This window comes from Erigeron canadensis, chromosome 7 (assembly GCF_010389155.1).
Source record: "Erigeron canadensis isolate Cc75 chromosome 7, C_canadensis_v1, whole genome shotgun sequence".
Taxonomy (NCBI): Eukaryota; Viridiplantae; Streptophyta; class Magnoliopsida; order Asterales; family Asteraceae; genus Erigeron; species Erigeron canadensis.
In genome coordinates, this window is record NC_057767.1 from 15,678,990 (window position 1) to 15,751,078 (window position 72,089).

A 72,089-nucleotide genomic window follows, 5' to 3' on the forward strand; every position below is an offset into this window, starting at 1 on the left:
GACTTTGAGACATTGAGACATTTGGACTTATTATGGCGTAACTCTGCTTGTTATATATTGAACTATTACTTGTTTAGACTTAAAAGAATCGACAAAAGGCTTAGTTCTTTTATTAGACTTTTGACATAAAACCTACGAACTCACCAACCTCTGTGTTGACACGTTTTAGTATACTTTTCAGGTGCTCATGTTAACCAGGGATAAAGATTGCTATGCTAGACTGGACTTCGGAGATTAGTGCTCCTTATTTACTTTCAGACTTTAAGGCTACATGCCTTGGATTATTTCTTTGTGGACTTGGTTGTAATAAGCTATTTTAGCACTATTATGACTTTGAACTCATGTTTTTGGGAATATATTTATTATATTCTATTTCATTTAGCAGTATCTATGTAATTCCATATCATGCTGTACTTTTCATGACACCTCATGTTTCCGCTAACGGTGGGGTGTTACATATATGTTGGCCTAGCACGTGAAGACTGGGACATTGGATTTTAGAGGGAGCGTGCAAGCGGTGACATTACTCAGAAAATTCAGCTTACTAAGCTAAGGGCCAAATACTGCACCAAGATTTTGTGTTATTCAAAGAACATTCTCAAAGACAAATTTGATGGATATTTAAAGGCGTTTAAGGAGGAGTATGATGTTCCTACGGGCAAGGAGGCAATTCGTAATGTTGTTGCCTCTAATATGCATTTTGATCATTTGTAGTTGGTGAACTTGGTTGTTTAACACTTTTTGCTACTGTTAGACTTTGATTTTTAATCCTGTTATTTTGATGTTTCAGCTTGGTATGTAGGAGTGGTCGACATCTTTTTGTCTTTTTGCCACTGTCTTTTGTTTCAGCTATTTTTGAACATGTGATTAATGTTGAAACTGATGATTTGCATTCCGTATCTTTGATGAATTCAGATATAATTTCCTTTGAAGAACTGTCTTTCTACTTCCATTATAAATCTTACCCATGTGCAGGATGTACTTACCCATGGGCATGTTATACAACTCACCAGTTACAGGTCTTTCCTATACATATATATGTTATACTTACCCATGTGTAAGTTATAAACATACCAGTTCTGGCTAACATTTTTGAACTTTATTTTTTAACTTACCCATGGGCAGGTTGTACTTACCCATGGGCAGATTATACAACTCACCAGTTTCAGGTCTTTCCTAGACATGTGTAGGTCGTACTTACCCATAGGAAGTTATAAACTTTCCAATTCTGTCCAACCATTTTGAACTTCATAAGTAACTTACCCATGTGTAAGATATACAACTTGCACATTGAAAACCTAAATTTACATTGAATTTTATTCCAGTAACAAAAGTAAATCAAGTAGCTAAAGTAATCATCCAACTGCATTGCTCACACAAGTTCTTAATCATGTGTAGGACATTGTTTTTGAACATTCAGAATAAAGAAAAAGAAAAAATTATCCATGAATTATATCTTTTTTATATATTTATCCATCTACAAATTCAAACATCCGAGTGATTACTTATTTTCAAGGTTTTCCAGAGCGAGAGCCACCGCCCCTGCTTTAGCTTTTTATGCTTTCTTCTTTTCACAATTCTTTGTGTTGTGGTCACTTGTCAATATCCCATACTTTCCGCACTTTCTTTTTGGCTTTAGATATTTTTCAGTCACCTTTTCTTTTAGATACTTTAATCTACTATCGTTTTCGCATCCTTTGTATGGTAAAACAGGTGGATTTTGAACATCATTGTTACTTGGCTTAGGAACTCCTAAGAATCTCTCGATTGCCTCATCATGATTCTTTGATCTTGAGTTTGGATGTGCAGCCTCTATCTCATCATTAAGTGTAACACCCATGAGTTGACCACGAAAATTTTTAGTCAAATCAAAATTTTAAAACTTGAAAATACGACCTCGTAAATTTGTATCGACATCTTATTTGTAATACGACCTCATATTCGTGTAATGACCCTGTAATTATGTATCAACCTCGTATTTTAAATTCGACATCGTATTATGTCTTGGCCTTGTATTTCTAGTGTAGCCTCGTATTTAAGTCTGGATCGTATTCTGTTGGCATCGTAATTATGTGTTAGCAAGGAAGCACCACTATTTTACCCTACATATAAATACCCATATTCTTTCACAAACCCTCATTCCATCAACTTAGCCTTCAAGAAAAACACACACAAACCCTTACTACCTCCCGTTTGCTACCCCAAATTGCTATCTCACTTTACAAACTCACTTTTACTACCTCACAATTACTACCCCATTTTACATCAAGTTTTATGAAAATCCAACCTTATTTTGTTTAGATTTAGCTTTAACAACAGTGTTTTTGTGTCCTAAACACCTTTACAAACTCATATTTTACATATTCAAGGTATAAAATCAAAACCCACTTAGTATTGTTTTCCCGTCATATTAGGGAGTCTAAAAGTACAAACTGATGATAAAAACACCTTCTAGATCGAAAGATACGATTAGGGTTTTCTAGAATAAATTTTGGGGAAGAACAACCCAGTTTGCGACCCTAGGCCTCGTATTTGGAAAATACTACCCCAGACCTCGTATTTGGAAAATACTACCCCAGACCTCGTATTTAAAAGAAAACATGAGCTTTTGATAAGACCTTTTTAATATGAACAAGAATAAGATTAATCTAGTAAAGAGATGAAGTTAAATACCCTTGAAGAACACTTTTTTGATGATGGAAATGTGCAGAAAATTCGTGACCTATATAGCCTCCAACAACCCTTATTTCAACCTCAAAACAACCCTTAATCCTAGCTTAATGTAACCCTTTCTTATTCTAGTCTAACCCTTATTATTAATACAAGTTAATATTGATTTTTGCTTCCCTTTTGGCCCCTTTTTGCTGCCGAAATGAAGAGAGAAAGAAGGAGAGGAGAAGTGTTTTTCTAGAGAGAATAAAAGCTTGTGTGTGTAAAAGGTGAAGAATGTGTTTTGGTTGTGAGTTTCAAGAGTGATTGTGTGAGAAATAAGAATTCAAAAATGAAGTGTGTGTGTGGTGAAAGGGGGCCGGCCAAGGGAGGGGATTTGGAAGGGTGGTTTACTTTTTTTTTTTTATAAAAGTTGTATGTATATTTGTATATAAGTATAGGTTGTATGTATTTATTTGTAAGAGTAATATGTGTTTATTTGTAATGTTGGTTGATTATTCATTCTAGTATATGTATGTGTGTATATGTCGTGTGTATATATGTGTATGTATATATATTTTTGTGTTTTAAGTTTACTACATAAGCCTTTACTCATAAACTTGTATTTATTTTAAGCATATACATATATATATATACATACATACTTATTGTTACCTAGACACTTTTAGGTACTTTTTGAGTTATAAATATTTTTAAGTTGTTCATGGCACTTTTATGACTAACTATTATTTAGTTGGCTTGATGATTCAATTTGTTGGGCATTTACTAGGATTTTTTTTTGATTGATATCTCAACTTGTGAGACTCATATTATTATTTATAATTTGATTACATATTAATAAAATTTTTGTTCAATGGTGTTTTATTAAATTGAACTTATCACTATCAATAGCTTTAGATTGCTAATTTAGGGGCATTATCTACTAACCTTAAGTATTATGGCTTGTGGGAACATAGACAACCTAACTAGCACGTATATAATATTTGAAAAGTAGGGTTGTTACATACTACCCTAGGCCTCGTATTTGGAAAATACGACCCCAGACCTCGTATTTGGAAAATACTACCCCAGACCTCGTATTTGGAAAATACTACCCCAAACCTCGTATTTGGAAATACTACCACAAATTTACTAACCTCTCAAATTTAGCTTCTTATTTTAGTCTCTCAATTTTAGTCTCTCAATCTTATTTTGTCATTTAGTGAAATACTACCCTAAATTCTCAATTAAGACCCCAACTTCAATTTAAGACCCTGAATTTAATTTAAGACCTCAACTTTCAATTGAGACCTCGGGCTTCGATAACTACCTCGATTTAGTCAACTTTGGTCGGTTTAGTCACCTTTGTTCGATTTAGTCAACTTTGGTCGATTTGGTCAACTTTAGTCGATTTGGTCAACTTAGTCAAACTCGTAATTTGGTCAACTTTGGTCAAACTCATAAAATCTGGTCAAAGTCAAACTAGTACGCTTTTGGACAATTTGGTCAACACTTGGCGACAATTTTGAGCACGTTTACCTATATTGAATGAATACTTAATTGTGATAACTTGTAACAGATTGATTGCGTACCGGTTACTTGCTTTCTGATATCTTTTGTAGCTTGATCTTGTTGCTAGCAGTCAGGTGAGTTTCGTAGCCCCTCTTTTAATATGTTTTGGGGTGGAAAGATACATGTGCCTTTGTTTCTATCATCATTTATGGTTATTTAACTGTACTGTATGATGTGCACTGTGATACTTGATACTTGACACTTGATACTTATGTTGGAGTTTGAGATGCTTGATACTTGATACTTATGGTGGAGTTGGAGGCACCAGATACTAGATACTTGATACTTATGGTGGAGTTGGAGGCACCAAATACTAGATACTTTATACTTATGGTGGAGTTGGAGGCACCAGATACTTGATACTTGATACTTGCACCTTAGGCCTGGTATACCGTAAGTGCTGGTGGCATAGAGATACTTGATTCTTGTTATCATAAGTAAGTTGATAGGCATATTGTTGTGTGAATCTTGATGTTATTTCGACCTGGCACCATACTTGATACTTGTTTACAAAACCTACGAACTCACCAACCATTGTGTTGACGCTTTTGAGTATCCTTTCAGGTGAACATGTGAACCGCATTAGAGGTGGCTAAGGAGCATAGCATGGTGACCTGTAGCAGACCAGACTAGGGTTTTGGAGCTGCATATCTTATGTTTTGTTATGTTGCTATATGTTTAGACTATGGCATTATGCCTAAGTGTTAATCCCCTGCTTGGGAGTTTATCTATATTTTATTTGAATCTTGACTCTATGTTGGATATTTATAATTGAAATCTATGAAATGTGTGTTATTTAAGTATACATGTAGCTACTCTACGTAATATCCATGACGCGTGTACTATGCGTCCCATCCTGAGTTTTCCGCCTTTGTCGGGGTGTGACAGATTGGTATCAGAGCCGTGGTTATAGAGAATTAGGTGGTTTTGCGTAGACCATAACCTAAGAACCTCACGTAGCATGCATAAAAGGAATTATGTTTGCATCTTGTTCAAGTAAACCTTATGTGCTTACCTTATGTGAAGTATGATTTAATGATTCATATAGATTGAGATGTATGATCTTATGCATTTAGTACCATGCTACTTAGCCACTTAGGAGCCTTGAAATATATGTTATATGTGGGAGTTCGTAGGTGTGCTCGTACAGGTTGAAATTGTGACTTGAACTTGTGTAAGAGACGTTGGAGATTGTTGGTTATTATTATTCTTATGTCCCCAGCGAAATGAAGCATTGTTAGCGACAAAGTATGGCGATATATCATCACAGAAAAGCCTGATCAACTTTTCGCGTGTGGTATATGTGCCTATGGAGTTGTTAGCAACATTGATCGTGCCCCGATGGTTAGAGTGTGGTAGCAACCCTGGGCTACTTAACGGGTGTTGGTTGGGTGGAGGGTTAGCCGCTGGTACACCCTGTATACATACCTTGCCAATACCTAGAGAGCATGCCAGTACCGTGATCTGACCTTGCATTAGATGTACTAGGGGCGTGGAGGGTTAGCCGCTGGTACACCCTGTATACATACACCACTAGTGCAACGGATGTAGGTGTTAGATTCGGACCACACTTTAGCTGTTGAAATTTGATCGATGCATCTAATTTACCGAACATGTGGAGGGTTAGCCGCTGGTACACTCTGTATGTATACATGAATGGTGGGTTAGATGTAGAGGTCAGATTCGACTTGCCCGTTTGTTGTGATTAATGAATGTTTAATTGTGATATTACCTTGTACTGCATGACTGGCATTGATGATATCGTTTAACATGAAATTGTGATACTTAAATTCTTGAGCTTGCGTGAAGTTATGAATGCTTAAATGTCTAGAATTGTAAAAAGCTAACACGAGTGTGTTTGAGAGTGCGTAAATGATGTCACGAACGACTATTTTCTTGATCTAACGCCGATAACGTCTCTTCCTAATATAGGAAAAAATGGTGCGAACTAGAGCAAATGCTAAGGCCGAAACTCAAGAAGGCCGAGGTGGCAGTCGTGGTGGTAGAGGTGGTCGTAGCGGCCGTGGTGGCCGAGGTGGTCGTGGAGAACATGTTCAGGTTCAAGAGCCGAATGGAACCCTAGCTGAGCAGCTTACGGCACTATTGCCGATTCTTGCGGCTCAAGTGGCAGTCGTACTGGGAGTTAACATTGGAAATGGAGGACAACGAGCCAGAAATGAAGCTGAAGTGGAAAGACAAGAAGTGGTGGTTCAAGAGGCAGAGCAAGTCAGAGATGAGGTTGTTGTTGTTGCTGAGCGCGAAGCGATTGTTAGGGAGAATGGCAATACGAGATACCACCAAGGATGTACCTACAAAGATTTCCTCAACTGAAAGGCTATTGATTTTGATGGGAAGGGTGGAGCAACTGCTTATCTTCAGTGGATGGAGAAGATGGAGGCTGTAATTGCTATGACTCACTGCACTTATTATTAGAGGGTTACTTATGCTGCTGGATGTTTTGTGTCTGATGCTTTGTCATGGTGGAACAATGAGATACGCGTTAGAGAAGGAAGAGATGCAGCCTTGGCTATGCCTTGGAAAGAGTTCAAGGATGTGATGCAAGCAGAGTTTTGCCCTGTCCACGAGTTGCAGAAATTGCAGACTGAGTTCCTTTAGCTTATGTTGGTTGGAGCAGACCATGCTGGCTACACTAGTAGATTCTATGAGCTATCTAGATTGATTCCCCACCTGGTGGATCCTGAGCCAAAATGGATTGAGAAGTATATTACTGGGTTAGAACTCCATGTTCGTGTGCAAGTGGTAACTGCTGGACCTACCACTATTCGAGATGTTGTGAGCAAGGCAGGAAGTCTGACTGAAGAACTAGTAAGAAGTGATATTCTAAGTAGGGGAGGAAGCAAAAGAAGGGAGTTGGTGGAGACGAGTTAAAGGAGGGAATTTAGGGGAGACAAAAGAGCAAGAGTGGGAAGAGTGTATGCAGCAACTAAGATGGGCCAGAAGGGTTATGTTGGCTAGCACCCTTTATGTGGCAAGTGTAATCTGCACCACCTGGCGACTTCATCATATAAAACTTGTTTCAACTGTCAAAAGTTTGGCCATCTTGCAAAAGATTGTAGAGCATTACGAGTTCAAGCAACACCACTGAATGTTGTACCATTGAATGTCATCCCACCTAATGCCAGAAACCTTTAACGTAGCCGAGGGGCTTGTTATGAGTGTGGGAGCACTGATCACTACCGTAACCTATGTCCTTGACTTAACCGTCAGCCAGGCCCAGCAGCAGCGAACCCTAACCAACTTCAGATTGCCGGTCCACCTCCACCAAGAGCAAACCAAGGACAACAAGCCAGAGGTCGGGTCTTTGCCTTAAATGTTGTGGAAGCTGCTAATGATCCTAACGTTGTTACTGGTACATTTCTACTAAACGATCATGATGCTACTGTGTTATTCGATTCTGGAGCCGACTATAGTTTCGTGTCTACTAACTTTTTGTGTAACTTAAATGTGCCAACATGTTACTTGCATACTTATTATGAGATAGAGGTAGCTAGTGGCCAACTGGCTAGACTAGATCGTGTAGTGCCTAAATGTATTCTTACGCTTGAGGGCTATTCATTTTACATTGACTTGATTCCGTTTGGAATGGGTAGCTTTGACGTTATCGTTGTAGCTTTGACATTATCGTTGGGATGGATTGGTTGTCCCGTGTTGATGCATCTATTGTTTGTCGCGCAAAAATTCTTAGAATACCTTTGAGTGATGGGCATGTACTAGAGATTCATGGTGAGTGAACCGAAACCATCGACCGACATCTTATGAGTGCTACCGAAAAAGTAGTCAAGCTAGCTGATATTCCTATTGTGCGTGATTTCTCCGATGTTTTTCCCGATGATGTGGTGGGATTACCCCCACCTAGACAAGTCGAGTTTCGCATTGATCTTGTACCTAACGCTATGCCGGTAGCTAAGTCACCGTAATGTTTGGCTCCTTCCGAAATGCAAGAACTAGCGACACAGTTGCAAGAATTACAAGATAAAGGATTCATCCGACCGAGTTCTTTGCCTTGGGGCGCACCTATATTATTTGTTAAAAAGAAGGACGGGTGTTTCGCATGTGCATTGATTATCGCGAGTTGAACAAACTAACGATCAAGAATTGATATCCATTGCCGCGCATTGACGAGCTATTCGATCAGTTGCAAGGCGCTAAGTACTTCTCGAAGATTGATCTTCGTTCGGGTTACCATCAGCTGAGAGTACGTGAAAAGGACATTCCAAAGACAGCTTTTAGAACAAGATATGGGCACTTCGAGTTTTTAGTGATGCCCTTTGGATTAACGAACGCGCATGTTGTTTTCATGGATCTCATGAACCGTGTATGTAAGCCTTATTTAGATCAGTTTATTATTGTATTCATCGATGACATCCTCATCTACTCAAAGACTAAGAAAGAGCACGAAGTACATTTGAGGCAAGCGTTAGAGCTACTGAGAATTGAAAAGTTGTACGAAAATTTTCAAAATGTGAATTTTGGTTGGAAGAGGTGAAGTTTTTGGGTCATGTAGTTAATAAGGATGGAATAAAGGTTGATCCCAGCAAGATAGAAGCAGTGGAGCATTGAAGAAGGCCGGAGACACCAACATAGATTAGACAGTTCCTTGGATTAGTTGGCTACTACCGACGACTCATCGAAAACTTCTCAAAGATCGCACAACCCGTAACGTTGTTGACACACAAGGATAGAAGTTTTGATCGGGGCGAGAAACAAGAAGAAGCTATCAGACTGCTGAACGAGAAGTTACGTAATGCGCCGATCTTAAGTCTTCCTAACGGATCTGATGACTTTATTGTTTATTGTGACGCGTCGGGACAAGGATTAGGGTGTGTATTGATGCAGAGAGGAAAGGTTATTGCATATGCTTCTCGACAACTGAAGATTAATGAGAAGAATTACACAACTCACAATTTGGAGTTAGGAGCTATTGTTTTCGCGCTGAAGTGTTGGAGACATTACCTATATTGGACGAAGAGTGTGATATACAGAGGCCATAAGAGCCTTCAACATATTTTTAATCAGAAAGATCTTAATATGCGACAGAGACGATGGTTAGAATTGTTTAGCGATTATGACTGCGAGATCCGTTATCATCCAGGGAAGGCAAACGTGGTAGCTGATGCCTTGAGTAGGAAGGAAAGAGTCAGACCAAGAAGAATTAGAGCTATGAGCATTACCATACATAACGGTCTGAATGATAGAGTGATTGGGGCACAAGTAGAAGCAAACAAGAAGGAAAATATTGATAGAGAAGGGTTGGGAGGTATGGCAGAACAATTCGATCAAAGAGAAGATGGAGGACGGTATTTTTGCGACCGATTATGGATACCTATGTATGGTGGATTAAGAAAGCTAATAATGGATGAAGCGCATCAAACGAGATATTCTATTCACCCAGGGATAGATAAGATGTATCAAGACTTGCGAGATCTATTTTGGTGGCCAGGAATGAAAAACGATGTGGCGGTTTATGTGAGCAAGTGTTTAACGTGTCTGAAGGTTAAAACAGAACACAAGAAACTAGGAGGATTGCTAAGACAACCAGAGATTCCCGAATGGGAGTGGGAAAGTATTACCATGGACTTCATTACCAAGTTACCTAGAACCAGTAGTGGTAAGGATGCAATATGGGTCGTAGTAGATCGACTGACCAAGTCAGCTCATTTTATACCTATTCGAGAAGATTATAAGATGGAAGAGTAAGCACGATTGTACCTGAAAGAGATTTTAGCTAAGCACGCCGTTCCAGTATCGATCATATGTGACAGAGATAGCTGGTTTACGTCAGGGTTTTGAAAGTCAATGCAAAAAGCTATGGGAATGCGCATAGATATGAGCACGGCCTATCATCCTCAAACAGATGGACAGAGTGAAAGGACGATTCAGACTTTAGAGGACATGTTGAGAGCATGTGTTATTGACTTTGGGGGAAGTTGGGATACTCACCTCCCACTAGTAGAGTTCTTGTATAACAATAGTTACCATTCGACTATTGGGTGTCCGCCTTTTGAGGCTTTGTATGGAAGAAAGTGTCGATCTCCACTTGCATGGCATGAAGTGGGAGACATGCAACTAATAGGGCCAGAAATGATTGTGGAAACTACAGAAAGGATTGCACAAATCAAGGAAAACCTCATGAAGGCTAGAGATAGACAAAAGAAGTATGCTGACAACCGAAGGAAACCCCTAGAGTTTCAGGTTGGTGATCGAGTGATGCTTAACGTGTCGCCTTGGAAAGGTGTAGTAAGATTCATTAAGAGGGGGAAACTAGCTCCAAGATATATTGGACCATTCGAGATTACCAAGAGAATTGGTGTTGTTGCTTACTATTTGAAACTTCCCCTTGAACTTAGTAATGTTCACGATGTATTCCATGTATCAAACCTTAAGAAGTGTTTAGCTGATGAGACGATAAACGTTCCTTTAAACGAAATACGTGTAGATAGTAACTTAAGCGTCAAGGAAGAACCTGTTGAGATTATGGAACGGGAGGTCAAATAGCTCAAAAGACATAAGTATACTATTGTGAAAGTTTGTTGGAACTCCCGTAGAGGCCCAGAGTTTACTTGGGAACGAGAAGATCAAATGAAGCTTAAGTATCCACACTTGTTCGCCTAACTCGATACATGAAGCTTAGTAAGTAAACTTGAAACTTAGAGTGAAACTTGATGCTTGAAACTTAATATGTGATTGATGCTTAATGCATAACTTGATGCTTGAAACTTAATATGTGATTTGATGCTTAATGTGTGATTCGATCAACTTAGCCTTCAAGAAAAACACACACAAACCCTTACTACCTCCCTTTTGCTACCCCAAATTGCTACCTCACTTTACAAACCCACTTTTACTACCTCACCATTACTACCCCATTTTACATCAAGTTTTATAAAAATCCGACCTTATTTTGTTTAGATTTAGCTTTAACAACATTGTTTTTGTGTCCTAAACACCTTTACAAACTCATATTTTACATATTCAAGGTATAAAATCAAAACCCACTTAATGCTCTTCTTTTTGGTATTTTCGGTTTTTCTTTTAATACACACACTACATCCGCCAAGTATCAAACTTTTTACGTCCAAAACGTTTATAATCATATACTACAAATTTTGTCAAAGTTTCGTGTGATTTCGTTAACAAAATCTTGAGATATAAGAATTTTTGTACACTTTTTATAAACTTTGTTCAAATGGGTCTTTAAGATTTAAGTCCCTTATCGAATTTCCGACTTTACTATTGTTTTCCCGTCATATTAGGGAGTTTAAAAGTACAAACTGATGATAAAAACCCCAACTTTAGACTTCGATTACTACCTCGATTTAATTTAGGACCTCAACTTTCAATTGAGACCTCGGACTTCGATTACTACCTCGACTTAGGCAACTTTGGTCAACTTTGGTCGGTTTAGTTAACTTTGGTCAGTTTAGTCAACTTCTGTCAACTTTGGTCGGTTTGGTCAACTTTAGTCGATTTGGTCAACTTAGTCAAACTCGTAATTTGGTCAACTTTGGTCAAACTCGTAAAATCTGGTCAAAGTCAAACTAGTACGCTTTTGGACAATTTGGTCAACACTTAAATGTGCACGTTTACCTATATTGAATGAATACTTAAATGTGATAACTTGTAACAGATTGATTGCATACCGGTTATTTGCATTCTGATATCTTTTGTAGCTTGATCTTGTTGCTAGCAGTTAGGTGAGTTTCGTAGCCCCTCTTTTAATATGTTTTGGGGAGGAAGGATACCTGTGCCTTTGTTTCTATCATCATTTATGGCTATTTAACTGTAATGTATGATGTGCACTGTGATACTTGATACTTGACACTTGATACTTATGTTGGAGTTTGAGATGCTTGATACTTGATACTTATGGTGGAGTTGGAGGCACCAGATACTAGATACTTGATACTTGATAATTATGGTGGAGTTGGAGGCACCAGATACTAGATACTTATGGTGGAGTTGGAGGCATCGGATACTTGATACTTGCACCTTAGGCCTGGTATACGGTAAGTGCTGGTGGCATAGAGATACTTGATTCTTGCTATCATAAGTAAGTTGATAGTCATATTGTTGTGTGGATCTTGATGATATTTCGACCTGGCACCATACTTGATACTTGTTTACAAAACTTACGAACTCACCAACCATTGTGTTGACGCTTTTGAGTATCCTTTCAGGTGAACATGTGAACTGCATTAGAGGTGGCTAAGGAGCATAGTATGGTGACCAGTAGCAGACCAGACTAGGGTTTTGGAGCTGCATATCTTATGTTTTGTTATGTTGCTATATGTTTAGACTATGGCATTATGCCTAAGTGTTACTCCCCTACGTGGGAGTTTATCTATGTTTTATTTGAATCTTGACTCTATGTTGGATATTTATGTTTGAATTCTATTAAATGTGTGTTATTTAAGTATTCATGTAGCTACTCTACGTAATATCCATGACACGTGTACTATGTGTCGCATCCCGAGTTTTCCGCCTTAGTTGGGGTGTGACATTTAGCGCCCTGACTTTTTCAACAAAATTAGACACCTTTTCCTTATCCTTCTGCAATATATCTACGCAAACATCTACCATAAAATGCAACTCATTTCCCATCCTCTCACATTCTTCACTTGATCCACCTTCTCCAATATATCATGGAGGTATATTGTAGGTATCATTTTCCTTTTTCCACCTTCTTAGGATGTATTTTTCTGGAATTTGTTGAACTTGCAAGTTCTTGAAGACACAAAATATGTGTCGGCATAAAAATCAATATCCCGGGAAAGTTATGCAGCTACAATCAGTGGTTCCATCTTGCTTGTTATGTGTCACTTTAATATCACACAAGAGAATAGGACACGTTGTTACATCTAAAAAATTCTATTAAACTATCCTACCCATGCGTAGCATATATTATCAGATGTACCTACTCATTTGTAAGTAAATGTGTAAGTTATTTTTTCAGTAGCATACCTGGAAAGTATAAACTTTTTTCACGGTTTGGGTCGTGGTTCCCGTCCCTGTTGCATTTTCGGTTTCATCATCCGTTCCATCTTCAACTTCTTCTTGATCCACAGTTTTGATGTCTTCAACCTCTTCAACATTCCTGTCTTTCTTTTTGCCGGCCACCACCTTTTGTATGTTTTTCTTAACTTCCCTAATCTTTTTAACCACAATTACATCACATCCTTGCATCCCCGAGGTCACGGAATGCTGAGAACACCACCAACTTCCCAACTATATTTCTTTTTGCACTAACAAGAAAATGGTACGCGTGTAAACATTGCAAGCGTGTTCCTCAATAAGAAGAGGGGTTTTAAGCGGTAGTCTCTTGTTATGCGTCTGGTGGTTAAGAACCTCTAGTCTGCTCCACTGTCTCTCCATGGCAGACACATACGACAACATAAAATGTGTAATAACACGATTTCTGCTCTAGATTCGATCTCAACAATGGTAGATGTAAGTGTGTTTGTTCTTGGTGTGTTTAGTGTGTGTATTGAGAGAGAGTATGTGTGTGTGTGTGTGTTTTGAGACGGACAGAGGTGTAAGGAAATTATGAAGGTTTTTTTTGAAATAGTTATATGTACATGTATATATATGATGCCTAAGGAATGAGCAGTATTTATACTATAAGTCCTTACACATGCTAAACTTTATATTTAGCTCCCCATCCTTAGTTATCATATATCTATGATTTAACAAGTAGTAAGTCCACAATCTTAATTACAATTTATCACTATTTTTGGATTTCTAACATTCCCCCCCTTAGTGATATATTGTAATGGATGAAGTACGTGTTATTTTGTCTTGTAGGAATGAAGTTGATGAGCCCGGTGGTGACGACAATTGGTATGATGAAACAAGTCTTCAAACCTTTCTCATTGTCTTTGGAGAGCTTGAATCAATCTTGGTCTTGGACTTCTTGAAGTTAAAACATAAGGTAATTCTCAATGTTCTTAATTGAACAGAGAATAAAACGTGTGTCTTGAATCTTTGAAAATTGTTGAACCAAGAATCAGAGTTGTCTTTTGAAATGCGGAAGGTATAAACTTGGCGTTGGTTCTTCAATCTTCGATTCTTGAGTGAAAATTGTTTTCTTGGAATAAAGTATCAAAAACTTGTACTCTCCCCCTTGATGTATGCATAGGAACATTCTTGAACAAGTGTAAATGAACAACTTGAAGATCTTGAATGAACTCTGTTGATGAAGACTCTTTTGAAGCTTTACTTCTTGGTCTTGAATCTTCCAATCAATTTTCAATTTTTCGTAGCTTTGATCTTTGTTACATTTAACTTGAACACTTTGGAGAGTAAATATTTGAATGAAATTTGGATAAATCTCTTATGAAGTGATCATGCTCTCCCTCAATTCATGAGTATAAACATTTTGGATCATCTTTGAACATTTGTTCCATCTTAAGATAATATCCTCTCATCATTGGTCTCATTCTTATCTTTGTAATCATCTTGATTTTCTTTTTCAAGTCAAGAACTTAGTCGACTAAAATCCAGTGAAAATCTCAATTGACTGAAATTCCATTAATTAATTGCAAGTTTTTCCATTAATCCCATACATCCTTAACTTTAAATATTCTCTCTTATCTTCATCCCTAACCTCCATACACTCACTACAGCCTTCTCACTAACTCCATGTTTGAACAAATCAAGCTCAAAATTTTTCTCTCAATCAATCATAATCTTTTTCTCCCCCTCATAATGACAAAGTTGGGAACCAATGTCATTATGCAAACATTGATTGATTAAATACTAAAAGAAATATCACAAGTTAAAATGAGATTTGCATGGAGAAATATCAAGCATCAACTCATCAACTCAAACCATTAGCCCAACCCAAAGAATCCTAAGGGTAACTAAAATGTAAGGTTGAAGTTGTTGGTACAAACGTTATAGAATACTGTTGGTGGTTTTGTGTTTGTGAGAAGAGAAATGGAAAAACCGGATAAGAATGATCCGTTAACATGTTCAAAAATCAAAAGGATTAATGAAATGACCGATAGAAATGTATAACATTTTTCGGATTTCCTATGTATCATTGAAATATGCACAAAGCAATGTTCTAACATAGTTCGGTCTTGCAGCTTTTCAACCACGAGATTGCTTCAAAGAATATAAATCATGGTCAGTGTCACCAAGGCGTTCGATAACCATAATCTATTATCCTTAAAGACTTTTAGGTAATAACCGAGGTCACTGATAGACTTCTCGTTCACTCGCTAATCATATAAATACAATTATGAGACCTACGTTCAATGTTGGAAAAGATGTTAGCATTGGTAGGATTTCCATTTGATCATCGTGGAATATCAATTAAGATATCACTACAAATGTTCCAGCTATATCACATAGATAAGCAATAATATCACAAAGATATGACTCGAATGTGTCTTAAGAAAATGAAAATGATCAAATGAATGATCAAGCACGATAGCTCTAGACACAACGTGTTCAAATGAAGTTGGGGACTGGAGCAGAATGTCTCCCTTTTTCAATATCAACATCTTCCAAATGAAGAGTCAATAGAAATGTGAAAATCTCCGTGAGAAATAAAACAAGTATTTGTTAAGAAACACTTGAGTGGTTAGGTAAAGATGTGCATCACTTCACTGGGTCCATGAAGTCTTTATCAAGATATCAACAAATGACATCCGATAGAAATGTGTTTTACCCGGCGATTTGAGAAATTTAGGGAAGGGTATCATTTCTTTTAACCCTTTTCTCACAACATATCACCATAACCTCTCACTTTTCGACTTTACTCCCTCCATCCTATTTGCACGAAATCATCATCACTCAAAATACCCTTTCAATCTAATGAAAGAATTGAATACTCCGGGGTTAGAACTCATCGGTGATGATGAAGTTCATGGAGTGAACGAATTGCTCAAGTGCAAACTAATCAACGAACTTCAATTGATGAAAAGTCATTTGAAAATCATCAAACGTGTGTATGAAAAGATTTGAAAACACATTTGAAGTTTTGAAATTTTTGAAATCACAAACTCCCCCTTAATCTATGCAAAGGTATATCAAAATGTTTTTCATAGAAAGGTAGAGCAAAAATTGGTTTTTGTGAAATCAAAAAAAATCTTTGTTGTGATATATATAGAAAAATTTGAGAGTCTAAAGGGAACAAAAAATTTTTTGGAAACACAAAATTTTTGCTTCAACAGCAATGTTCATAGTAAGAATACTAGGGAGTACACAAAGGCGTTCGATCCTTCGCATCTTACATCAACAAGTTGGATGCAAAATAAAACATTTAAGCACATTTAACTCAATCAATTGTTCAAGATGAGACAACTAGGGAGTACACAAAGGCGTTCAATCCTTAGCTTCTCATATCAACAATTGAGAGTGAAAGAATATTTTGACGGGAAAAATAATACTTTTGGAAATAAATAAAAAATTTTAAGAACGGGTTATACACAGAGTATGTATAAGCCATAAAGTAATAAATAAATCATTTAAGCACAGGTTACATACAGAGTACATGTAAACCACTAAGATATAAATAAAACTATGAAGCCCGGGTTACATACATAGTATATGTAAGCCACATGAAAAAGAGAAAAAAAATTAAAGAAAATCTTTTTGTTATTTTTCAAAATTTTATATTTTTGTATTTGATTTTTGTCTTTTCAAATTTTGTATTTTGTTTTTCAAGAATGTATCAAGAACAAAATAAGTTAAGGTTCAAGATTTAACATGCCAAGCTTGAAGATAAGAAAATTAAACCTCTTTTCGTCCAATGGTTTGGTGAACAAATCTGCAAGCTGATAGTCAGTTCCCACAAAGTAGAGCTCGATGTCACCTTTCTCAATATGATCTTTGAGAAAATGATATCTCACATCTATATGCTTTGATCGAGAGTGGTTTACTGAGTTGACTGCAAGAACAATGACACTTTGAGAATCACAATAGATAGGGATATGATCATATTTCAGACTATAATCTGTAAGTTGAGTCTTCATCCATAGTACTTGAGCACAACAACTAGCCGCAGCCACATATTCAGCTTCAGCTGCTGATAGTGACACACAATTCTGTTTCTTGGAAGACCAACTCACAATTTTATCACCCAAAAATTGTAAAGTACTGGGAGTGCTCTTGCGATCAAGCTTACAACCTGCATGATCTGCATCTGAGTAAGCAGTTAGATTGAATCCAGTATCCCTTGGATACCAGAGACCTAAATTGGGTGTACCCTTCAGATAACGAAAGATTCGTTTCACAGCTTGATAACGTAAATCTGTTGGAGCAGCTTGATACCTAGCACACATACATGTTGCAAACATTATATCTGGGCGAGATGCTGTAAGATACAACAACGAACCAATCATACTTCTATATCTCTTTTGGTCAAATGGTTTCCCATTTTTATTAGCATTAATATTTGTTCGAGCAGCCATTGGGGTAGAAATTGAAGAACATGTAGTCATATCAAACTTTTTCAACATATCATTAATGTATTTACCTTGTGATATAAAAATACCATTTGGTAATTGTTTGATTTGAAGACCCAAAAAGTAGTTCATTTCCCCAATCATGCTCATTTCAAAATGATTAACCATTAGAGATGAAAAGTTTCGACAAAATGTTTGACTGGTTGACCCAAAGATAATGTCATCAACATATATTTGGACAAGAAGAACATGTTTACCTTGTTTGCGAATGAACAGGGTAGGGTCAATTGTGCCTTTGGTAAAGTCACCTCTAATCAAGAAAGTAGTTAAGGAATCATACCATGCGCGGGGTGCTTGCTTAAGACCGTAGAGAGCCTTGTCTAACCTGTAGACATGGTTTGGCCTTTTAAAATCAACAAAACCTTCTGGTTGTTCAACGTAAACTTCTTCTTTGAGGTCACCATTCAAGAAAGTTTTCTTCACATCCATTTGAAACACTGTGAAGTTTCGGAATGCGGCATAAGCTAAGAAAATCCGAATGGCTTCCATTCTTGCAACTAGAGCAAAAGTTTCGTCGAAGTCAACACCAGGTTGTTGGCAATAACCCTTTGCAACTAGTCGAGCTTTGTTCCTTACTACCACTCCATTCTCATGCTTCTTGTTCTTGAAAATCCACTTTGTTCCAATAGGTTCATCTTTTCTTGGATTTGGAACTAATCTCCATACTTTCAGTCTTTCAAATTGAGCGAGTTCTTCTTGCATAGCTTTAACCCATTCTGGATCTCGAAGAGCTTCAGAGACAGTTTTGGGTCTAATGTTGCTAAGAGAAAGTGCAACAAGACACTCGTTTACTGAAGTACGAGTAGTTACTCCGGCTTGTGGATCTCCAACAATTTGATCTGTAGGATGATCTTTAAGCATACGTGACCATTTGCGATCATGAGGAAGAGGATCTTGTAGATGGACATCAACATCATCATCATTAAAACCTGAGTTTTGTTGAGAGATGGAATCATAGCTTGGTAGAACTGTTTCCTCGTAAGATGGATGATCGAAATCAAGTGGCACATACACATTTGGAGTGTTCATCGGATTGGTAGTCTGAGTAAACTGGGTAGGTTGTTCTTGAACATTCACTTGAGAAGAATTATCAGGAGAGGGTGGTGAAGAAGAATCATTAGAAGAGGATGAAGAACTACTACTTGAAGAAGTAGCATCTTGCTCAGAAGAACTTGATGATGATTCATGATGGTTGTCAGGAACTGGATCATTGTTCGGAATTGGTTCAACGATGACTTGAGGTTCTTCATCATGAATCGGTTTGGAATTGTAGAATTCTTCAAAAAGAATATCTAATTCATCACTTGTTGGAGTTGGAAACTTCTTGAATTTAGATGCTAAAGTAGAAGTTCTTGATGAAGTACTTGAAGCACTTGGATCATTACTTGTTGGTAGCAAACTTTCTTGTTCAAAGATCATGCCTGGCATCTCATCAAACCAAACATTCATTGTTTCTTGAATTGTATTTGTTCGGCGATTGTAGATTCGATAGGCAATCGATGTTTTGGAATAACCAACAAAGTAACTTTCATCACCTTTCTTCTCGAACTTTCCAAGATTCTCCCCATCATTTAGAGTATAACAAACATACCCAAAGATATGAAAATAGTTGATGTTGGGTTTGCGTTTGTTAACAACCTCATAAGGAGTCTTCTCGAAACGCTGATTGACTATGGACCGATTCTGAGTGTGACAAGCAGTGTCAACAGCTTCAGCCCACACGTTGGAAGGCAACTTAGAATAAGCAAGCATGGTTCTTGCAGCTTCCACAAGCGTTCGATTTCTCCTTTCAACGACACCATTTTGTTGTGTGGTACGAACCGCAGAGAATTGGTGAGTAATGCCTTTGGATTTACAGAATTCATTAAAAACGACATTCTTGAACTCAGTTCTGTTATCCGAACGGATGTAACGGACTGGAAGTTGAAGATTTACTTGAGTAGAAGTGATGAAATCGATCAAAATCTGAGTTGTTTCATCTTTGGAGGCAAGAAACTTGACCCAAGTATATCTTGAATAATCATCAACAATAACGAAGATGTATTTCTTCCCATTTCGGCTTTATACTTTCATCGGCCCACAAAGATCCATGTGAAGCAAATGAAGAGGTGCTAACGAATTTGGAGATTTCTTCGGTTTATGAGAAGCTCGTTTAATCTTCCCAACAGTACAAGAAGGACAAACATGCTCACTCTCATACTTATAGTCTGGCAAGCCTTCAACAAGATGCTTGTTGACCAAAGTATTGATGGTTGGAAAATTTAGGTGAGAAAGCCTTCTATGCCACAACCAAGAATTCTTTGATATAGCTTTCGAAATGAGACAAATATTGTCGGTTGGTTGGTTATCATCAAGATTGACGGTAAATAGGTTATCATCGCGGTCGCCACGCAGAATGTCAACTCCATCTAGAGTTTGAACTTTGCAAAAAGATTGTCGAAAAAGAACTTGAAGATTGTTGTCACATAATTGTCCAACACTGAACAAATTATGACTTAATCCTTCAACATAGTGAACTTTCTTAATGACAATTCCATTGCGTTCAATGTCATCATAGCCTAATATAGGAGCGAACCTGTTGTTCCCAAATCAAACAGTTCGCATGAATCGTTCGATAAAGTTCTTGAGCAACGCTTTATTGCCAGTCATGTGTTTTGAACACCCGGAATCGAGTATCCAAACACAGATGGTTATTTCCTGCAATCAAAGAAATTTAACCGACTTTAGGTACCCACTTGAAGACGGGTCCTTTGTGGTTAGTTAGCACAGGCAGGGTATATAACTTAGGAAACGCATACAAACATGCTTTAGAATCAACATAAGCATTAACAAGCACATTATCAATAAGCACATTTGAATTAAAAGTACGAACATTCACACATGAATCAAAAGTAACATGTCTACCAGCATTCAAACCATACACATGAGAACAAGAATTAACATTGTTTACAACATCACAAGGCCTAGCCTTGGCACCATTAACATTGTTTAACACAGAGGACTTAAAAGATAAATTGTTTGACTCAACAGAAACATGCTTCTTCTTACTACCAGCTTTTCTCCTTTGCCTTTTCTTCTTTTTATCAACATTAGTGAACTTAGGTACTAATGACTTACCTACCCATTTAGTATCACTAATTAAGCTCTTTCCACATGTTGAATTGACATTAAGTGGATCAGAACGAGGTTTTTGAAGCACTTTTATCTTTCTTGACTCTTTTGTAGGTGCGGAAACTTCTTGTTTTTTAGGTTTATCATGAGAAAACTAACCATATCTATCCCTATATCTAGTTGCACCATTTGACGTATCCCTAGTTAGCAGAACTGAGCTAGACTTAGACACTTTAGGTAATGAGCTAGATTGAGAGTTAGACGGAGAAACATTTGGATTGATTTTCAGAAGTTTCACTTTGTTGTACTTGATTTTGGGAATGGTCTCAACTTGTATGGTTTTGACATGCTTATCCGGGGTAGGACACTTTGGTTCTAACTTAATGGTTTTTGTCACGGTCTTTGGTTCAATCTTGACGAGTTTGGAAATAACTCATTTCTTTAAATAATATGAAGATGGAGCTTTGGAAAATGGTTTTTGAGATTCTTCTTTTGTTTCCACCTTGATTTTGGTAGATTCAATCTTTTTCTCAGTTTCAGAATCAAAAACATATTCTCCCTCCATGAATTTATCAAAATCATCTTTTGTGAAAAGTTTCACTGGAAAAAGTTTTGAAAAATCAGGAATCTTAGTTTCCAACTTCAAATTACGGGTAGTCTCAGGAATTAGATCAACTTGAACTGACACATCTTTGTTTTCACCAGAAAATTGAGTAGAAGTATCAACACCTATACTAGTATTAAGCTTAGGGTGAACAACTAACTCATCAAGTGTATCACAAGTGAAAAACCTATAGAAGTACCATATCAAAACTAAACTATGCGCAAGTTCTGCATTAGATAAATCAGATTGCACATAATCATCAGCTATGGCAGCAACATTTTGACATGAACATTCAAGAGAATTAGTCAAGGTCCGTGGAGGAATCAGTAGATGAAACACAAGTAGTCTGAGTGGAATGGTCTACTAAAGAACTTAGGTCAGTTTGAGTAGAAACATTCACACAAACTTTCTTAGTATCCACAACAATCAATTTATCCTCCGAATTCGGAGTTTGAGACTTTAAGTGATGAATTACACACTACAAAAAAAGAGGCCTCCAGAGACTGAAAAATCAGTCATTGTTGATTATTCAGTTACGGAAGCTTAGTCGTAGAAAGTACCAGCCTATAGAAAACAGAAAAATCAGTCTCTATTTTTCAGTCTCTAAAGACCTGTTTTTTTGTAGTGACATTTTGTTGAGATTCCACCTTTTGTTGCAAACCTTCTATTTGTTTTTCCAAAAATGTGGATGGAACATACATTTTAGTAGGTTTAGGTGAATCACCAATGGATTCTTGGTTTTGAAAATTTGATGTTATTTCTTCCAATTTGAAAATTGAAGATTCTTTTGAGTTGTATGAAGCATTTATAGCATCATAGTTAACCAAAAATTCATTTTGTGGTATTTTCTCAACATCATCAGTCTCAAATTCATCATCCAGTGGACGAATAAATTGTTGTACCATACCAAGTCGAAGGAATTTTTCATCATACAAAGGTTCAATTTGGTCTTTGGCCTTTTGTAATGGAGTGATATTCTCAAATCTCAACCCATTAAGAAGTTCTGATTTGTCAATTTTCGACTTGTTAAAATAGGCGGTAAAATCCAAAAGAGGGTTTTGTTCAACTTTATATAACTTCTCTTGATAGAAAAATATATTCTTTTTAAATTCCTCAATTTGGTTTTTAAGATTTTCAATCTCAACGCCTTTCAAAAAAAAGTATAATTTAAATCAGAAATCTTTCTTTCGAGTTCAACATTGTTTGGTTTGGATTCTTGAAGTTTTTTGTTAAGAATATCAACATCCATTTGTCTTGCATTTGTCCGAAGCCATTCATTGGTCTTTTGAATTTCAAGATCTTGATTGGCTTTTTCAAGATCATGAATGGTCTTTTCAAGATTATGACATTTATGCAATAACTTAGAATCAGGAGAGGCATTCAACTCACATTCTTTAACCAACGTTTGATCTTTATATGTTTGAAAGTCTTGTCTAATAGTATCATATTCAAAAAGTAATTTTGAATGTTCTTCAAGAAGATTTGAAAATTCACTTTTAGAAAATGAAATACTATTTTTCAACTTTTTGTTTTTGTTGGCTAAAGACTCGATATGAGTTGTCAAATTAGATAAAGCTAAATTAAACGATTCTTTATCTCTAACTAATGAAAAAGTAGAGTAGAGATTTACCTCATCATCCGGGTACTCTTCGTCAATGCTTTCAGCCTCAAAAGCCTTGTCCTTGGCCAACCTCGCCATGAAGCACACATTAGCAGAGAGATCTTCATCTTCATCATCCGAGAGCAACAGCCATTTGTCATCTTCTGCAAGCAATGCATGACCGACTTCCACTTGCTTAGCTAACAACATCTTCTGCTTGTAGTACTCATAGTTCCGCTTACGAGGTTGCTTGCAATCAATAGCAAAATGACCAGGAATACCACAATTGTAGCATTTTTTGTCTGATGCTTTACCCTTCTCAACAACTTGCTTGTCATAACTTTCTTTCTTCTCAACATGCTTGGATCCACTTGATTCACCTTGCTCATAACTCTTGGAATGATAGTGTTCCTTCTTGGGAAATGCACTTGTGGAAGAAGTGCGGAGATTGTTGTTTGTTGGCCTTGCTTTGTAAAACTTTTTCTTGAAATGCTTGGTTACTGCGGTAAGAGCTTGATATAGTTCATCAGAAACACCATCTCTTGGAGTCAACATATCATCTCCCTCCTCATCAGATGAAGAAACAACTACCATTTGCTTCTTAAGAGCTTAAGAAACCTTTCTTTCAACAATCAATGCCAAAGGATCAGTAGATACAACTTCTGGCATTTTGTTTGATGATGTTTTGCTTAGAACTTGACTTTCATTGAGCTTGAAGGATTCATAGAGAGTATGAACGGTGAACTTGGTAAGATTTTGATGTTGCTTTGATGAACTTGATGTTAAGTTCAATCTCTGTTTTCTTGACATTGTTCTTTCTCAGTTCATTGATAATGATGCAAAATCTAGAGTAAACACTCTCAAGAGATTCATTTGGTGATTTGTAGAAGTTGTCAAACTCATTCAAAACATTGGTCAATCGAATTGTAGAAGTCATGTCAGATCCTTCCATTTGTCTAGCCACCTCATCCCATATCTCCTTTGCAGTTTCATAAGAATCAACCAAGCCATAGATATCATCTGGAAGTGCTTGATACAAGCATGATCTTGCTCTGTTGTCTGCAGCCGTTCGATCTTTTTGTTCAGCATTCAAAAGATCATGAGTGAGAATCTCCTTAGTAGTAGGATGGCGATGAACGACAAGTCCATTTAGGATGGAATCTTTAAGCATGTGACCATTTGTTTGACGTTCGACATAGTCCATGAATCGTTTCTTCCATAGTCCATAAGAACCACGGTAGAGAACTAGAGGTCTTGTATCGGAACCCAATGCCAATGCTTCACGAGAAGCCATTTAAAAGAGATTTGATTTCAAAATTGAAATGAAATAAGAGTTGGAAAGTTCAGGAACTGAAACGATCTTGGTGAAGATCGTCCTTGGTGAAGATCGTTTTGGAAGATCGTCCTAGTAGAAGAAAGAAGTGAGACGATTTCAGAAGGATCGTCTTAGATTTGAAAAAGTGAGACGATTTAAGGAAGATCGGCTTGGAAGAAATTTAATGAAATTTGGCTAAGTATGAAATGAAATAGAAATTGAGGTATGATTTTGGATTTTTGGAAATGGAAATGAAAATTGAAATGAAAGTTTTTGAAATGAGACGATCTTGAAAGAAGATCGTCCTAGAAAATGTAAGGAAAATGAAACGGTCTTGAATAGACTTGGTTTTAAACTTTGGAAATGAGAAGGTCTTGGAGGAAGATCGTCTTGTTTTCTTTGAAGAAAAATTTTAAGTATTTTGAGACGATTTGGACAAAATTTCAGTATGAAATGAAATGAATGTAATTTGAGCAAAACCAATCAAGAATGATCAGTTACCCAAGAAGTGTGTGATTCCCAATCACAACAAATTCGATTAAACAACCAAAACACACTAACTTTCAACAGACACTAAGACGATCCTGAGCAAGATCGTCCTAGAGTCAGGTAACTGAGACGATCTTGGCAAGATCGTGTTAGTTTTCTGCCAATATTTTCAAAGTAAAAACACTTTGAATTGACCAAAACCGATCCTTTCGGAATAGTTAGCCACAATCAATACTTCACACCACAACCACTTGCTAGAACAATCTTGTGAAGATCGTCCTACAAGCCACAAAACACAGAGTATGAACGAATGAAAATTCAAGCACTGAGACGATCTGCAGAAGATCGTCCTAGTGAGAATCGTCCTGAGATCACCTTCTTCAACACATCAGTTTTCAAAAACTCCACTGATGTCTTTTAAAACTTCAATATCTTTCGAATTACATGGAGTTAGAACGTGAAATTACTTGCAAAACGTTTGTTTTCACGTCCGCAACAAATCCTTAAACAAAATTCAGCTAAAAACATAACATAATCAAAATCCGAAATTTGAGCGCCAAAATCCAAAATTTCAATCTCGAGAATTAGATCAAATTAGAACTGGAAACTTAACAGGATTATTTTTTAAGCTATAAGGAATCTAATTTTGAACAAAAATTGATGATTTTATGTGATTTAAACAATGAAAAATGATGAAACAGGGGACGGTATAAAAAAAATGGTTTTTGAATTTGATTTTTGATGAAATTGAGATCAAAATCAGTTATGGATCAATATCAAAGTGATGTTTTTCTCTGATACCACATGTAATAACATGATTTCTGCTCTAGATTCGATCTCAACAATGGTGGATGTAAGTGTGTGTGTTCTTGGTGTGTTCAGTGTGTGTATTGAGAGAGAGTATGTGTGTGTGTGTGTGTGTTTTGAGACGGACAGAGGTGTAAGGAAATTATCAAGGTTTTTTTTGAAATAGTTATATGTACATGTATATAAATGATGCCTAAGGAATGAGGAGTATTTTTACTATAAGTCCTTACGCATGCTAAACTTTATATTTAGCTCCTCATCCTTAGTTATCATATGATTTAGCAACAAGTAAGTCCACAATCTTAATTACAATTTATCACTATTTTTGGATTTCTAACAAAATGAATCAACGTTGCTCCACCATTCCGATCTTGAGGTGGTTCTCATCAAACCCGACATTGGTAAGTCTGTGAAGTAAGTTGGTATCCATGTAGACCTGGTATCATACATATGCGTGAACCATGGATGTTCTTCCAACTTCAATTCCTTTTTATCTCTGCCCATCTTTTCTCAAAAGTCTTTGTACTCAATGATATGTTCCAAACTATGTCGTTGAACTTCTTTTTGAAATCAGTATTATCAAACATGCGTTTTCCTACCTGTATATGGAAATGGTTAGCCTAACTACACATGTAAAGTTTGTGTTTTTTTAAGGGGTCCAGGCTGCATAATATCCTCCTAAACATTTTAAGAATGTCAAGTTTTCAATTTTTTTACCTTCATAGGCAGCCTCTAAGTGATGTGCCACATGCACAGTCGGTGCCTTGATTCCGTTAAGACTAGTGCAACGGTGAATACCCCACCATAGGCGGAAACATGAGGTGTCATGAAAAGTATAGCACGACATGGAATTACATAGATACTGCTATGTAGATGCAATTTCTGAGCACCTTTTATTGTCCGTCGCAATGCAATTCTAAGGGCTGATTATGATGAAGAGAAGGCATCATCAAGGTCATGATGACGTCATCATCACCTCGTGATGACGTCAACACGAGGCAACTAGTTCGTGTGAAGATGTGCGCAACCCATGAATGAGATGGAAGCCCAGCCCATGTAGCAGCCTATATATACTGGAATTAGGTTACAATTGTGTTTTAACGATCTTAGTTGCAACAGATTTCGTTCATAACGCACAGGGTAGAGATCTATACCCCGTGCCAGTCAGATGTATACTAATTTGGTGATTGTAATCTTTTGATTAATGATATTCATGATTTATACATATGTTCATATCTCTTATTCTTCATGTAATTCGTGCATATATGTCTTGATTTAATCAGAAACCTCAAAGACGAATCTAAGTGTATTCCGCACACCTAGATGTTGTTAGATCGTGGTTTAATCGGTCCGAACCGTTTCTTCATGCTATATGAAATAGAATATAATGAATATATTCCCAAAACATGAGTTCAAAGTCATGACAATGCTAGGAAAGCTTATTACAACTACATCTGAGAATATAATGAATATATTCCGCACACCGAGAATATATTCCCGCACACGACATTTGGTCTTGGAATTTTGAAGGCAAGTCGTTTTTTTCAGTGGCTCAACTTCGCAACTTTATTGATGTTAAATATCTTTCTCATTCTGAGAATATTAATCTTTGGAATAAGTGGGTGCCGAAAAAAATAAATCTCTTTGTGTGGAGATTAGTTCGTAATGGAATCCCAACAAACGTCAACTTGTTTGGAAGAGGTGTGGATGTCAATTTTTTCAGGTGCCAACTTTGCAATTCTGGTATTGATGATACGTCCCACTTGTTTACTAATTGCAATCTTCTAAAAGTCACTAGGAATATGATCAATGAGTGGGCTCACGTCGATATTCCTGAAATGGATATTAATAACATCATTTCATGGATAAAGGATTTGAATATCAGTACATATGCAAGAAAATTTTTAGAAACCATCATATTCATTTAGTGGTGGCACCTTTGGAAAGAAAGAAATAATGTCGTGCACAATGGTACTCATGATAACGTCAATAATATTTTCAACTCTATTGTTTCGTTATCGTTCCTTTGGATATCTAACAGAGATAGAAAGCATGACTATGGTTGGAACGATTGGATCGCGAACCCGCTTGTGAAAGGATGAACCGGCTTTTGATTTTTTGGGTCAATGGATAACATGGGTTGTTTTCTTATTGGTCTTCTTGTTGTCAGTTGATCTTTTTGGTCGGTTTATGCTACCCCGTAACATGTTTGGGACTACATCAAAAACACCACGAAGTGAAAACCGGTGGCTCGGCCTTTGTTGGTTGGGAGTTTTTCTCGCGTCTTGGGTAACTGTAATTGGCACGAGTTTTTTTGACTCCTTTCTTAGTCTTAGCAGTTAATGTTGCGGGATGGGTCTAGAATAGATGCTTTTGTTATTTCTAGATTACTTGTAATTATACTTTTTTAACTACTAGCACCTTGCTAGTGGTATTGTTTTTAATATAAATCAGCCGTTCTAGAAAAAAAAAAAAAGTACATCTATAAAAGGAATAAACCAAGGCATGCAGCCTTAAAGTCTGACAAAAGTAAGGAGCTGTAGTCTCCAAAGTCCAGTCCTAGCATGAAAATCCTTATCCCTGAATAGACTGAGTACCTGGAAAGTATACTAAAATGTATCAACACAAAGGTTGGTGAGTTCGTAGGTTTTAGTCAAAAAGTTTAGTCAAAGAAATAAGTCTTTTGTCGATTCTTTAAAGTCTAATCAAGTATTAGTTCAATACATAATGAGCAGAGTTACGCCATAATATGTCCAAAGTCTCATGTCTCATGACTCAAAGTCTCGATGTCTCATAGACTCAATGTCTCAAGGTCCATGACAAGCACAATCAAGGTCCACGACAATCAAAACCTATCAATAATACATGACAAGTCACAATGACAGTCTTTTGTCTAAAGTCTTAGCCTATTAGAAATACCTTTATGTCCATATGTCTTTATTTAACTTTTAAACGACGTTTAAAAATGACGAGACTAATAAACCGAATAGAAATCTTGCTTTGACACCAATGTCCTTTATTAAGTTCAAAATACATTATTTTACCAATACAACTTGATTTGAAATCATTTTAAAGCGCAAAATAAGTTTAACTCGAGTTTAATCAAAACTAGTCAAAACCGGAGATTTTAACCGAAAAGCTTACGAAACCGAAATGAGTAGATGTTGAACTCAACCTAATGGTTCAACTCGACCAACTACAACCCAAATATATTATTTTAAAATCTTTTTATCATACGTTAGACAATTGGACCAAAACTACACCTTTTGAGAAAACTAGTCAAGTTTAAGAACCGATTTAGCGCTTATGGACATGAAAGGCTAATGAAATCGACTATATGAGTTGGGAAGTGGTCGAACTCGACCATGACAGGTCTAGTTACACCTGGATAGAGGTCAAAATGAGTTATTACCAGAACTTGAGGGTCCGAGAGTTAAAACAAGTCATTTTGGGTCAAACTAGTAACTTCACGAGATGTTTAAGCGACATAATCCATGAGAGGTCGACATACACCAGCAGAGGTTGAGCTAGACCTGATTGAGGTAGAGATAGACCTGCCTAGGTTGAGCTAGACCAGGTGGAGGTTGAGCTAGACCTGTTCGGGGTCGAATTTGGACGCATTTTGAGCAAAAACAAACGATATCGATGCGATTTTGTTAAAACGACAAAGATTATGGCTAGCCAATTGATACCCATGGGTCTTGGATGCACAAAATTTACACAATTCAGTACAAAAAGGGTGATGTTCGACCGATTTCATACGTCATGTGATTGACAATTGCACAAATCTTCATCTAGGATACGAAATCGACTAGTTTTTGAGTCTTTTAGCCAAGTACAGGATATCTTCAATATGTAGTTGCACAATGTAAGTCCCCTTTACGCGGATCGTTAATAGTTTGATCCCGTTATCCAGAGGTGCGGAATCCCTCTCTATAAGGTGGTGATTCACAACGAAAGCCCCTAGATCACCTGCTGTCTTGCAGATCTTCTTCGGGCTAGCGGAACGACCTTTGACCTATTAACCGGCACAAGAATGCTTGAAAATTCGACAAATGTTTGACCCTAATCTCTATTAGGGTTCTGGTATTTATAGGAAACACCTAAAAGGCTTCAGCAGGTCAAGGTTGTATTTCAGAGCCCAGCTTGACTCAATTACGACCTCGTAATTGTGCTCTAGCCTTGTATTTGGCCCTGCAAATATGGGGTCGTATTCCTATAGTCCACCTCGTATTTGACTCTGCAAATACAAGGTCGTATTTCTTACTTAGCAGAATTAATTACAAATTCAATACTTAAACTTAATCTAGTATTCAATGCATAATACAAAGTTCATTAATGACAATCACATGACAAAGACATATTACAATATAAGCCCAAACAATCTAGACTGCTATTGACATAGACGTGCACTTACGGACTCCCCCATGGCAATAGCTTCTCGATGTTAAAATAAATGTCTTCATTTCGTCTTTGTCATTAATCTACTTCTTTCGCTTTTTCTTCTTGCTCTTGCTCTGCTCCCCCTCAGTCTTAGTCTCATTTTCAAAATCAGAATCTGACTCTGACTCTGACTCTGACAGAGTATGAGTTAACCCTAACCTTTTCTTCATTTGATCCCTTAGAGATCTTGGATCATAATAATCATCACTATCCATAATCTCTGCTCTAGCTCTCATATGAGCCTGTGGATCATAAATCAATCTCTTCTCTAGTCTATGCACGATCACTGGGTGCAAATTTGACTCTGTAGAAGCATTGGTAGTAGAATCGTTCTTGGTCGACTCACTATCCTGAGCACTAGCAATTTCATCATAAAGAGCAACAACTTCAGATTGACCTACCAAACCCTTACCCAATCTATCAGCGTCAATATCTTCTGTAAGGAGTTTGGTTTAAGGTGCCTCAGACTCAACTAACATATTCATCTCGGTGACAACCTGTTCTTGAGTCTGTGGAGCTTCTGAGGTAGCCTTGCCAGCAACACCAGCTTGGCTAGACTCTCCATGAGTCTCTGTTCTGAACACAGAACTCCCTCCTAGCTCGTGAGTAGCTCTAGCAGCATCTGGATCTTCATTCTGATCATCATCATCATGCCTTGCCTTAGCTAGCTCATCACCTCTATAACCTAAACTATCTCTCTCAGCTTTAACCTTGAGATAGTTGTCGATGAGCTCATGTAGATTTTCTTCGAAGATCTTGACTCCCTTCTTCAATGCATCTGCCATCCTAACAACCTTCTCATCTAGAGCCAAATACTTCTCGTACATAATAGACACTACAACCTCTGCCTTGTTCAACTTATCAGTAAGCTCTACAGTTTTGGCATCTTCATTCTTGAAGTTCTCAGACAAACTACGGATCAAGCTGCTCATCTCAGACAAGTCTCTGTCATGTTGCTCCTTTTGCTCAGACAGTAGTCTTTGCAGACTAGCAACATCTTGAGTAGCTTCTTCCGATGTCTGTGGTTGTCTTGTCTCTTGTACAACAACCCTTGGAGCACTTTAGGAGACACTAGCAGCAGCAGATGATTCTTGTTCCCTGACAAGAGTTCTTCTTTTAGGTACGGGATGCTCTGGCTCCCAAACTGCATCATCATCTTCTCTTGTTCTTCTTCTTCTTCCTTGAGCGGCTTCAGTAGGTCTAGGAACCATTCTAGAACCAACTCTGATGAATGCATGTGATCTGTAAGTATCCTCATCACCATCACTGCTGGAATCATCACCAGAATGCACAGAAGGCTCTTTGTTTGTTTGAACATCAGCAACAGCCTTTCCTTTACCCACATCAACACCACCTGACCCTCTAGCCTGACCAACTCCAGATCCACTAGTTTCACCAGAACCTGAACCACTAGCTCTAGCTACTTCAGAACAAACTGCAGCTTCAGCCACATAATCATCAATGTCCCGATCCCAGTTCACATCTACTAGATCATCCTCATTGGCGTTGTACCTTTCCACTTGAGCAATATCCCTCTCTGGATCGCCCATTTGTTCCAGCAAATCATCCACAATTTCTGGATTGGCTCCAGAGTTAATCACATCATTGCAGCTTACACAACAACCTCAGGCTCAATCGGCAGATCTCCTTCAACAACCACATTATGCAGCTGCTCTGGAATCTCAACATTCCCTGCAGCTTCACCATCTTCTGGCTGAGGCCCTATATATGGTGAAATGACCCCATCAGCTGGTGCTACATAATTGGCGTCGATAATCACACCGAATAATGCAACATCTTGTGCATTCGGGTCATTAGGATATCGAGATACAAACTCATCATACCCACGGCGAATGATCGAACTTACATGCTCCACTTCCCTTACAGCAGGTAGATTTGGAAGTCTAGCATTAATTATCATCATCACAAGTCGAGGGTACATTAAAAATCTTCTCGTGCCCGTGGCCCTGATCTGTTTTCTCATCTCTTCGAAGAAGAACTTCGAGAAGTTATATGGCTTATTGAAAACTAAGCCAAAAATCTGTGCTTGGGCTTCCTGGTTCAAAGTATCGAAACCAGACATCTTGTTGCTTAAACCAACATTCAGCACAAGAGCCAGATACCTCCACCTTCCATAGAAACCCTTCTTAAATAGAGTTCTGCTAGTCAGGTCTCCCGCAAACCCCATCCGTCTGAAAGCACCTTGAATGATTTCGTGTCTGAACCTAGTGAGACCTGTCGCACCACCTTCTTGTTCAACTGTTCCCAGACGTAGAATATCAATGAGGTTGGCAGCGGTGAATTGTATCAGCTGCCCAGCAACAGACGTATGAAAAATATGTTCGTCTCCAGCACGAACAATGTTAGCATTCGCCCAAAAGTCTCTTAAATATTCCAAATAAATAACTGGCGAATGTGTAAGCGCATAATGAACTCGCGATCTTCTGAAGAAAGAGAATATCTCCTGATAATATTTGGTCCCTTCCTGACCATCATCAAAGTTCATCACGTAATTATGCGCACCTATGAAGTTTCTTGCCATTTCTATAATCAACAACAAATCGTTAATTACCTAAATCGACATAAAAATTCACACGCATAATATACAAGCATTATCTCGGTAATTTAGTCAAGACATATAAATTATCCCAGTAGTTTATCTTAATAAATATAATTAACATAAATTATCCCTGTAATTTAGTTAACATCATTAACTTTAATTATCTCTGTAATTAAGTTAACCAGTTATAAATTATCTCGGTAATTTACAATCAAAACATATAAATAAATTATCTCGGTAATTTAGTTATACAATTTATTAACTCATTTTCAAATTTTATTACGATAAACTTTTGAAAATCTGTTAACTTAACTTAAATTAACTCTGTAATTAAGTTAAAATTAAAAATTAACTCATTTTCAAATATTTTATAAGAAATAAAACTTTTGAAAACCTGTTAAGTCCAAAATACGAGGTCGTATCCCTGTACGAGGTCGTATTTCAAGGTCAAAATACAGTCAACTAAATTCTAAATACGAGGTCGTATTTCCAATTTAGCCACGTATTTGGTCCAGGTCGTAAATCCAACTCGTATTCCGAAAGTCAAACTAGTCGAAATAAATTGACGTTTGCGAGGTCGTATTTCCGGGCTAGCAAACCCCTAAATACGAGGTCGACGCAACTGTTCATCTTCCCCAACATGAAAACACGAATTACCCAACCAAAACTTGTAAAAATTGTATCTATATGTTCGTAATCAAGCGATTAAGTTACCCAAACCCTTATTTTTACCAAGAAAACATCAAAATCGAAGAAAATATGGAATCCTAATTCGAAAATTTCGAAACCCTTTTTCTTGATTTTCTTGTTGCATAGATAACTATATTACGATCAGATAGCATACCTAGATTCAGTTTTTCGAGATGAACACAAAAATATCACTCAAAAAGTTCGGATCTAATCAAAATCCTCCTCTTGCCCGTAGCTGTGATCTGTTTTCTCATCTCGTCGAAGAAGAACTTCGAGAAGCTATATGGCTTATTGAAAACTAAGCCAACAATATGTGCTTGGGCTTCCTGGTTCAAAGTATCGAAACTAGACTTCTTATTACTCAGCCCAACATTAATCACATGAGCGAGATACCACCACCTGCCATAGAAACCTTTCTTGAACAAGGTATTACTGGCCAGGTCTCCTACAAATCCCATTCGTCTGAAAGCACCTTGAATAACTTCGTGTCTAAACTTGGTGAGACTTGTCACACCACCTTCTTGTTCAACTGTACCCAGACGCAATATATCAATGAGATTAGCAGCGGTGAACTGTATCTGCTGCCCGGCAACAATGGTATGAAATATATGTTCGTCTCCAGCACGAACAACATTAGCATTTGCCCAAAAGTCTCTTAAATAATCGAGATAGATAATGGGCGAATGAGTCAAAGCATGTTGAATTCGAGATCTTCTGAAGAAAGCGAATATCTCGTGATAATATTTTGTCCCTTCCTGACCATCATCAAAGTTCATCACGTAATTATGCGCACCTATGAAGTTTCTTGCCATTTCTGTAATCACCAACAAATCGTTAATTACCTAAATCGACATAAAATTTCACACGCATAATATACAACTAGAATTATCTCTGTAATCTAGTCAAACATATAAATTATCCCTGTAATTTATACTTATAAACACAATTAACATAAATTATCTCTGTAATTCTTGTTAATATCATTAACTATAATTATCTCTGTAATTAAGTTAACCAATTATCAATTATCTCGGTAATTTACAATCAAAACATATAAATAATTTATCTCGGTAATTTAGTTATACACAATTAACTCATTTTCAAATCTTTATTACGATAAACTTTTAAAAATCTGTTAACTTAACTTAAATTAACCCTGTAATTAAGTTAAAATTAAAAATTAACTCATTTTCAAATATTTTACTAAAAATAAAAGTTTTGAAAAAATCTGTTAAGTCCAAAATACGAGGTCGTATCCCTGTACGAGGTCGTATTTCAAGGTCAAAATACGGTCAACCAAACTCTAAAATAGGAGGTCGTATTTTCCAATATGGCATCGTATTAGTCCAGGTCGTAAATCGGCATCGTATTCTGGAAGTCAACAAAAGTCAAAATCAATTGACAAATGCGAGGTTGTATTTCTGGGCTAGCAAACCCCTAAATACGAGTCTGTCGCACTGTTCATCTTCCCCAACTTGAAAACACGATTTACCCAACCAAAACTTGTAAAAATTGTATCTATACGTTCGTAAACAAGCGATTAAGTTAACCCAACCCTTTATTTTTAACCAAAAATATTAAATTCGAAGAAACTCAGAAAACCTAATTCGAAAATTTCAAATCCTATTTTCTTGAATTTCTTGTTGCATGGTTAACTATAATACGATCAGATAGTATACCTAGATTCAGAATTTCGTAATGATCATAAAGATATCAACCAAAAACTCTCAATCTAACTATAACTATCGAATCTCGACTGGGTAGCAAAGTGGATTTTCGGGGGTCGTATTTGCTCTAAAATTGATATTTAATTTGTGAGGTCGTGATTAGGGTTATTTGGTTTATATACCCACTTGACCCGAATGGGTCTGGGTCAACCTGGCCCACCAATTACGAGGTCGTAATCAAACTTAGCCCAATAGATCAATTACGAGGTCGTATTCTGCTATCTTCAATTATGAGGTCGTAATCTCACCTCATGCACACTTTAAACTTCAATTTTCATCAAAGTTTCTGAATAATTGATCAACGTTTACTACAAACTTCCTGGAAATATGAAAAATTAAAATGACCAAACCTGTAGCCATCGAATATTCATCTTTTCCCTGATCTTCGTCTTAAACCTGAAAAGTTAATAAACTCACACAAAATTCTTTAACTTTTCCACAATCAATCTTTCTTAAACAATCTCGAAACGAGCTTTCCCTTACTGCACCACTTGCAATTAATTACCACCTGTAAAATTGACAAACGTATTCATACAATTTCACAACATATTCATAGTTATAAAATTGATTCTTCATTCTTACACTCCCCCTCAATTGTATGACTAGGAGTATAACTATGATCAATCAACATAACTACCATCATTCTTATGTGCTCCCCCTCAATTTATGACTGTGATACATAACTATGATGTTGTTTTGAATAATTAATCATTCTTATGTACTCTCCTTTAATACATAACTATGATTAATTATCAGAGCAATAGAAATTCTTATGATATAAAATCCCTTTATATCATACAAATTTCATATTATCAGAGCAAAATATACATTATGAAATGTAGAAATTCTTATAACATATCTTTACATTATATAAATTTCATACACTTTAACATATTGATTATAACTTCATATTCTTATGAAAATAATTTCATAACTATATGACCTAAATAATCAATAGTTATACATGAGTATGTGTTTCTATATCTAAAGTTTCAAAATATCTTTGAACACTTTTCATATTCAAACATAATGCTCATGTCTAAAGTATAATTTACCTTTCACATTCATATATTCGTTTCTATTTCTAAGGTTTATACATATAAAAACCTTCCAAATTTAAATGAAATATTTATGTAAGGTATATATAATATCAACCTTTCACATTTAAACATTAAACATTATGTTTCTATGTCTAAGGCATATAATAATGTAAATCCTTTCATATTCACTTAATGAGTTATAACATGTACATTAAGTCTATATCTAAGGATTTAACATAACCTCTACATTCACATTATGTATATGTCAAAGGTTTATCTAACCTTCTACACTTACATTATGTCGATGTCTAAGGATTTTATTATAACCTTTTTTATTCACAGTAAGTCTATGTCTAGGATTTTAAATAATCTTCTACATTTACAAACTTTCTATATCTAAGGATAGTACTTAACAACTTGTGAAATCATTATGTCTATGTCTAAGACCTAATAGTCTTCTACATTCACACAATGTCAAAGTTTACATAACCTTTCACATTTACTTAATATCGATGTTAAGGTCTTCCTTAACCTTCTACATTCATACTAAGACTATGTCTAAGGATTTCCATAAGAGTTATGTTTGAATATACATAGTTGATAATCTTTCATATTTAAATCAAGATTTCTATATCTAAGATCTTCAACTAACAATATTATAAACATTACTATAATAATCTTGTTAATAACTGTATCAGAGCAAGTCTGGCATTAACCTTGTCAGAGCAATGATCCCTTTAATAACCTGATGATCTTAGCTTTGCTTATCGATCTTCAGTCTTTTGCTCAAAATTCCTTCCTTTGGATTGAATTCTCTACAAATACACTGAATAAAAGAAAACTTCGAGACAACAAATTAATTGCCATACCCGAAACTTGATATCCTGAAACTTCAGATTTAAACAGCAAACTTCAAACTTTCTGTATCGTCATAACAATCAACTAATCCACCAAAGCTTGTTGTAGTCCTCACTCTCAATGATAAATCCCTCCGTATTAAGCATATTCCGAGTCTCTGCTCGCCTTGCATAACCGGCATGTAATAGAGGAGTTCAATTTCCAACAATCAATCCTGTACTAGTTGACGATCATGAAAACCAGAAACTTTGAGATTTGAAGCTCAAACTTCAGGAACATCCTATTTCACAACAATTCTTTGTCTTTAAAACAAAAATATTATGCTTCTTTGTGCTAATACCTGTACAATCAAGCTAAAACATACCATACAGAGATAAAAATACAAATGTTCTTCTTTATTATTCCATTACCATATCAGCAATGACTTAATCTAGAACTACATTTTTCATCTTCTTCTCCAGATTTTGTTCTTCTTTTACTATTATAAGTCATAAGTCCCATATGACCTTATCTTAGTCTAAAAACTAGAAAATAATTATAAAGTATCGAACCTTAAGAACTCTGTCTTATTGTTCCATTGAGACTTATCAAAGCTTTAGAATCTTAAGAGCACTGTCTTATTATTCTAAGATAATAATGAATAACCTACCCTGAGCTCTTTCATTTATATCTATGGATAACCTACCCTGAGGTCTTCCTTTTAAGTCTATGGATAACCTACCTTGAGGTCTTCTTTTAAGTCTATGGATAACCTACCCTGGGACCAATGATTATGATTGATTGAGACCAATTATGGGAGGATATTATCTCAAGATGGAACAAATGTTCAAAGATGCTCCAAAATGTTTATACTTATGAATTGAGGGGGAGCATGATCACTTCATAAGAGATTTATCTAAATTTCATTCAAATATTTACTCTCCAAAGTGCTCAAGTTAAATGTAACAAAGATCAAAGCTACGAAAAGTTGAAAATTGATTGGAAGATTCAAGACCAAGAAGTAAAGATTCAAAAGAGTCTTCATCAACAGATTTCATTCAAGATCTTCAAGTTGTTCATTTACACTTATACAAGAATGTTCCTACGCATACATCAAGGGGGAGAGTACAAGTTTTTGATACTTTATTCCAAGAAAACAATTTTCACTCAAGAATCGAAGATTGAAGAACCAACGCCAAGTTTATATCTTCCGCATTTCAAAAGACAACTCTGATTCTTGGTTCAACAATTTTCAAAGATTCAAGACACACTTTTTATTCTCTGTTCGATTAAGAACATTGAGAATTACCTTATGTTTTAACTTCAAGAAGTCCAAGACCAAGATTGATTCAATCTCTTCAAAGACAATGAGAAAGCTTTGAAGGCTTGTTTCATCATACTAATTGTCTTTACCACCGGGCTCATCAACTTCATTCCTACAAGACAAAAATAACACGTACTTCATCCATTACAATATATCACTAAGGGGGAGAATGTTAGAAATCCAAAAATAGTGATAAATTGTAATTAAGATTAAGTTGTAATTAAGATTGTGGACTTACTTGTTATTAAATCATAGATATATGATAACTAAGGATGAGGAGCTAAATATAAAGTTTAGCATGTGTAAGGACTTATAGTATAAATACTCCTCATTCCTTAGGCATCATATATATACATGTACATATAACTATTTCAATAACAACCTTCATAATTTCCTTACACCTCTGTCCGTTTAAACAAACACACACACATAATCTCTCTCAATACACACACTAAGAACACACACACTTACATCCACCATTGTTGAGATCGAATCTAGAGCAGAAATTGTGTTATTACATGTGGTATCAGAGCAAAACATCACTTTGATATCGATCCATAACTGATTTTGATCTCAATTTCATCAAAATCAAATTAAAAAAAAACCGTTTTTCATACCGTCCCCTGTTTCATCATTTTTCATCATTTAAATCACATAAAATCATCAATTTTTGTTCAAATTTAGATTCCTTATAGCTTAAAACATAATCCTGTTAAGTTTCAAGTTTCAATTCGATCTAGAACTCGAGATTGAATTTTTAGATTTTGGCGCTCAAATTTTGGAATTTGATTCTATTGTGTTTTTAGCTGAATTTTGTTCAAGGATTTGTTGCGGACGTGAAAACAAACATTTTGCAAGTGATTTCAAGTTCTAACTCCAAGTAATTCGAAAGATATTGAAGTTTTAAAAGTCGTTAATGGAGTTTCAGAAAGTGTGTTGTTATCTGATGAAGAAGATGATGTCAGAACGATCTTCATTAGGACGATCTTCCCTAGATCGTCTTAGTGCCTGATTATCCATTTTTCATACTTTGTGTGTTGTGGCTTGTAGGACGATCTTCACAAAATCGTTCTAGCAAGTGGTTGTGGTGTGAAGAGTTTGATTGTGGCTAACTAATCCGAAAGGATCGGTTTTGGTAAATTCAAAGTGTTTATACTTTGAAAATTAAGGTAGAAAACTAAGACGATCTTGCCAAGATCGTCTCAGTTACCTGACTTTAGGACGATCTTGCCCAAGATCGTCTCAGTGTCTGTTGAAAGTTAGTGTGTTTTGGTTGTTTAATCGAAGTTGTTGTGATTGGGAATCACACACTTCCTGGGTAACTGATCATTCTTGATTGGTTTTGCTCAAATTCATTCCTTCCAAATTCATACTGAAACTCTGTCAAATTTTTTCAAAAACTACTTAGAAAAATTCTCAGTACCCCAAGACGATCTTCATCTCAAGACCGTCTCATTTTCCCTTCAAAATTCCTAAGACGATCTTAAACAAGATCGTTTCATTTCCATGTCTTTCATTTCTCAATTTTCATTTTCAATTCCTTTAATTCAATTTCAATTCTCATTTTCAAAAATCCAAAAACATATCTCAATTTCAATTTCATTTCATACTTAGACAAATTCCACTGAATTTCATACTTAAACAAATCTCTTACTAATGGCTTCTCGTGAAGCATTGGCATTAGGTTCCGATACAAGACCTCCAGTTCTCTACCGTGGTTCTTATGGACTATGGAAGAAAAGATTCATGGACTATGTGGAATGTCAACCAAATGGTCACCTACTTAAAGATTTCATTCTTAATGGACTTGCAATTCATCGCCATCCCACTACCGGTGCAATACTCACTCTTGATCTTTTGAATGCTGAACAAAAAGATCAAACAACTACAGATAACAGAGCTAGATCATGCTTATACAAAGCACCACCAGATGAAATCTATGGTTCTGTTCATTCTTATGATATAGCCAAGGAGATATGGGATGAGGTGGCAAGACAAATGGAAGTATCTGACTTGACTTCAACAATAAGATTGACAAATGTGTTGACTGAGTTTGACAACTTCAGCAAATTGCCAAATGAATCTCTAGAGGCTGTCTACTGTAGATTCTGCAATGTCATAAATGAACTTAGGAAGAACAATGTCAAGAAATCAGAGATTGAGTTAAACATCAAATTCATCAAAGCTCTTGGTCCTGAATGGGAAGATTTTGGAACACAGATTAAGCAACATCAAAATCTGGCCAAGTTCATCATCCATAATCTTCATGAATCCTTCTAACTCAATGAACATCAAGTTCTAAACAAAGCTTCATCAAACAAAATGCCAGAAGTTGTATCTTCTGATCCTTTGGCATTGATTGTTGAAAAGAAGGTTTCTGAAGCTCTTAAAAGGCAAATGGTGGTTGTTTCTTCATCTGATGAGAAGGGAGATGATATGATGGCTACAAGAGAAGGTGTTTCAGATAAACTATATCAAGCTCTTGCCGCTGTAACTAAGCATTTCAAGAAAAAGTTCTACAAAGCGAGGCCTACAAATAACAATCTCCGCACTTCTTCAACGAGTGCATTTCCCAATAAGGAACACTATCATTCCAAGAATTATGAACAAGGTGAATCAACTGGATCAAAGCATGTTGAAAAGAAAGAAGGCTATGAGAAACAAGTTGTTGAGAAGGGTAAAGCATCTGACAAAAAGTGCTACAATTATGGTATTCCTGGTCATTTTGCTATTGATTGCAAACAACCTCGTAAGCGGAACTATGAGTACTACAAGCAGAAGATGTTATTAGCCAAGCAAGTGGAAGCTGGTCATGCATTGCTTGCTAAAGATGACAAATGGCTATTGCTCTCAGATGATGAAGATGAAGATCTTTCTGCTAATGTTTGCTTTATGGCGAGGTTGGCCAAGAACAAAGCTTTTGAGGCTAAAAGCACTGATGATGAGTACCCTGATGATGAGGTAAATCTTAACTCTACTCTTTCATTAGTTAGAGATAAAGAGTCACTTAATTTAGCTCTATCTAACTTGACAACTCATATTAAGACTTTAGCCAACAAAAACAAAAATTTGCAAAATAGTATTTCATTATCTAAAAGTGAATTTTCAAAACTTCTTGAAGAATATTCAAAATTACTTTTTGATCATGATACTATTAAACAAGACTTTCAATCATATAAAGAAAAGATGTTGGTTAAAGAATGTGAGTTGAATGTCTCTCCTGATTCTAAGTTATTACAAAAATGTCTTAATATTGAGAAGACCATTCAAGATCTTGAAAAAGCAAATCAAGATCTTGAAATTCAAAAGACCAATGAATGGCTTCGGGCAAATGCTAGACAAATGGATGTTGATATTCTCAATAAGAAGCTTCAAGAAGCTAAACCAAACAACGTTGAACTCGAAAGGAAGATTTCTGACTTAAATCATACTTGTTTTTTAAAAGGCGTTGAGATTGGAAATCTTGAAAAACAAGTTGAGGAATTTAAAAAGAATTTACTTTTCTATCAAGAGAAGTTATATAAAGTTGAACAAAACCCTCTCTTGGATTTCACTGCCTATTTTAACAAGTCAAAAATTGACAAATCAGAACTTCTTCATGGGTTAGGATTTGAGAATATCACTCCATTACAAAAGGCCAAAGACCAAATTGAACCTTTGTATGATGAAAAATTCCTTCGACTTGGTATGGTACAACAATTTATTCGTCCATTGGATAACGAATTTGAGGCCGATGAAGTTGAGAAACCAAAAGATGAATTTTTGGTTAATTACGATGCTCTAAACGCTTCTTACAAAACAAAAGAGTCTTCAATTTTTAAATTGGAAGAAACTGCATCGAATTTTCAAAACCAAGAATCTGTTAGTCCTTCACCTAAACCTACTAAGATGTATATTCCATCAACATTTTTGGAAAAACAAATAGAAGGTTTACAACAAAAGGTGGATTCTCAACAAAAAGTCATTGATCATGTCAAGTCTCAAAATCCATATTCAGAAGATAAATTAGTTGTTGTACATGCTAAGAAAGTTTGTGAGAATGCTTCTACTCAAACTGACCTAATTGATTTAGTAGAACATTCAACCCAAACTACTTGTGTCTCATCTACAAATTCTTCCACTCAGACCTTGACTGATTCTCTTGAATGTTCATGTCAAAATGCTGCTACTGTAATAGCTGATGATTATGTGCAATCTGATTTATCTAATGACGAACTTGCGCATAGTTTAGTTTTGATATGGTACTTCTATAGGTTTTTCACTTGTGATACTCTTGATGAGTTAGTTGTTCACCCTAAGCTTAGTGCTAATATAGGTGTTGATACTTCTACTCAAATTTCTTGTGAAACCAAAGATATGTCAGTTCAAGTTGACCTAATTTCTGAGACTACCCATGATATGAAGTTGGATCTCAAGATTCCTGATTTTTCAAAAACTTCAAAAGAATTTAAAACTAATCAACCTCCGGTGAAATTCTTCACAAAAGATGATTTTGATAAATTCATGAAGGGAGAATATGTTTTTGATTCAAAAACTGAGAAAAAGATTGAATCTACCAAAATTAAAGTTGAAACAAATGAGGATTCTCAAAACCCATTTGCCAAAGCTCCAACTTCATATTATTCAGAGGATCGGGTTAAGCCCAAACTTGTCAAGACTGAAACAAAGAATCATACCCCAGTCAAACATGTCAAGAAGAAACAAGCTGAGACCACACCAAGATCAAAATATCATAAAGTGAAACTTCCGAAAGACTATCCCAATGTTTCTTCATCTAACTCTCAATCTAGCTCATTACCTAAGGTATCTAAGTCTAGCTCAGTTTCGCTAACTACGGATACTTCAAATGGTGCAACTAGATATAGAGATAGATATAGGTAGTTTTCTCATGATATACCAAAGAAACAAGAAGTTTCCTTACCTACAAAAGACTCTAAAAGGATGAAAGTGTTCAAAAACCCTCGTTCTAATCTTCTTAGTGTCAATTCAACAGGTGGAAAGAGCTTAATTAGTGATACTAAATGGGTTGCTAAGTCATTAGAACCTAAGATCACTAGTAAGCATGTTGAGGAAAAGAAGAAGAGGAGGAGAAAGAGTCATAATAGGAAGAAGAGAGTTCCTATTGATTTGAACAATTCATCTTTGAAAAACAATGATAATAATGCAAAGGCAATGCCTTGTGGGTCTGTAAACAATTTTAATTCTCGTGCTGGTGTGAATGCTTGTAGACATGTGACTTTTAATTCATGTGTGAATGTTCGTACCTTTTATCCAAATGTGCTTATTGATAATGTGCTTGTTAATGCTTATATTGATTTCAAAGCATGTTTGAATGCTATTCCTAAGTTATATACCCTGCCTGTGTTAACTAACCATAAAGGACCCGTCTTCAAGTGGGTACCTAAAGTCGGTTAAATTTCTTTAATTGCAGGAAATAACCATCTGTGTTTGGATACTCGATTCCGGATGTTCAAAACACATGACTGGCAATAAAGCATTGCTCAAGAACTTTATCGAACGATTCATGGGAACTGTTCGATTTGGGAACAACAATTTCGCTCCTATCTTAGGTTATGGAGACATTGAACGCAATGGAATTGTCATCAAGAAAGTTCATTATGTTGAAGGATTAAGTCATAACTTGTTCAGTGTTGGACAATTCTGTGACAACAATCTTCAAGTTCTTTTTCGACAATCTCTTTGTAAAATCCAAACTCTAGATGGAGTTGACATTCTGTGTGGCGAACGCGATGATAACCTTTTTACCGTCAATCTTGATGATAACCAACCAACCGACAATATTTGCCTCATTTCGAAAGCTACATCAAAGAATTCTTGGTTGTGGCATAGAAGGCTTTCTCACCTAAATTTTCCAACCATCAATACTTTGGTCAACAAGCATCTTGTTGAAGGCTTGCCGGACTATAAGTATGAGAGTGAGCATATTTGTCCTTCTTGTGCTGTTGGGAAGATTAAACGAGCTTCTCATAAACAGAAGAAATCTCCAAATTCATTAGCACCTCTTCATTTGCTTCACATGGATCTTTGTGAGCCGATGAAAGTACAAAGCCGAAATGGGAAGAAATACATCTTGGTTATTGTTGATGATTATTCAAGATATTCTTGGGTCAAGTTTCTTGCCTCCAAAGATGAAACAACTCAGATTTTGATCGATTTCATCACTTCTACTCAAGTAAATCTTCAACTTCCAGTCCGTTACATCCGTTTAGATAACGGAACTGAATTCAAGAATGCCATTTTTGATAAATTCTGTAAATCCAAAGGCATTACTCACCAATTCTCTGCAGTTCGTACCCCACAACAAAACGGTGTCATTGAAAGGAGAAATCGAACGCTAGTGGAAGCTGCAAGAACAATGCTTGCTTATTCCAAATTGCCTTCCAATATGTGGGCTGAAGCTGTTGACACTGCTTGTCACACTCAGAATTGGTCCATTGTCAATCAGCATTTCGAGAAGACTCCTTTTGAGGTTGTTAACAAACGCAAACCCAACATTAACTATTTTCATATCTTTGGGTGTGTTTGTTATACTTTGAATGATTGAGAGAATCTTGGAAAGTTCGAGAAGAAAGGTGATGAAGGTTACTTTGTTGGTTATTCCAAGACATTAATTGCCTACCGAATCTACAATCGCCGAACAAATACAATTCAAGAAACAATGAATGTTTGGTTTGATGAGATGTCGGGCATGATCTTTGAACAAGAAAGTTTGTTACCAACAAGTAATGATCCAAGTGCTTCAAGTACTTCATCAAGGACTTCTACTTTAGCATCTAAATTCAAGAAGTTTCCAACTCCAACAAGTGATGAATTAGATATTCTTTTTGAAGAATTCTACAATTCCAAACCGATTCATGATGAAGAACCTCGAGTCATCGTTGAACCAATTCTGACAAATAATCCAATTCCTAACAGCAATCATGAATCATCATCAAGTTCTTCTGAGCAAGGTGCTACATCTTCTAGTAGTAGTTCTTCATCCTCTTCTAATGATTCTTCTTCACCACCTTCTCCTGATAACTTTTCTCAAGAGAATGTTGAAGAACAACCTACCCAATTTGCTCAAACAACGAATCCGATAAACACTCCAAATGTGTATGTGCCACTTGACTTCGATCATCCATCCTATGAGGAAGCTGTTCTACCAAGTTATGATTCCATCTCTCAACAAAACTCAGGTTTTAATGATGATGATGTTGATGTTCAACAACAAAATCCTCTTCCTCATGATCGCAAATGGTCACGTATGCTGAAAAATCATCCTACTGATCAAATTATTGGAGATCCACAAGCTGGAGTATCTACTCGTACTTCAGTAAACGAGTGTCTTGTTGTACTTTCTCTCAGCAACATCGAACCCAAAACTGTCTCTAAAGCTCTTCGTGATCCAGAGTGGGTTAAAGCTATGCAAGAAGACCTCGCTCAATTTGAAAGACTGAAAGTATGGAGATAAGTTCCAAATCCATGAAAAGATGAACCTATTGGAACAAAGTGGATTTTCAAGAACAAGAAGGATGAGAAGGGAGTAGTAGTAAGGAACAAAGCTCGACTAGTTGCAAAGGGTTATTGCCAACAACCTGGTGTTGACTTCGACGAAACTTTTGCTCCAGTTGCAAGAATGGAAGCCATTCGGATTTTCTTAGCTTATGCCGCATTCCAAAACTTCACTGTGTTTCAAATGGATGTGAAGACAGCTTTCTTGAATGGTGACCTCAAAGAAGAAGTTTACGTTGAACAAGCAGAAGGTTTTGTTGATTCTAAAAGGCCAAACCATGTCTACAGGCTAGACAAGGCTCTCTACGGTCAAGCAAGCACCCCGTGCATGGTATGATTCCTTAACTACTTTCTTGATTAGAGGTGGCTTTACCAAAGGCACAATAGACCCTACCCTGTTCATTCGTAAACAAGGTAAACATGTTCTTCTTGTCCAAATATATGTTGATGACATTATCTTTGGGTCAACCAGTCAAACATTTTGCCGAAACTTTTCATCTCTAATGGTTAATCATTTTGAAATGAGTATGATTGGGGAAATGAACTACTTTTTGGGTCTTCAAATCAAACAATTACCAAATCGTATTTTTATATCACAAGGTAAATACATAAGTGATATGTTGAAAAAGTTTGATATGACTTCATGTTCTTCAATTTCTACCCCAATGGCTGCTCGAACAAACATAAATGCTGATAAAAATGGGAAACCATTTGACCAAAAGAGATATAGAAGTATGATTGGTTTATTGTTGTATTTCACAGCATCTCGCCCAGATATAATGTTTGCAACATGTATGTGTGCTAGGTATCAAGCTGCTCCAACTGATTTACATTTTCAAGCTGTGAAACAAATATTTCGTTATCTGAAGGGTACACCCAATTTAGGTCTCTGGTATCCAAGGGATACTGGATTCAATATAACTGCCTATTCGGATGCAGATCATGCAGGTTGTAAGCTTGATCGCAAGAGCACTTCCGGTACTTTACAATTTTTAGGTGATACCTAGCAACTTCTGGTTTTCCAAGAAACATAATTGTGTGTCACTATCAACAGCTGAAGCTGAATATGTGGCTGCGGCTAGTTGTTGTGCTCAAGTGTTATGGATGAAGACGCAACTAACTGATTATGGCCTGAAATATGATCATATCCCTATCTATTGTGACTCTCAAAGTGTGTTAGAAATCCAAAAGTAGTGATACATTGTAATTTAAGTTATGGACTTACTTGTTGTTAGGTCATGAGTTGATGATTTCTAAGGTTGAGGGGCTAATTGTGATAATTAGTATTGTTAGTTTGTTTAGACTATAAATAGCCCTCAATCCCTTAGAAATCAACAACACTCAACACTTAACACTTATTTTTCATACCATTACACCTGAATAACACACACTTGATCCAAGTTCTCTCTCAAAACACACATAAACACCAAGAACACACACACTAACCAAACGCCTTTGTTGATGTGAATTCAAATGATAAAATCGTGTTGCTACATGTAGTATCAGAGAAAAACATCATTTTGATCTCGATCCATAACTGAATTCAATCACAATTCATCAAACAATCACCTTATAATTCGTTTTTTTTATCCTGTTTCTGTTCGTTTTTTTTCTCACTGAAAATTCAAAAATAACCTCTCAAATCACATAAAATCACAAATGTTTGTTCACCGATCAATTTCTCATAGTTAATAACATAATCCTCTCAAGTTTCGTGTTCTAATTCAGTCTGGATCAAAAGTTCAGATTTTGAGTTTTTGGCGCTAAAATTTGGGATTTGATTCTGTTGTGTTATAAGCTAAATTGTGTTAATCGGATCGTTGCTGAGGTGAAAACAAACTGTTTGCAAGTGGTTTCATGTTCCAATTCTCAGAAAATCAAAAGATATTGAAGTTTTAAAAATCGTCAATGGAGTTGTTCATGTTCAGAGGTTGAAGACGACCTTGTGAAACTAAAACGATCTCATTTAGATCATTTCAGTTTTCTTTCCTTGATACTTACATTTTAGTGTTGTGGCTTGTAAAACGATTCAAATTTGATCATTTTGACAAGTGTGGTTGTGGTGAGAAGAGTTGATTGTGGCTAACTGATCCTTTGGATTGGTTCTGGTCAATTCAATTTCTTGAAATTAATCAAGTTTTTGAGAAATCCTGATAAGAAACCAAAACGATCTCTTTTAGATCGTTTCAAGTTTTACTTGGACATTCTCTGGTTTGAGTAATCCGTGAAGAGTTGTGTTTGGGAATCATAATATTCTTGGGTAACTGATCTTCGTGATTGGTTTTGCTCAATTCATTTCATTCCAATTCATACCAAAACTCTGCCCAAATCATTTCAGAATACTTAGAATTTTTCTTCAAATTCTAAAGATCGCTTCAATTTTAAATCGTTTCACTCCTAGTTCAATTTAGATTGTTTCAAGTTAGATCGTTTCATTCATACATTTAGATCATTTCAATTCAAATCATTTCATTCCTGCACATTTAGATCGTTTCATTCTCACTTCTTCTAAATCGTTTCTTTCACTTTCTTAAAACGATTTCAATTCAAATCATTTCATTTCATTTCAATTTAGATCGTTTCATTTCATTCCAAATTAGATCGTTTCAATTTCTTCTTCAAAAATCAATTCAATTCTCAATTCAAATCAATTTCAAATGACTACTCGTGAAGCATTGTCTCTGGGTACTGACACAAGACCTCCAGTTCTTTATCGTGGTAATTATGGACTTTGGAAGAAAAGGTTCATGGATTATGTGGAACGTCAAACTAATGGTCACATGCTTAAGGACTCAATCATTAATGGACTTGCTATGCATCGTCATCCTACTACCGGTGCTATTTTGACTCCTGATCTTTTGAATGCCGAACAAAGAGATCGTACTGCTGCTGACAACAGAGCTAGATCATGCTTATATCAAGCACTTCCTGATGAGATCTATGGCTCAGTTGATTCCTATGACACAGCAAAGGAGATTTGGGATGAAGTTGCTAGACAAATGGAAGGTTCTGATGTAACCTCAACAATTCGACTGACAAATGTCTTAACTGAGTTTGACAATTTTCAGAAATCACCAAATGAATCTCTTGAGTCCGTGTACTACAGGTTTTGCAATGTGATCAATGAATTGAGAAAGAACAAGGTCAAGAAAGATGAGATTGAGCTGAACATCAAATTTATCAAAGCACTTGGTCCCGAATGGGAAGATTATGGGACTAAAATCAAACAACATCAAGATCTGACCAAATTCACCATTCATACTCTTTATGAATCTTTCAAGTTGAATGAGCCACAAGTTCTAAGCAAATATTCACTCAACAAAGTGCCAGAAGTTGTATCTACTGATCCTTTGGCATTGGTTGTTGAACGAAAGGTTTCTGAGGCTCTTAAAAGACAAATGACTGTTGTTTCTTCGTCTGATGAGGAGGGAGAAGATTACTTGGCTCCAAGAGATGGTGTTCCTGATGAATTCTACCAAGCTCTTGCCGCTGTGACTAAGCATTTCAAAAAAAACTATTTCAAAGCGAGGCCAACTAACAACAATCTTCGAACTTCATCAACAAGTGCATTTCCAAAGAAGGAACAATATCATCACAAGAGTTTTGAACAAGGTGAGACAACTGGTTCCAAGAAAGGAGATAAGAAAGCAGAAACTGAGAAACAAATCGTGGAGAAAGGAAAAACATCTGACAATAAGTGTTATAACTGTGGAATTCCTGGCCATTTTGCTGTGGATTGCAAGCTGCGTTGCAAGAAGAATTATGAATACTACAAGCAGAAGATGCTCTTGGCAAAGCAAGTTGAAGCCGGTCAAGCCTTGATTGCTGAAGATGACAAGTGGCTTTTACTGACTGGTGATGAAGATGAAGATCTGTCTGCAAATGTATGTTTCATGGCAACGTTGAGCAAAGACAAAGCATTGGAGGCTGACAACATTGACGAGGAATATCCCGATGATAAGGTAAATCTCGACTCTACTTTTTCATCAATTAAGGATAAAGAGTCTTGTAGAATTGCCTTATCAAACTTGACGAATCATTACACTTCTTTAGCCAACAAAAACAAGAAATTGAAAAATAGCATTTTATTTTCAAAAGGGGAGTACACAAAACTTCTTGAAGAAAATTCTAAACTACTTTTTGAGTATGATGCTATGAAACAAGAATTTCAAAAATATAAAGAACAAATGTTGGTTAAAGAATGTGAAATGAATGCGTCTCCTGACTCTAAGTTATTGGAAAAGTGTCATACTTTAGAAAAGACCATTCTTGATCTTGAAAAAGCCAATCAAGATCTTGAAGTTCAAAAGACCAATGAATGGCTTCGTGCAAATGCGAGACAAATGGATGTTGATATTCTGAATAAGAAGCTTCAAGAAGCTACACCAAAAACAATTGAACTTGAAAGAAAAGTTTCTGATCTAAATCATAACTGTTTTTTAAAAGGCATTGAGATTGAAAATCTTGAAAGACAAATTGAGGAACATAAAAAGAATATACTTTTCTATCAAGAAAAGTTGTACAAAGTTGAACAAAACCCTCTTTTGGATTTCACTGCCTATTTCAATAAGTCAAAGATTGATAAATCAGAACTTCTTCTTGGGTTGGGATTTGAGAATATCACTCCATTGCAAAAAGCCAAAGACAAGATCGAACCCTTGTATGATGAAAAGTTTTTGAGACTTGGTATGGTTCAACACTTCATTCGTCCATTGAATGACGAATTTGAGACTGATGAAGTTGAGAAAATTCAAACAATAAATTTTTGGTTAATGATGATGTCATCAATACTTCTTACGAAACGAAAAAGTCAACAAATTTTGAATTAGAAGAGATTGCGTCTAATTTTCAAAACCAAGAATCTGTCGTTTCCCACCTAAACCAACTAAATTGTATGTTCCATCCACATTTTTGGAAAAACAAATAGAAGGTTTACAACAAAAGGTGGAATCTCAACAAAAACTTATTTATAATCTACAGTCTCAAGTCCGAATTCAAAGAATGAATCAATTGTTGTTGATATCAAGAAAGTTTGTGTGAATGTTTCTACCCAAACTGATTTTAGTCGTTTAGTAGACCATTCCACTCAGACTACTTGTGATTCATCTACTGTTTCCTCCACCCAAACCTTGACTGATTCTTTTGAGTGTTCATGTCAAAATGCTGCTACTGTAATAGCTGATGATTATGTGCAATCTGATTTATCTTATGACGAACTTGCGCATAGTTTAGTTTTGATATGGTACTACTTTAGGTTTTTCACTTGTGAGTTTTCTGAAGAGTTAGTTGTTCACCCTAAGCTTTGTGCTAGTATAGGTGTTGATACTTCTACTTAATATTCTTGTGAAACCAAGGATGTTTCAGTTCAAGTTGATTACATTCCTGAGATTACCAATAGTGTGAAGTTGGAAAACAAGACTCCTGATTTTTCAAAATTCTCTCCGGTTGCACCATTCACCAAAAATGATTTTGATAAATTCATGGAGGGAGAATATGTTTTTGATTCTGAAACTGAGAAAAATATTGAATCTACCAAAATCAAAGTTGAATCAAAAGAGGAATCTCCAAAATCGTTTTTCAAAGCTCCAACTTCATATTATTCAAAGAAACAGGTTATTTCCAAACTCATCAAGACTGAACCAAAGACTGTCACCAAACCAAGAATCAATAAGTTAACAAAGTGTCCTACCCCGGAAAAGCATGTTAAAACCAAACAAGTTGAGACCATTCCCAAAATCAAATACAACAAAGTGAAACTTCTGGAAATCAATTCAAATGTTTCTTCATCTAGCTCTCATTCTAGTTCAATTTCTAAAGTGTCTAGGTCTAGCTCTGTTTTGCTAACTAGGGATGCTACAAATGGTGCAACTAGATATAGGGATAGATATGGCTGGTTTTCTCACGATAAACCTAAGAAACACGAAGTTTCTACACCTTCAAAAGAGTCTAAAAAGATAAAAGTGCTTCAAAACTCTCGTTTTAATCTTCTTAGTGTCAATCCAACAGGTGGAAAGAGCTTGATTAGTGAGTCTAAATGGGTAGCTAAGTCATTAGTACCTAAGATCACTAAAGTTGAGAAAAAGAAGAAAAGGCAAAGGAGAAAAGTGGGTAGTAAGAAGAAGCTTGTTTCTGATGTTTCAAACAATTTATCTTTTAAGTCATCTTTGAAAACAAATGTTAATGATCCCAAGGCAATGCCTTGTGATGGTGTAAACAATGTTAATTCTCGCTTTTATTTGTATGGTTTGAATGGTGGTAGACATGTTACTTTTGATTCGTGTGTTAATATTCGTTTGCTTAATCCAAATGTGCTTGTTGATAATGTGCTTGTTAATAAGTATGTTGATTCGAAAGCATGTTTGTATGCATCTCCTAAGTTATACCCCCTGCCTGTGTTAACTAACCACAAAGGACCCGTCTTCAAGTGGGTACCTAAAGACGGTTAAATTTTTGATTGCAGGAAATAACCATCTGTGTATGGATACTCGATTCCGGGTGTTCAAAACACATGACTGGCAATAAATCATTGCTCAAGAATTTTGTTGAAAGATTCATGGGAACTGTTCGTTTCGGAAACAACAATTTCGCTCCAATTCTAGGTTATGGAGATATTGAAAGAAACGGAATTGTCATTAAGAAAGTTCATTATGTTGAAGGTCTGAGTCATAACTTGTTCAGTGTTGGACAGTTCTGTGACAACAACCTTCAAGTTCTTTTTCGACAATCTCTGTGCAAAGTCCAAACTCTAGATGGAATTGATATCCTATGCGGAGATCGTGAAGATAATCTTTTCACAGTTAATCTTGATGATAACCAACCAACTGATAATATCTGTCTTGTTTCAAAAGCTACCTCGAAGAATTCTTGGTTGTGGCATAGAAGGCTGTCTCACTTGAATTATCAAACCATCAATGCTTTAGTCAACAAGCAACTTGTTGTAGGCTTGCCTGACTATAAGTATAAGAGTGAGCATGTTTGTCCTTCTTGTGCAGTTGGGAAGATCAAGAGAACTTCTCATAAACCAAAGAAAATTCCACACACTTTGGCACCTCTTCATTTGCTTCACATGGATCTTTATGGGCCTATGAAAGTACAAAGCAGAAACGGGAAGAGATATATTCTGGTTATCGTTGATGATTATTCAAGATACACTTGGGTCAAGTTTCTTGCTTCAAAAGATGAAACAACTCAAATTTTGATCGATTTCATCACTTCCACTCAAGTGAATCTTCAACTTTCAGTCCGTTATATCCGTTCGGATAACGGTGCTGAGTTCAAAAATGCCATCTTCAATGAATTTGCAAATCAAAAGGCATTACTCACCCATTCTCTGTTGTTCGTACCCCGCAACAAAATGGTGTCATTGAAAGGAGAAACCGTACGCTGGTAGAAGCAGCAAGAACAATGCTTGCTTATTCCAAGTTACCATCAAACATGTGGGCTGAAGCTGTTGACACTGCCTGTCACACTCAAAATCGGTCCATCATCAATCAGCGTCATGAGAAGACTCCTTATGAGGTTATTAACAAACGCAAACCCAACATCAATTACTTCCATATTTTTGGGTGTGTCTGTTATACCTTGAATGATCGGGAAAATGTTTGAAAGTTTGAAAGGAAAGGTGACGAAGGTTACTTTGATGGTTACTCAAAGACATCGATTGCATATCGCATCTTTAATCGTCGAACAAACACAATTCAAGAAACCATGAATGTTTGGTTTGACGAGATGTCTGGCATGATATTTGAACAAGAAAGTTTGCTACCAACAATTAGTGAACCAAGTACTTCAAGTGCTTTCTCAAAGACGTCTACCTTAGCTTCAAAGTTCAAGAAATATCCAACTCCAACAAGTGAAGAGCTAGATATTCTTTTTGAAGAATTCTACAATTCAAAACCGATTCAAGAAAAGGAACCTCAAGTCATCAATGAACCAATTCTGAACAATGATCCTATTCAAACAAATGAACCAGTTCCTGACAACAATCATGAATCATCTTCAAATTCTGCAGAGCAAGAAGAATCATCTTCAAGAGATATTTATTCTCAAAAGAATGTTCAAGAACAACCTTCTCAAATCACCCAAACAACAAATCCATCAAATACTCCAAATGTGTATGTACCACTGGATTTTGATCATCCAAATTTTGAGGAAAGAGTTCTTCCAAGCTATGATTCCATTTCTCAACAGAACTCTGGTTTAATGATGATAATGTTGACATTCATCAACAAGATCCTCTTCCTCATGACAACAAGTGGTCACGTATGCGCAAAGATCATCCTACAGAACAGATCATCGGAGATCCACAAGCTGGTGTTTCTACCCGTACTACAGTCAATGAGTGTCTTGTTGCACTTTCACTGAGTAACATCGAACCCAAAACTATCTCTGAAGCTCTTTGTGATCCAGAGTGGGTTAAAGCAATGCAAGATGAATTAGCTCAGTTTGAGAGACTGAAGGTATGGAGATTGGTTCCAAATCCAGGGAAAGAAGAACCAATTCGCACTAAGTGGATTTTCAAGAATAAGAAGGATGAAAATGGAGTTGTAGTAAGGAACAAAGCTAGATTGGTTGCAAAGGGTTACTGCCAACCACCTGGTGTGGATTTTGATGAAACTTTCGCTCCTGTTGCAAGAATGGAGGCCATTCGTATTTTCTTAGCTTATGCCGCATTCAGAAACTTCACTGTGTTTCAAATGGATGTGAAGACAGCATTCTTGAATGGAGAACTCAAAGAAGAAGTTTACGTGGAGCAACCTGAAGGTTTTGTTGATCCTAAAAGGCCAAACCATGTCTACAGGTTGGACAAAGCTCTCTATGGTTTAAAGCAGGCACCCCGAGCATGGTATGATTCCTTATCTACTTTCTTACTCAAAGGAGGCTTTACCAAAGGTACTATTGATCCTACCCTGTTTATTCGCAAGCAAGGTAAGCATGTTTTACTTGTCCAAATATATGTTGATGACATTATTTTTGGGTCAACCAGTCAAACTTTTTGCTGAAATTTTTCATCTCTAATGGTCAATCATTTTGAAATGAGCATGATTGGGGAAATGAATTACTTTTTGGGATTACAAATCAAACAATTACCAACTGGTATCTTTATATCACAAGGTAACTACATAAAGGATATGTTGAAAAAGTTTGATATGACTACATGTTCTTCAATTTCAACCCCAATGGCTGCTCGTACAAACATTAATGCTGATAAAAATGGGAAACCATTTGACCAAAAGAGGTATAAAAGCATGATTGGTTCATTGTTGTATCTTACAGCATCTCGCCCAGATATAATGTTTGCAACATGTATGTGGGCTAGGTATCAAGCCGCTCCGATTGATTTACATTACCAAGCTGTGAAACGAATTTTTCGTTATCTGAAGGGTACACCCAATCTTGGTCTCTGGTATCCAAGGGATACTGGATTCAATTTAACTGCCTATTCAGATGCAGATCATGCAGGTTGTAAGCTTGATCGCAAGAGCACATCTGGTACTTTACTTTTATTTCAAAAATCATAAAAAGTTGAAAAACAAAAAATCAAATATAAAAATAAAAATTTTGAAAAATAACAAAAAGATTTTCTTAATTTTCTTTTCTTTTATTTCAAAGTGGCTTGCGTATATTCTGTATGCAACCCGTTCTTCATTAAACTATTTATTTTAAAAGTAGTTTACATATGCTATGTATGTAACTCGTGCTTAAATGATGTATTTATTACTTCGTGGCTTATGCACACTCAGTGTATAACCCGTGCTTATTTGTGTTATTTATTTCATTATAGTTTGCATATACTCTGTATGCAACCTGGTTTTAAAAAGAAAAATTATTTATGTTTCAAAATTGGAATTAATTCATGTTGTTATACATATAAATTGATATAAGATAACGCGGAATTGAACACCTTTGTGTACTTCCAAGTGGTCTTATATGAATGTATATGTGTAGTACTAGATGTTGATTGCAATTTTGTTACACCTGTTTCAAAAACTCTCAATTGTTGATATGAGAAGCAAAGGATTGAACGTCTTTGTGTACTCCTGAGTTGTCTCATATTGAACAATTGATTGAGTTCACTTTTCATAAAACTTGTTTTGATTTCACACAAATCATTTTTGCTCCACCTTTTCTATGAAAATCTTTTTGATCTATCTTTGCATAGATTAAGGGGGAGTTTGTGATTTCAAATCTCTTTCAAACTTCAAATGTGTTGTTTAAACATTTTTTTTCACATTTGATGATTTTTTTTCAAAAGAAGTTCGGTGTTTAGTTTGCACATGAGCGACTAGGTTTTTCTCAAAATTCTACTCCATGAATTTCATCATCGCTGATAAGTTCTAACCCCGGAGTATTCACTTCTTTCATTATATAGTGAGGGTATTTTTGAGTGATGATGAATTTGTGCAACTAAGTTGGAGGGAGTAAAGTCGAAAAGTGAGAGGTTCTGGTGATAATGTTGTGAGAAAAGGGTTAAAAGAATTAATACCCTTCCCTAAAATTCTCAAATCGCCGGGTAAAACACATTTCTATCGGATGTCATTTGTTGATATCTCGATATTGAAGAAGCCTTCATGGACCCAATGAAGCGATGCACATCTTTACCTAACCACTCAAGTGTTTCTTAACAAATGCTTGTTTTACTTCTCACGGAGATTTTCTCATTTCTATTGACTCTTCATTTGCAAGACGTTAATATTAAAAAAGGGTGACACTCTGCTCCAGTCCCCGACTTCATTTGATCACTTTGTGTCTAGAGCTCTCATAATTGATCATTAATTTGATCGTTATTCATTCTTTAGGACACATTTGCGTCATATCTTTGTGATAGACATGCTTATCTTTGTGATATAGCCGGAACATTTGTAGTGATATCTTAATTGATATTTCACGTTGATCAAATGGAAATCCTACCATTGCTAATATCATTTCAAGCTTTGAATGTAGGTCTCGTAATTGCATTTTTGTAATTATTGAGTTAACAAGAAGTCTATTGTGACCTTGGATTTTTCCTAAAAAGTCTTTAAGGATAGTAGAACATGGTTATCGAACGCTTAGGTGACACTGACCATGGTTTACATTCTTTGAAGCATTCTTGAGATTGAAAAGCCAAAAGACCGAACCTTGTTAGAGTTGTGCTTTGTGCATTTCTTAATGATACATAGGAAATCCAATAAATGATATACATTTCTTTCGGTCATTTCATTAATCCTTTCGATTTTTGAATGCAAACGGATCATTCTTATCTGGTTTCTTTTCTCATCACCCCAACACAGAAAACACCAACACCATAATAAAATGTTTATCCCAACAACTTCAATCTTACATTTTAGTCACCCATAGGAACAATTGGGTTGGTTTATTTGGTTAGATTGATGTTTTGATGGTTGATAATTCTCCATGTGCATAATGTCTAGATTTTAGTCATGATTATTTCTTTAAACATTCGAATCAATCACTGTTTGCATAATGACATTGGTTCCCAACTTTGTCATTATGAGGGGGAGAAAATAGTATGATTGATTATTGATTAGGAGAAGAAATTAAAATGATTGATAAAGACAAAGAAGAAAAGCTTCAAAAGAGTCTTCATCAATTCAATTTATACAAGATCTTCAAAGTCATACGTCAACACTTTACCAAAAGCTACATTGCACACATCAATGGGGAGAGTACATATCTCTGAAAATTCATTCCAAGACTTCAAATAAAAGACTTCAAGATTCAAAGATTGAAGAATTCAAGACAAATTCATATCTTCCGCATTTCAAAAGACAACTCTGATCTGTGATTCAACAATCCTCGAAGATTTATACACACACACACTCATCATTCTCTGTTCAAAAAGAACATTGAGAATCGACAAATGATTTAACATCAAGAAGTCCAAGACCAATACTGAATCAAGTTCTCCAAAGACAATGAGAAAGCTTTGAAGGCTTGTTTCAAATCACCAATTGTCTTCATCACCGGGCTCATCAAATTCATTCCTACAAGACAAAACAACACGTACTTCAGACCTTACAATATATCACTAAGGGGGAGAATGTTAGAAATCCAAAAGTAGTGATACATTGTAATTTAAGTTATGGACTTACTTGTTGTTAGGTCATGAGTTGATGATTTCTAAGGTTGAGGGGCTAATTGTGATAATTAGTATTGTTAGTTTGTTTAGACTATAAATAGCCCTCAATCCCTTAGAAATCAACAACACTCAACACTTAACACTTATTTTTCATACCATTACACCTGAATAACACACACTTGATCCAAGTTCTCTCTCAAAACACACATAAACACCAAGAACACACACACTAACCAAACGCCATTGTTGATGTGAATTCAAATGATAAAATCGTGTTGCTACAAAGTGCCATTGTTATTGCAGTCAACTCAGTAAACCACTCTCGATCAAAGCATATTGATGTGAGATGTCATTTTCTCAAAGATCATATTGAGAAAGGTGACATCGAGCTCTATTTTGTGGGCACTGACTATCAGCTTGCAGATTTATTCACCAAACCATTGGACGAAAAGAGGTTTAATTTTCTTATCTCCAAGCTTGGCATGTTAAATCTTAAACCTTAACTTATTTTGTTCTTAATACATTCTTAAAAACAAAATACAAAATTTGAAAAGACAAAATCAAATACAAAAAAATAAAATTTTGAAAAATAACAAAAAGATTTTCTTTAGTTTTTATTTCAAAGTGATTTACATATACTATGTATGTAACCCGTGTTTCAATGATTTATTTATATCAAAGTGGTTTACATATACTATGTATGTAACCCGTGCTTCAATGATTTATTTATATCAAAGTGGCTTATACATATTCTGTGTATAACCCGTGCTTCATTGTTTTATTTATTTCCAAAAGAGGCTTTCATGATTTCTTTTGAAAACCCTAGGCAAAAATTATTTTTCCCGCCAAAAGATTTTGTTACTCTCCATTGTTAAATAAATTGATTTTCCAAAACTCTCAATTGTTGATATGAGAAGCGAAGGATTGAACGCCTTTGTGTACTCCCTAGTTGTCTCATCTTGAACAATTGATTGAGTTAAATGTGCTTAAATGTTTTATTTTGCATCCAACTTGTTGATGTAAGATGCGAAGGATCGAACGCCTTTGTGTACTCCCTAGTATTCTTACAATGAACATTGTTGTTGAAGCAAAAATTTTGTGTTTCCAAAATTTTTTTGTTCACTTTAGACTCTAAAATTTTTCTGTATATATCACAACAAAGATTTTGTTTTGATCTCACAAAAACCAATTTTTGCTCTACCTTTCTATGAAAAACATTTTGATATACCGTTGCATAGATTAAGGGGGAGTTTGTGATTTCGAAAATTTCAAAACTTTAAATGTGTTTTCAAATCTTTTCATACACACGTTTGATGATTTTCAAATGACTTTTCATCAATTGAAGTTCGTTGATTAAGTTGCACTTTAGCGATTCGTTCACTCCATGAACTTCATCATCACCAATGAGTTCTAACCCCGGAGTATTCAATTCTTTCATTAGATTGTAAGGGTATTTTGAGTGATGATGATTTCGTGAAAATAGGATGGAGGGAGTAAAGTCGAAAAGTGAGAAGTTATGGTGATATGTTGTGAGAAAAGGGTTAAAAGAAATGATACCCTTCCCTAAATTTCTCAAATCGCCGGGTAAAACACATAAAGACTTCATGGACCCAGTAAAGTGATGCACATCTTTACCTAACCACTCAAGTGTTTCTTAACAAATACTTGTTTCATTTCTCACGGAGATTTTCACATTTCTATTGACTCTTCATTTGGAAGATGTTGATATTGAAAAAGGGAGACATTCTGCTCCAGTCCCCGACTTCATTTGATCACGTTGTGTCTAGAGCTATCGTGCTTGATCATTCATTTGATCATTTTCATTTTCTTAAGACACATTCGAGTCATATCTTTGTGATATTATTGCTTATCTATGTGATATAGCTGGAACATTTGTAGTGATATCTTAATTGATATTCCACAATGATCAAATGGAAATCCTACCAATGCTAACATCTTTTCCAACATTGAACGTAGGTCTCATAATTGCATTTATGTGATTATCGAGTGAACGAGAAGTCTAATAGTGACCTCGGTTATTACCTAAAAGTCTTTAAGGATAATAGATTATGGTTATCGAATGCCTTGGTCACACTGACCATGATTTATATTCTTTGAAGCAATCTCGTGGTTGAAAAGCTGTAAGACCGAACTATGTTAGAACATTGCTTTGTGCATATTTCAATGATACATAGGAAATCCGAAAAATGTTATACATTTCTATCGTTCATTTCATTAATCCTTTTGATTTTTGAACATGTTAACGGATCTTTTTTATCCGGTTTTTCCATTTCTCTTCTCACAAACACAAAAACCACCAACACCATTCTATAACGTTTGTACCAACAACTTCAACCTTACATTTTAGTTACCCTTAGGATTCTTTGGTTGGGCTAATGGTTTGGGTTGATGAGTTGATGCTTGATATTTCTCCAGGCAAATCTCGTTTTAACTTGTGTTATTTCTTTTAGTATTTAATCAATCAATGTTTGCATAATGACATTGGTACCCAACTTTGTCATTATGAGGGGGAGAAAACAATTATGATTGATTGAGACCAATGATGAGAGGATTGAGACCAATGATGAGAGGATATTATCTCAAGATGGAACAAATGTTCAAAGATGCTCCAAAATGTTTATACTCATGAATTGAGGGGAAGCATGATTGTTAGAAATCCAAAAATAGTGATAAATTGTAATTTAAGTTAGTGGCCTTAATTTTTGTTTAGACATGGTGAAATGATTTCTAATGTTGAGGGGTTAGATATGACAATAAGGATATTTGTAATATTAGAGTATAAATACCCTCAATACATTAGAAATCATAACACCAATAAGCCTTTGATCCATTTTCACATATACAACATACCAGATCGTCTCTTTTCTCTCTCTCTCTAGAAAATCACACACACTAAACACACCAAGAACACACACACTTGAAACGCAATTGTTGAGATCGAATCAATAGCAGAAATCGTGTTATTACATGTGGTATCAGAGCAAAACATCACTTTGATATCGATCTATAACTGGTTTTGATCTCAATTTTCATTCAAATTCATTTCAAAAACCATTTTTCATACCGTCACTGTTTCATTATTTTTTCACCAGAAAAATCACATAAAATCATCAATTTTTGTTCACCAATAGATTCCTGATAGTTTTAAAAATAATCTTGTCAAGTTTCAAGTTCCAATTCGATCTAAATCTCTAGATTGAAATTTTTAGTTTTGGCGCTAAAAAATTGGGTTTTGATTCTGTTGTGTTATAAGCTGAATTGTGTATTAGGATTTGTTGCGGACGTAATTACAAACGTTTTGCAAGTGATTTCACATTCTAACACTCAGTAAATCGAAAGTTATTGAAGCTTGAAAATTCATCAATAGAGTTTTTACTTTATGTTCTGTTGGAGAAGACGACCTCAAATGTTCTGTTGGAGAAGACGACCTCAAATGATCTTCACTAGGACGATCTTCACAAGATCGTCTCAGTGTTTGATTCTTTATACTTGATACATTCTGGGTTGTTGCTTGTAGGACGATCCTCACAAGATCGTTCTAGCAAGTGTGGTTGTTGGAAAAGTGTTGTTTGTGGCTAACTGATCCATTTTGGATTGGTTTGGTCAAAATTCAAAGTGTTGAAACTTTGAAAAAGAGTTGGCAAAAACTAAGACGATCTTGCTAAGATCGTCTCAGTGTCTGTTGATTGTTGAGTTGGTGTGGTTGATCATTTGAAGTTGTTGTGATTGGGAATCATACACTTCCTGGGTAACTGATCATTATTGATTGGTTTTGCTCAAATCAAATTTCTTCCAATTCAAATCAAATCTCTGTCCAAATTTTTCAAAAATACTTAGAAAAATTTTCCAAGTCTTCCAAGACGATCTTCACAAGACCGTTTCATTTTCTTTATCAAAAATTCCAAAACGATCTTATCAAGACCGTTTCATTTCCTTGATCAAAATTCCAAGACGATCTCTTTTTAGATCGTTTCATTTCCAAAGTTCTTTATACTTCAATTTCAATTTCAATTTCCTTTAATTCCTTTTCAGTTTCCATTTCCAAAACTCAAAATCATTCCTCAATTTCAGTTTCATTCATTCTTTATACTTAGCCAAAGTTCATCAAATTTCATTCAAGACGATCTTTTTTGAATCGTCTCATTCTTCTTAAACTCAAGACGATCTTTTCCAAGTTGTTCTTAAATTCATTCATCTAGGACGATCTCTTCTAAGACAATCTAATCCTAAGAAGATCTTCCCAAGATCGTTTCATCTTCTGAAATTTTCAACTTTCATTCTATTTCAAGTTCCAAATCAAATCTCCTTCAAATGGCTTCTCGTGAAGCTTTGGCATTAGGTTCTGATACAAGACCTCCAGTTCTCTACCGTGGTTCTTATGGACTATGGAAGAAAAGATTCATGGATTATGTGGAATGTCAACCAAATGGTCACCTTCTTAAAGATTCCATTCTTAATGGACTTGCAGTTCATTGCCATCCCACCACTGGTGCAATACTCACTCTTGATCTTTTGAATGCTGAACAAAAAGATCGAACAGCTGCAAATAACAGAGCTAGATCTTGCTTATACAAAGCACTGCCAGATGAAATCTATAGTTCTGTTGATTGTTATGATACAACCAAGGAGATATGGGATGAGGTGGCAAGACAAATAGAAGGATCTGACCTAACTTCAACAATTAGATTGACAAATGTGTTGACTGAGTTTGACAACTTCAGCAAATTGCCAAATGAATCTCTAGAGGCTGTCTACTGTAGATTCTGCAATGTCATAAATGAACTTAGGAAGAACAATGTCAAGAAATCAGAGATGGAGTTAAACATCAAATTCATCAAAGCTCTTGGTCCTGAGTGGGAAGATTATGGAACTCAAATTAAGCAATATCAAAATCTGGCCAAGTTCTCCATCCATAATCTTCATGAATCCTTCAAACTCAAAGAACATCAAGTACTAAACAAAGCTTCATCGAACAAAATGCCAGAAGTTGTATCTTCTGATCCTTTGACATTAATTGTTGAAAAGAAGGTTTCTGAAGCTCTTAAAAGGCAAATGGTAGTTGTTTCTTCGTCTGATGAGGAGGGAGATGATATGTTGGCTCCAAGAGATGGTGTTTCTGACGAATTATATCAAGCTCTTGCCGCAGTGACCAAGCACTTCAAGAAAAAGTACTACAAAGAGAAGCCAACTAACTACAATCTCCGCACTTCTTCCACAAGTGCATTTCCTAAGAAGGAACACTATCATTCAAAAAATAATGGTCAAGGTGAATCAAGTGGATCCAAGCATGTAGAAAAGAAAGTTGAAGGTTATGACAAACAAGTTGTTGAGAAGGGGAAAGCTTTTGATAAAAAGTGCTACAACTGTGGTATTCCTGGTCATTTTGCAATTGATTGCAAGCAACCTCGCAAGAGAAACTATGAGTACTACAAGCAGAAGATGCTTTTAGCAAAGCAAGTGGAAGCTGGTCATGCATTGCTGGCTGAAGATGACAAGTGGCTTTTGCTATCAGATGATGAAGATGAAGATCTCTCTGCAAATGTGTGCTTCATGGCGAGGTTGGCCAAGAACAAAGCATTTGATGCTGAAAGCACTGATGATGAGTACCCGGATGATGAGGTAAATCTATACTCTACTTTTTCTTTAGTTAAAGATAAAGAGTCGTTTGATTTAGCATTATCTAACTTGACAACTCATATTACGTCTTTAGCCAACAAAAATAAGAAGTTGAAAAATAGTACTTCATTTTCTAAAAGTGAATTTTCAAAACTCTTTGAAGAACATTCGAAATTACTTTTTGATTATGATACTATTAAACAAGATTTTCAAACCTACAAAGATCAAATGTTGGTTAAAGAGTGTGAGTTGAATGCATCTCCTGATTCTAAGTTATTACATAAATGTCACAATCTTGAAAAGACCATTCATGATCTTGAAAAAGCCAATCTAGATCTTGAAATTCAAAAGACCAACGAGTGGCTTCGGGCCAATGCAAGACAAATGGATGTTGATATTCTTAACAAGAAACTTTTAGAATCCAAACCTAACAATATTGAACTTGAACGAAAGATTTCTGATTTAAATCATACTTGTTTTTTGAAAGGCGTTAAAATTGAAACTCTTCAAAACCAAATAGAGGAATTTAAAAAGAATATACTTTTCTATCAAGAGAAGTTATATAAAGTCGAACAAAACCCTCTTTTGAGTTGGGTTTTGAGAATATCTCTCCATTACAAAAAGCCAAAGAACAAATCGAACCCTTGTATGATGAAAGATTTCTTCGCCTTGGTATGGTACAACAATTTATTCGTCCACTGAATGACGAATTTGAGACTGATGATGTTGAGAAATTACCATAAAATGATTTTTTTGGTTAACTATGATGTTATTAATGCTTCAAATAACTCGAAAGAATCTTCAATTTTCAAATTGGAAGAAATAGCATCAAATTTTCAAAATCAAGAGTCAGTTGGTAATTCACCTAAACCTACTAAAATGTATGTTCCATCTACCATTTTGGAAAAACAAATAGAAGGTTTGAAACAAACGGTGAAATCTCAACAAAATGAAATTGAAAAACTTAAGTCTCAAAGTTTGACTTCGGAGGATAAATTAGTTGTTGTGGATACTAAGAAAGTTTGTATGGATGCCTCTACTCAAACTGACCTAAGTGCTTTAGTAGATCAGTCCACTCAGACGACTTGTGTTTCATCTACTGTTTCCTCCACCCAAACCTTGACTGATTCTCTTGAGTGTTCATGTCAAAATGCTGCTACTGTTATAGCTGATGATTATGTGCAATCTGATTTGACTCATGACGAACTTGCGCATAGTTTAGTTTTGATATGGTACTACTTTAGGTTTTTCACATGTGAGTCTCTTGAAGAGTTAGTTGTTCACCCTAAGATTAGTGCTAGTATAGGTGTTGATACTTCTACTTTAATTTCTTGTGAAACCAAAGATGTGTCAGTTCAAGTTGATTTCATTCCTGAGACTACCCATAGTGTAAAGTTGGATACCAAGATTCCTGATTTTTCAAAAATATCTCCAGTTGAACCTTTCACAAAAGATGATTTTGATAAATTCATGGAGGGAGAATGTGCTTTTGATTCTGAAACTGAGAAAAAGATTGAATCTACCAAAATCAAAGTTGAATCAAAAGAGGAATCTCCAAAATTGTTTTCCAAATATCCAACTTCACATTATTCTAAGAAACAAGTCATTCCAAAACTTGTCAAGACTGAACCAAAGACTGTCAAAAAATCAAGAATCAATAAGTTAAAAACAAAGTGTCCTACCTCTGAAAAGCATGTCAAAACCAAACAAGTTGAGACCATTCCCAAAATCAAATACAACAAAGAGAAACTTCTGGAAATCAACTCAAATGTTTCTTCATATAACTCTTAATCTAGTTCATTACCTAAAGTATCTAAATCTAGCTCAGTTTTGCTAACTAGGGATGCTTCAAATGGTGCAACTAGGTTTAGGGATAGATATGGCTGATTTTCTCATGATAAACCTAAGAAACAAGAAGTTTCCGCACCCTCAAAAGAGACTAAAAAGATAAAAGTTTTTCAAAATTCTCGTTCTAATCTTCTTAGTGTCAATCCCACATGTGGAAAGAGCTTGATTAGTGAGTCTAAATGGGTAGCTAAGTCATTAGTACCTAAGATCACTAAAGTTGATAAAAAGAAGAAAAGGCAAAGGAGAAAAGCGGGTAGTAAGAAGAAGTTTGTTTCTGATGTTTCGAACAATCTTCAAGTTGAATGCACATCTTCAACTTGAAAAACGAGAACTTATGTAACATCTTCAGAAGATTGCTAGTATCTTTAGAAGTTGGCACATCTTATGTAATAAATCACAAGAAAGTTCAATTGTAATAAATCAATGCAAGTATAATCATATGTATCATTGATTAAACGATGAATACATGGTCAATCTTATACACTTGACTTAAAAGAATACAAATGAACAAAGGTAATTGCTAAGTCTAGACACACTAAAAACTTGAACAATTACAAGTGACACACGCTTTCAAGGTGACAAACACACTTGATACAATGCGGTTGTGTTGCTTTATATAGAGGAAGAATTAGGGCAACACAGCCTTCCTTTGATGGTGATAGATGGTGGTTGTCGACGTTCCATCGGTTCTTTCTTGGAAGTACAAAGAGCCAATGGAACGTCGACAACCACCATCTAACAGCCCTAATTCTTCCTCTGTATAAAGCAACACTGCCACATTGTATCAAGTGTGTTTGTCACCTTGAAAGTGTGTGTCACTTGTAATTGTTCAAGTTTTTAGTGTGTCTAGACTTAGCAATTATCTTTGTTCATTTGTATTCTTGTAAGTCAAGTGTATAAGATCAACCATGTATTCATCGTTTAATCAATGATACATATGATTATACTTGCATTGATTTATTACAATTGTACTTGTTGTTGTTCTTGTTATTTATCTTCTTATTTACTTTCTTGTCTAATTTAAATATAACATAAGTTGTGCATTTGTGGACCATCAAAACCCGTGGCATTATTATTGTTGTTATAAGACCATTGGGTAGTTAGACCCGTGGCATTATTATTGTTGTTATAAGACCATTGGGTAGTGTAGTGTGACCCATGGCAATATTATTATTGGTAAAAGACCATTGGGTAGTGTGACCCGTGGCAATATTATTATTGGTAAAAGACCATTGGGCTAGGCGACCCATGGCATCATTATAGTGCACAATTTGAATGTAACAACATATATTTCGTACTCACTAAGCATGTTAAGCTTACTCGTTATATGTTTTCTCTTTTTAGGTTCATTTTTCTTGGCCAAAGGCGGCAAGGGGTTATTTATACATGATGGGCAAAGTGGAAGCTTGAACGACTTATAATTCAAGCTAATTCCGGTAAACCATGTTTTGTTACTATTTTGTATACACCCAAATCTTTTTAATAATAGACATGTCCAAATATAAGTTAAAGAAAAATGTGTTTTGGCCTTCCTCGGTAGGCTATGAGCTCTAGCTTTAATACATTATATATGGAAATTATTTTTGAACATATTAAATTGTATATTAGAAAAAAAAGGGGGGGGTCTTTAATTTGCGTGTGTTACACCTTGACAGTGTTTTCCGTAGGAAAGTAGAAGTAGTAACCCATTGTTACCTTTTGGTATCCTACAAAGATGCACTTGACAGATCTAGGTTCAAGCTTGTCAGGCGTATCTCGTTTCACGAGTGCCTCACATCCCCAGACCTTTAAGTAAGACAACTTAGGAAAACTTCCATGCCATAATTCATGCGGTGTCTTGTTAACTTTCTTAGTTGGAACCATATTAAGAATGCGAACAGCAGTCTCGAGGGCATAATCCCAAAACGAAAAAGGAAGAGTCGTATGATTCATCATCGATCGAACTATTTCCAACAAGGTTCGATTCCCCCTCTCCGAAACACCATTATGTTGAGGAGTATATGGAGGAGTAAGCTGTTGAACTATTCCACAAGCTTTAAGATAATCTTTAAACTCTTGACTTAAGTATTCACCACCACGATCCGAACGAAGGATCTTGATGGTTTTACTGAGTTGTTTCTCCACTTCACTTTTAAATTCCTTGAATCTTTCAAAGACTTCATGTTTATGTTTAATCAAGTAAACATAACCATAACGACTGAAAGCATCCATAAAAGTGACAAAATAGCTAGCACCTCTCCATGAAACATGTCTAAATGGGCCACATACATTCGAATGTATTAGTCCAAGTAGCTCTTTAACCCTTTCCGGTTTATTTTGAAAAGGTTTCCTTGTCATTTTGCCAGAAACACAAGATACGCATTTTTCAAATGATTCATCATTTGTTTGCAAGACACCATCCCTTTGAAGTCTTTCAATGTGTTTCTTGCCAACATGAGCAAGTCGACAATGCCAAAGATAAGTCGAGTTCGAATTGGTTTGCTAACATTATACATTGAATTATCCTTTGAATCACAACCACGCATATCAATTTCATAAATACCATCACAAGCAATAGCATCAAAATAATGAACATTATTTCGAGAAATTGAAATACCAATATCATTAAAAACATTAACGAATCCATTGTTTTTCAACAAAGAAACTGAAATAACACCTCTAGTAATAGAAGGTGCATAATGACAATCGTTCAAAACAATTATTAAACCACTAGGTAAAACCAAATGCTAATCTCCGATTTCTTCTACAACTGCTGGTAGGCCATTTCCCACGAACAGTTGTAAAGATCCCGGCTTCAGTTTCTTTCCCCTTCTAAGCCCCTGTAAATAATTACAGATATGAGTACCACACCCATTGTCGTAAACAAATGAATTCCACTTAGAAAATGAATATAATTCAATAGGGAAGAATATACTTGAAGTCCCGGATGAACAGAGCTGCTTCTTCTTTAACTCAGCAAGATACTTGGGACAATTCCGATTCCAATGACCCACTTCATTACAATGGTAACAAGGTAGGTTCTTAGCGGGATGTTCCTTCTTCGCCGGAGGGGTCTTCTTAGGTTTAGGAGCAGCAGCAACTTGCTTTCCTTTACCTTCAGCCTTGCCCTTTCCCTTCAGTTGTTTGCCTTTTTGGACCTTTCCCCCTTGATCATGAGAACTTGGGGAGTGGCAGTTTTCTTCGCCAATTTCTTTTCATACTCATTAGCCATGGCAAGAAGTTCCGTAACGGTCATATTCATGCTATGCATAGTATAATTGCGTGCAAACTCTTCAAAATCCTTAGATAAGGACTTGAAAATCATACCAATTTGTACTGGCTTTGCATAAGCATAGTCCAACCTATCCAACTGCTCAAAATATCCTTTCATCATAAGGATATGAGCGTTCACCGGTGTTCCTTGTTCATGTCGCAAGTCATGAAGTACATCAATAAGATCGAATAACTCCACGCCAGCTTGCTTCTCGAACATAGACTTGAGTTCAGTAAGCATATCACATGGAAATGAATGCTCAAATTGCTTTTGTAGGTCAGCATTCATGCTTCCCAACATCAAAAAAGCAACCTCATTATGTCTATCATATGCAGCAACTGATATGTCGTATTTTATGCCCACTTCCCATAGCTTTAAGTGGTTGTTTAGTGAGGTTTACGAGTCGTTTTTGTATACAGTTGGTGCGTTTATGGTATTTGTCAGTGTTTCAGGTGGAAAACAGGTACCTAAGCGATAACTTGAAGAAAACGAAGTTTTTGGAGCAAAACGAGTGCTTACGGACGTTTTACGGGGCACATAAGTGTAGATTGGAAGAAAGTCAAACCTGGTCAAGGTGGTCAACGAAAGTCAACAAGGAACTGCGACGCAGTATGGGTATGCGTCGAGGTTGAAACTGCTTCGCAGTATAGTGAAACTGCGACGCATTTTAGCTATACACGATAGAAGGCCAGTCAAAGTCAACAGAAAAGTCAAAGAAGGAACTGCGACGCAGTTCAATGCCGAATCTGCTGAATTTAGTCAGCATATAAAAGCTGCAAAAACATTCCAAAAAACCTATCTTTTACTTTCCAAACGATTTTAAGAGCTTTTTCTAGGGTTTTTCTTATTTTTCATCATTTTGGAGGATCAAAGACTCGTTCAGAATCATTTCTTTATTCGTTTTCAATCCTTTGTATTCGGTAACAATGAATTCTTTCGTTTTGATTTGTTATTTCATATTTAATATGAGTGGCTAATCGCCTTGTCATCCATCTTGATGGAGTGAGACATTATGTAGGGGTTGCACAATATTTATTAATTCAAGTGATTTGATTTAACGTTTTGTCGTAATCTCAATCTATTAATTCTTTGCTATTCGATTATTGATTGCGGATAATTTGTGCTCATTGCTTAGTGATGACTAGGATTTGGGTATAAGTTATTTTGATTGCTTAGTTAGAAGCAATTGGTTCTATGACGGGTACGGTAGAGGGTAATCGATATTTGATAGGAATTAACGGGTTGACGGTTGGGTACAATCGATACGCAAAATTGTTATCTGAAATGACCAAAACCATTGTTTAACTAGGAAAGTTATAAAAAGGCGTCTCAGGGTACCGGTCTTAATAATAAAACTAGTTTATACAAGAGAGTCATAACCAGGGTAATCCCTTTTACCCAAAAAAAAAGTTGTTAACCTGATGGGTACGGGGTTGGCGATTAATTTAAGTCTCGGTCATTTAATCACTAAATTGAATTTGAACTTCATCAAATGTGCAATCCTAACATTCTGTTGAGCGAAATCAAGATGGGTGACTTTTAAATTATTGTTTTCAACAACAAACTTCTCTTTCGATTAATCCTTTGGGATTACTGACTTTTCAAACTAACTACTTGCAACGTGGCATCTCGGCCACAAAAACCCCCCATTTTTACTTAAATCATTTAACGTTTTACAAATGCTTGTTTAAGTCCTTGCGAACGATCTCGGCTTACCAGTTTTCACTATACTGCATGCGATCAGGTACACGACCTGTGAGTGTGTAGTAATCAATATTTTCGGTAAATCGTGTTTATAAATTTAAAGCTAAATTTCGCACATCAAGTTTTTGGCGCCGTTGTCGGGTACTTAAATTAAGTAGTAGTTAGTTTTGTGATTTGAACCTTCCTTGCATTCATTTGTGAGGAAGTTATTTGTTTTTAATAGATAGATTTTATTTTTGTTTTAGTTTTATTTTGTTAGTTTCTGGTGCGGTTAACGGTATTTCTTGTGGTGCGTGTGCAGGTGCTTTGTAGTTGATGAACACAAGAGCCTCTGGTAGACCTTTGCTTAGTCCTCAATCTAATCCAGGGAGAGCCAGACGACGCTTACTTAAATCAAACAACATGGAGCCCTCAAACACCGAAAACATAGATTCAAACACCGAAAACCGTGATCACCCGGACGTAGATTTGGATCAATATTACTCAAAGAAAGGTTCAACGTCCGAGGTGCACTTAAGTCCTAAATTCTCTGAAGGTAGTGGTTTGTTCAAAACTGGTGATAGCTCAGAGGAAGAAGATAATCGGGATAAAACTCATCAACCGGAGTTAATCGAGATTCCTAGAGAAAACCTTCTAGCAACTCAACCAGTTAGAGCTAGGAGAATGGGTGATCAAGAACCGGTAAACCCCAATAACCGTCTTTATGGTGATTGTAGGAGAAATGTCCCCACTAATAGGGGCACTTCTATTCGCCTTCCAACCACCGGAGTAAACTTTTCTCTTAAAGGAAGTCATTTGAAAAGTGTGGAGGAAGAGAAGTTTGATGGGGTAACTAATAATGATCTGTATGGGCATTTAGAGAGGTTCGAGAAGATTTGTAGGTTTTATCACTATGGCGCGAACCAAGATGATAATGTGAAGTTTGAGCTTTTTCCACTCACTTTATGTGGAGGAGCTAAGGCATGGTTAAAGGAGCAACCAGATGATCTATATACAACTTGGGATGAGCTTCGTGTTGGGTTTATTGATGAGTTCTATTCTATAAGGAGTCAGAGACAGTTGGAGAATAAGATCCGATCATTCACTCAAGATCCAAGGGAAGATGTGGTAGATGCCTGGAAACGATATAAGGAGATGATCAGGAATTGCCCAGGAAACAATCTGAACACAGAAGCAGTGGTTGAGATTTTCTATGATGGTTTGCTAAATAGAACTCGAAGGGAATTAGCTGGGGCATTTGGAGGTAGTTTGAACAATGTGACTCCAGCTGAAGGGTACAAAATCTTAGATGATATGGCCAAGGAGTTTTCTGATCGTGATAAGCTTGTAAGCGAGAGAACTGGTGGTAAGACTATGGCGAAGTTGGAGAGTGGTGAAGAATCGAGCTTGGTTGCTGAAGTAAAAGCCCTCACAAAGCAGATGAACGAGAGGTTTGGCAACCAAGATGTGAGATTCAAAAGCATTGAAAGGGATGTTAAGGTGATTGGTGATGGGTGTGATTACTGTGGGGACATGCATTACTCGGAGGATTGCCCGGATAAACCGGCACAAGAAGTTAACTATGTCCAGAATCAGCAAGGGAACTTCAATCAGAGTACCGGTTATCAAAATCGGTCATCAGGTACTTCTTTTCCTTCATCTAATTTTAATGCTAATAATTCTAGTTTTAGTGGAAGCAGGTTTAGCTGGTTCAACAGTCAGCAGAATGCGAATGCTGAATTGAGAGATATCATGAAGGATTTGGTAGGTGCTCAGAAAGCTACCAATGAGAAGATGGCCTCTCAATGGG